The sequence below is a fragment of the Citrus clementina genome, unplaced genomic scaffold (genome assembly GCF_000493195.1).
Source record: "Citrus clementina cultivar Clemenules unplaced genomic scaffold, Citrus_clementina_v1.0 scaffold_7, whole genome shotgun sequence".
NCBI lineage: Eukaryota > Viridiplantae > Streptophyta > Magnoliopsida > Sapindales > Rutaceae > Citrus > Citrus x clementina.
Window position 1 is genome coordinate 15,065,175 of NW_006262075.1, and position 71,247 is coordinate 15,136,421.

At 32.7% G+C, this 71,247-nt stretch overlaps 7 protein-coding genes across 10 annotated transcripts in view; 5 read left to right on the forward strand and 2 right to left on the reverse strand.

The window, feature by feature from the left end:
- Nucleotides 1-548: 548 nt before the first annotated feature.
- Nucleotides 549-2,228, forward strand: LOC18035920 (extensin). The gene is made up of 2 exons (XM_006427606.2): nt 549-640; nt 1,611-2,228. The coding sequence occupies exons 1-2, from the start codon at nt 559-561 to the stop codon at nt 1,958-1,960; spliced, it is 432 nt and encodes a 143-aa protein (XP_006427669.1). The 5' UTR covers nt 549-558; the 3' UTR covers nt 1,961-2,228.
- Nucleotides 2,229-23,057: 20,829 nt separating this feature from the next.
- Nucleotides 23,058-26,475, forward strand: LOC18035921 (uncharacterized protein C1450.15). The gene is made up of 8 exons (XM_006427607.2): nt 23,058-23,273; nt 23,367-23,432; nt 23,536-23,578; nt 24,049-24,103; nt 24,511-24,559; nt 24,842-24,909; nt 25,351-25,459; nt 26,095-26,475. Exons 1-8 carry the CDS (start codon nt 23,103-23,105, stop codon nt 26,206-26,208), a joined length of 675 nt encoding a protein of 224 aa, XP_006427670.1. The 5' UTR covers nt 23,058-23,102; the 3' UTR covers nt 26,209-26,475.
- Nucleotides 26,476-27,783: 1,308 nt separating this feature from the next.
- LOC18037519 lies at nt 27,784-36,361 on the forward strand. The gene is made up of 12 exons (XM_006427610.2): nt 27,784-27,812; nt 28,551-29,167; nt 29,272-29,331; nt 30,417-30,509; nt 30,784-30,876; nt 31,194-31,232; nt 32,077-32,448; nt 33,186-33,233; nt 33,999-34,361; nt 34,701-34,736; nt 34,849-35,211; nt 35,785-36,361. The coding sequence occupies exons 2-12, from the start codon at nt 28,564-28,566 to the stop codon at nt 36,003-36,005; spliced, it is 2,292 nt and encodes a 763-aa protein (XP_006427673.2). The 5' UTR covers nt 27,784-27,812; nt 28,551-28,563; the 3' UTR covers nt 36,006-36,361.
- A 4,469-nt stretch (nt 36,362-40,830) lies between these two features.
- Nucleotides 40,831-44,425, forward strand: LOC18036632 (protein HEADING DATE REPRESSOR 1). 2 transcript variants are annotated; one of them, XM_024180581.1, is made up of 3 exons: nt 40,831-41,156; nt 43,516-43,802; nt 43,962-44,425. In XM_024180581.1, exons 1-3 carry the CDS (start codon nt 41,024-41,026, stop codon nt 44,163-44,165), a joined length of 624 nt encoding a protein of 207 aa, XP_024036349.1. In that variant the 5' UTR covers nt 40,831-41,023; the 3' UTR covers nt 44,166-44,425. The 2 variants fall into 2 exon arrangements, with proteins under 2 accessions (XP_024036349.1, XP_006427675.1); XM_006427612.2 differs by having other exon boundaries at nt 40,832-41,156; nt 43,489-43,802.
- On the reverse strand, nt 42,900-48,952 carry LOC18036156. 3 transcript variants are annotated; one of them, XR_002904611.1, is made up of 8 exons: nt 48,712-48,952; nt 48,357-48,611; nt 47,945-48,118; nt 47,247-47,353; nt 46,541-46,827; nt 44,956-45,611; nt 43,943-44,084; nt 42,900-43,316 (listed from the first exon to the last, which is right to left on the reverse strand). XR_002904611.1 is itself a non-coding variant. In XM_024180580.1 (7 exons), the coding sequence occupies exons 1-6, from the start codon at nt 48,817-48,819 to the stop codon at nt 45,010-45,012; spliced, it is 1,533 nt and encodes a 510-aa protein (XP_024036348.1). In that variant the 5' UTR covers nt 48,820-48,952; the 3' UTR covers nt 43,997-44,084; nt 44,968-45,009. The 3 variants fall into 3 exon arrangements, 2 of the variants coding, with proteins under 2 accessions (XP_024036348.1, XP_006427676.1); XM_024180580.1 differs by lacking the exon at nt 42,900-43,316 and having other exon boundaries at nt 43,997-44,084; nt 44,968-45,611; XM_006427613.2 differs by lacking the exons at nt 42,900-43,316; nt 43,943-44,084 and having other exon boundaries at nt 44,754-45,611.
- Nucleotides 48,953-53,804: 4,852 nt separating this feature from the next.
- Nucleotides 53,805-54,889, forward strand: LOC18036391 (senescence-associated protein 13). Its single transcript, XM_024181227.1, has 5 exons — nt 53,805-53,924; nt 54,116-54,294; nt 54,378-54,525; nt 54,599-54,605; nt 54,712-54,889. The coding sequence occupies exons 1-5, from the start codon at nt 53,871-53,873 to the stop codon at nt 54,852-54,854; spliced, it is 531 nt and encodes a 176-aa protein (XP_024036995.1). The 5' UTR covers nt 53,805-53,870; the 3' UTR covers nt 54,855-54,889.
- A 14,871-nt stretch (nt 54,890-69,760) lies between these two features.
- The window catches only part of LOC18036101 (cytochrome P450 734A1), a 3,719-nt gene continuing 2,232 nt past the window's right edge, over nt 69,761-71,247 (reverse strand). The window contains exons 3-4 of the mRNA XM_006427615.2: nt 70,814-71,174; nt 69,761-70,365 (exon numbers count right to left, since the gene is read on the reverse strand). Coding sequence (XP_006427678.1) covers nt 69,946-70,365; nt 70,814-71,174 — 781 coding nt within the window. The 3' untranslated portion in view covers nt 69,761-69,945. The remainder of the gene's footprint in view (nt 70,366-70,813; nt 71,175-71,247) is intronic.

Below are 71,247 nucleotides of genomic sequence, written 5' to 3' on the forward strand. Positions count from 1 at the left end.
CATAAACACGAACATTGTTGTGTACAACTCGAACCTTTAAATTAACATTATTTTATTATAAAATATGAAGTAAGACTTGGCACTAAGCAATTTGCTCTGCCTACCTCTTACTTACTTTTTTTTTTTTTTTTTCACCACGTTGGGAAGACTTTGAAGAAGAAAGACAAAAAGACCTGACTTCAACGTTCAATAATGTCAACAGGCATGCTTCAGTCTCCCCTCGTGCATTTTAATTTTTTGGTAGTCTCTTACGCGTAGTAGACCTCCGAGTCAAGATTTTCCAAACGTGAAACGGGAAACCAAAAATGAACTATTTCCAAGCTTTATTAATTTAAAATCTAGCTAGAAAAGCTAAAGCTTCTCCTTGGGACCATTAACCAAAGCTTTTTATCATCAACATTCAGTCCTTTTATCACGTGTCTGGTTAATAATGTTTGTAATATAATAGAAAAGTACATCATGATGTCAACGTTTTACCTAACACAAGAGCACTTGACCTGTATAAATAGCCTTATTTTGAGTCATAGATGATCATAAGCCAACACGAAAACCCCAAAGATGATGAGTACTACTGCTTTACTTCTTACATTATCTCTTGCATTTCTTGTCATTGCAGCCCATGCAAGACCCTTATCCTCAGGTAACACAACCTGTCCCTTAATTAAAATCATATAAATATATGCTTGAATATTGCAAAGAATAATATGTTCTTAAATCTTAAGTTATGTGATGTTAAGGCTAAATGCGAGTGCATCTTCCTCTTCTTCTTCTTTTATTTTTGCGAAAATGACATTTTCTCTTTATAGTATTTAGCTTTTATCAATTACCCCCCCCCCCCCCAGCTTTCATAATACCCTGGTCATTATATTACTTCCTTAATATTAAAACTTTCATTGAAAAGTCCATCCGGATCAGAAAAAAAATATATCATTTTTCCTTTTAAATTTGATATCAAAAGAGAATAAAAATATTACAAAAACTATAGAAAATTTTAGCAAAGTTGAAAATACTTTACGGGGAAGGATTCTCCCTTTTCTTTTTTAGTCACTCAAAAATGGCACCTGTTTAACCTTATTATATGCATGTTTCAGCAAACCTTACTTGCTAGTTCGTCACTAATTAAAATCGATGACGCTAGTTCTTTTTTGCCTCCATATTTCTTTTCCATTCTGTTTATGGATATTTCAATTTCAATTTCGACTTGCTATTCTGAGCTTTGCATCTCAAAATGGAGAGAAACTTCTATGAAGCGGTATACCAAACCGCTCACAATGTGTCGTTTAGCAGAGCAATGAGTTTCATTATGTGGACCATAAATCTACTTAAATATTAATTAAATTAGAAGAATCTACAGTCCTAATCCAATAGCGGTCCGCTTCTCTGCCAAGTGGCAGAGCACAATGGCTAAGTTTACTTTTTTCCTCAAATTATGTATAGAAAGTTAGCATAACATATTATCAAAGAAAAAAAAAAAGGTAAAAAGTTGGGATAACATAAGGCTTATACACTACACTAACTAAAACTCTCTCTCCCTAGGCCCATCGGATATTGCACTTCATACTAGATAATTTTTTTCTTAATAGCTAATCTCCTCTTTTCATATGCCGCAGGCGACCTGGGAAGGCCTGTAAACAGACGACCTCCACCTCCAAAGGCAGCACCACCAATAAGGCCCATCGCAAGCAATCTTCACAATGATAAGCCATCACCACCAGAAAGCCAGTTAAAAGCCACTAATTCACCTGACAATGGAAAGATCAAGAAACGTTCACCTCCACCGCCTCCAGCCGCATCAAAATCACCAACACACTCGGAGAATACGGCTTCACCTTGTGTTGCTGCAAATCCATGCGGCGGCAGCAGCTTCATAGCAATGGTGACAGATGAATTAGCTAGGCCCAAGCATTTGCCTCCGCCGAGACCAAAAGTGGCACCGCCAACGTATATTATGATGGAATGAGAGCAGATAGCCAGTGTGGTCCCCTACCTTCCGACAATTCGAATATAGTTAGCCATTTAAAAGAGAACGGTTTAAAAATGACTCGGCCAAGTGGCCCAAGTCCTTGAGGACCACTACCGTTTCTTAATTGATATTTTATATCAATGCATGTATGATTGGGGTTGTTTGTGACGCCGTGGTATTTTGTCGTCAAGTAACTGTAAATATATTGTAAGAATAGGAATGATTATCAATTGAGGTGGAAGCTAAGTCTACCTGGAAGAGTCAATAAGGATGGTCTTCAATATTCCTGCTCTCTATGACAAGTTGGCAACTACAAACAAACAACAATCTTTTTTTCACCCAGTTTTTTTTTTTTTTTTTTAACAAATTAAATTGCGCTTCACCAGTGATAATTATTTATTACGAATGTATTCTAATCGTTCACCAACTAGCTGTAGCTGGTTCAACCAGTAAAATCTCCAATTTTTTGATATGCTACAGATGAGAGCTGGCACAACAAAATTTTCAGTATTAGTCAATATGGAAGGGATTTAAAGTTTAACCACACCAGCTCATCTTTTAAATCAAAATCACCAACATGTACAGTCAGAGAATATTACTTCTCCTCGTGTTGCTAGAAATCCATGCAGCAGCAGCATACACTTTGATTAAAATGGTAACTGATCAGATTATGGGAGGACCAAGACAACGCATCCAAGCCCAAAGGCTTCAGAGACCACGCGATTGTGCATCTTCATATTTATAGTTAATTTTATTAGCTTCATCTTCGCTTCTTTTATTGATCTTTTATGATTAAATGAATAACATATAGGGTTGTTTGTGAGCATTTGTGTGTTTATGATAATAAAGATTGTATTACCATGTTTGCATACCATAATGGTCTCACTTGTTGACATAAAATGGCCCAAGCGTCTTCGTTTATGGTCTTGATCCTTGCTATGTTTGCATGACGTAATGGTCCCATTTCTTACTGTGATGACCCTGGCTTTGTCATAGTTACATGCCTTAATTATTTTGATTCTTGTCATGATTACATTCGATATTAATGTTACATGGCCAGTCTAGGGATGGCAACCAAACCTAGACCCGGATCGGACCTGGACTGAATCTGGAAAATTTGGTCCTGGTTCAACCCGCACCAGAATGATTTTTATCCGGAATCCGGATCAGTTTTTGAGAACCCGCATGTTTTCAGGTCCGGATCCGATTTCAGGTGAACCCATAAATTCGGAACCCGGACCCGGATATTATTTATTTTAATATTAATTTTTATCTGCAAATCCTTAAATATAAATAGAAAAAAAACAAAAGTGAACCCTAGATCTCTCAATCTCTCTCGTTCCTATCTCGAATTCTCGAATTCTCGATCTCTCACTCTCTTCAACTGAACTCTACTGTAATTTCTCCTCTCAATCTCTCAAGTCTCATCCGTTCCTCTCTCAATCTCTCTCACCCGTGACCTGTTCCTCAGTCCTCACTTAATCTCTCTCACTCTCTCTTCAACTCTCCTGTAATCTCTTCTTCAGATAAGATCAGATCCTTCGCGGTGTGGCATGTCATCACCTTCACGGTGCGACTGTGTTCGTTTCATCACTCATCAGCATCACTCTTCTCATCTCTCACTATGTCGCGGCCAGTAAAAGGGGTTGAAATCCACCTCAGTTGCGGCTGTGTTCTGTGTTCATCAGCATATACTTTAGCTGCCGCTGTGAATATTTGTGAGTGTCGGCTTTTATCTTTACAATTTATGCACTATTACGCTTTGATTTTCCCTCTTTGCAATTTTCGTGCTGTTATGCTTTGAGGTTGTATTGCTTCTGGGTTCTGGCACAATGTGATTTTCTCTGTTACGATGATTTTGGCACTTCTTTTGCTCTTTATCTTTTGTCTCAATTGTATAATGAATGCATGTCCATCTTTTTTGGTAGTTGTCTGATGAACCCAATTTACGCTTAGATCAAAAGTCATTATAAGGCAGACATGGAATTTGTGAATTTGTTTGCATACATGGAATACGTTTAGTTCTGGCACAATGTGAATTTGTTTACTATTTCTGCTATGGTTTTGGTCTGTGCATATTTTGGAAAGCAATTTTCTCTTGCTTTTTGTGTTTCCTTGTATTTTCTTTGTTTCCTCAACATAAAATTGTTTCTTTTAACCAGAAATTGGGCGTAAATAGATTCAGACCTAAGAAACAATTGATGTTATTGAAGAGTTTGCCGATTCAAAATCTTAATCTTATGAATTCATGATTAATAATGTTCTTGTTAAGAATTCAAAGTTTATAACTTCTCGAAAGAAAAAGGAAAGGAAGATAAAATGTCCTAGTATTAAACATAGTTTCTCTATGAATCCCATGGGTACCTGCTGTAATTTTTTTGTAAAACTTTTTTGATAAAATGTCCTGTAATTTTCTTTCATTTTAAGCACTGTTCTCTTCATATAGATTAACAAAATTCGGTTATCTCTATACGCGTTAAGAAATGGGTATGAGTGATACAATGCTAAATCTTTATGTTCATAATTTTTGAAATCTTGTTATGATTTGATCAGTGGGACCTATATGGATTTTTGTTGTATTGATAGGATACTGTGACTGTCTTCGCAATTTAATTAGACTATGTTTGCAATTTATGTCCTGTTTTGCTCTGTTTGCAATTTTAATATCTATACTTTGTGACTTTAATAGCTAAACTCTGTGATTTTTAGTATCTATACTCTGTTATGGTTCAATTTTATTATTTATAGTTTATTTTTTTGAATTATTTTTTATTGTTGTTGTTAATAAAATAGAAATGATATCTCTAAAATATTATTTATAGCTTTTACGATTAAACATAGCATATAAATTGGAAGAAGTTGCTGGAATTAATTATGTCTTGCTGGAATTAATTATATCTTGACATAATTTTTGTAGAGTGAAACATTGATATGGAAAATGAACAAAGAATTGATTTGGATGCCTCTGAAAAAAGTGATGAAAGTGTTTGTGTGAGAGTTAGGATAGAATTAGAAAACAATAATGATATAGCTGTTGAATTAGAACCAAATTCAACAACAGCAGTTTAGGGGAATAGTCGTGGCCATGGCCGTAGGGGTAATACTAATCCTGTCACTTCACAAAAATGAGATGGTGGTGGTAGAGTAGTCTCTGATGCTTGGAATCATTTCAAAAAAGTTAAGTTGGGTGAGGAAGTTCAGGCAATTTGCAATTACTGTGGGTTAGTTATGCAAGGACATTATTTGAGGGGTACTAATCACTTAATAAACCATGTTAAACGTTATCCTAAAAGGTCATTTAAGAATGTACAGCAAATGCACCTATCTTTTTCTTTTAAAGTTGATGGAAGCACTTCACTTAGTAATTGCAGTTCCGAATCAAAATGGGATATGGCTACAGTAAAGCTTTTTGTAGCTAGAATGATTGTACTACATGAGCTCCCCTTAACATTTGTTGAATATGTTGGGTTTTATGACTTGTTGAAGCTACTCCAACCTTCTATTGAGACTATTAGTAGAAACACCATCAAAGCTGAAATTTTGAGGCTTTATGATGTTGAAAGAAAAAGACAATGGGTATTTTGGAAGCTTGTGAGAGTATAATCGCAATTACTACAGATATGTGGACTGCTAGTAACCAAAAAAAAGGATACATGGTTATTACGGCACATTACATTGATAGCTCATGGGTGTTGCGAAGTCGTATTATGAGGTAATATTCTTGAAACTTTTTTTTTTGGTTTAAGCATAAATTAATGTCCTGTCTAATATTTTAATTATTTTTTCACATTGTTAGGTTTATATATGTGCCAGCTCCACATAGTGCTGAGGTAATGTGTAATGAGTTATATGATTGTTTGATGGATTGGAATATAGATAGAAAGTTGTCCTCTGTAATTGCTGATAATTGTACTGCAAATGATTCTATGATTGCCTTGTTGTTGGGGAAATTTTCTACTAGTTCAATGATTATGGGTGGCAAATTCTTTCATATGCGTTGTTGTGCTCATATATTGAACTTGATAGTTAGAGATGGTTTGTCTGTGATACAAAAGGGAGTTGAGAAAATTAGAGATAGTGTTCATTATTGGACAGCAACACCTGCTATAGTTGAAAATTTTGAGAATGCAAAAAAACAATTAGGTATTAAGGAAACTAAAAACTTAGTACTTGATTGTAAAACCAGATGGAACTCTACTTACTTGATGCTTAGTACTGCATTGTTGTATAAAGATGTATTTGATCGTTTAAATGAACGTGAGAGAAATTATACATCTTTACCTAGTGAGTTAGAGTGGAATTTGTCAAAGCTTATGTGTAAGTATCTAAAAAGCTTTTATAAGTTGACAGAACTTTTTTCGGGGACACGATATGTGACATTTAATTTATTTTTTGCCAAGATTTGTGAAATTAGATTGTCAATGAATGTATGGTTGCAATCACCAATTGAGGGGATAAAAAATATGGCTACTAGGATGATTGCGAAGTATGAAAAGTGTTGGGATGTTATTCATGGAGTTCTTACAGTGGGGACTATGTTAGATCCTAGGCGTAAAATATTACTGATTAACTTTTTATTTCCTAAAATATATGGGGGAAAAGCTGAATCCGAAATTGAAAGAGTGCGTAAGTTATTTGTTGATTTAGTACATGAGTATGAAGTAAATTGTCTATCAAATTCAAGTGGGGGGGTTAAAGGTGCCAATTCTCAAGCTGCTGCAGGAGGGGACTCTAATATGTTAGATTTAGATTTGGATGAAATGGCTGATGAGTGGGCATTGTTTAGAAATGAAAACACACAGAATACTCATTCCAAATCAGAATTAGAACTTTATCTTAAGGAGAGTACTTTGCATTTAACTAGTCAATTTGACTTTTTGTCATGGTGGAAGAATAATCAAGGCAAATATCCTATACTTGCAAAGATTGCAAGGGACTTTTTGGTCATTCCTGTATCAACAGTTGCTTCGGAGTCCGCTTTTAGCACTGGAGGTAGACATTTGAGCCCTCATTGCAGTAGACTTCACCCATCCACAGTAGAGGCATTGGTGTGCACTCAAAATTGGTTTTGGCCTGAACAAAACTTAAAAGGTATGAAAAATTTATTTATTAGAATCAAATTATTTGTTGTATTGTTCTTATTATCAATTTATCACTAATTGGTTGTCTTGTTCATTATGTTTATGATTTACACATTTTTTGTAGATGGAATTCCAGAGGAAGCAATACTTTCTGCAGAGCATTTGATTGATGAAAGTTGGATGAGTGAGCAACAGTCAAATGAAGTGGATGATTCAGAGTTTAGTCTTTAGCACTAGTGGCTGGAAATTTGAGCTTTAAATTTGAATTTTAGATTCTATATTGTGTTGTATTTGTTTTAGAACCTGGATGTGTTATATGTTTTGTATTTGAAATTTTGTTGAACCAAAGTTAAGTAATCTGGTTCTGGTAATCTAGTTCTGGATGTGTTATATATTCTGTTTTTTTGCCCTTTGTCCAGCAAATTTTGTTGAACTAATCTGGTTCTGGATGTGTTATATGTTCTATTTTTTTGTCTTTTGTCCAGCAAATTTTGTTGAACCAATCTGGTTCTGGATGTGTTATATGTTCTGTTTTTTTGCCCTTTGTCCAGCAAATTTTGTTGAACCAAAGTTAAGTAATACAGTCTCTCAAAAAAAAAAAAAATTGAGCAATCCGGGTTCAAAACCCAGAATCCGGAAACCCGAATTTTTCCGGGTTGAACCCGAACCAGACCCGAATTAAAAAAAATCGGGTTCAATACGGGTTCGGTTATGAGAATTTTGTGTTCGGGTCCGGATCCAGAACAGCCAAACCTGGACCTGGACCCGAAAATTGCCATCCCTAGGCCAGTTCCATGGGGAAAAAATTGTAGTAAAGATAAGGTTTTTTTTAAACTAAAATTAGCAAATTTATTATTGTTTGATCCCTAATTAGGCCTTTGTATTCAATTTTGTTATGTTATAAACCCACGTCCAATCAAAATCCTTTATTCATATCACAACAAAATGTAGGTTAGCACATCATACTATCTTTTGGATCGTTATTTACCAATTTAAGCTTCTAGGTTTAATTGATAACTTAACATGTATGAGTAGGGAAAATGAGTATTCCCCCCCAATTATCTTAAGAAATTAAACGAAATTCCCCTCATGTTTTTTTTTAAAGGCTGTTTTGAAATAAGTCTAAATCTCCCTACAATTATAACAATGTTAGTGTTCTTTATAATTTTACTAATCTACTTCTAGTTTTGATATTAGTTATAAAATTTAAACATTTTGAAAATATTTTTTATGCAAAATGACTTATATACCATTAATGATTAAATTAATTTAATAACGAATTGCGCAGTATGGAGAAAAATTACAAGTAGGAAAAATGTCATAAATAGCCCGAATAATTATACTAATTTTCCTTTTAAATGGATATAACAAATTTTATACATTTTACTTGCTTCTTAATCTAGCACACAACTATTCGTTTCACTAGAGAAGTGTAGGCTAGGCCATACCAAACACCTTTTGTTTTTTACCACCATTGTTATTGTTGCTTGCTCACTTATGCTAATTAATTAAGTGATTTTAATTAATTATTTCTCAATAAACAACAGCAAGTGTGTTAAATTTATTAGTTTGTCAGTAGTTGCTTCTATATCCTTTCATATTGTGATTTTTCTCTCTCTTTAATTTATTATATATTTATTCATTTATAGTAAATTGTCGGTGAATTTATTGGATTTAGTACAATTATTTATTTGGCCTTTATTTACATGTCTGTTTCGATCTTCTTTTCAATTGTTTCATTTTACTTTATGAGAGTACATTTAGAAATCTTTGATTCAGATTCATACATTTAGAAATCTTTGATTCATACTCTTAAGGCACATCTGGGTACGCTACGCCGATTTATACAACTATTAGGGGCATTTATGATATTTCTCCTACTTGTAATTTTTCTCCATAATTCATAATTAGTTCTTAAATTAATTTAATATTTAAGGACATTAAAGTCATTTTGCTTAAAAATATTCTCAAAATATTTAAATTTTATGGCCAACATCATGAATATGGTATTAGAAAATCTAAATGATATAAATATTTAAATATCAATGCTGTACATATGACACTAGATATAATTTCACATTACAACTTATTCTAACGTCATGCAACAAAACTTAATACAACGTATTATAGTGCTGGTGCGGCTCACCAAACGTACCCTAAATATTTATTACAAAAACTCAACATGATGAATTAAATTCATATGGAGTAAATTGGGTCGCCATAATGGATCCGGGTGACAACCCTAAATTAGCTCAAATAACTTATTGAAAATTTAAAACATTTAAAGTCAACCATTCGGCAAACTATAGTATATTGTACAATATTACAATATACAATTTGTTTCTCTCTTAACGAGTGTGAACAATGAATTAATTAGGGCGGCATGAACCATTTCATTAACATTAATTTTTGCTTATTATCTTCCACTAAAAAGATGCCTAAGACTTGGTACTTAGTATTAGAGAATATTAGAAAAAGAACTCATACAAGTAGTTGTAAATTAAGTGAAAACAAAACTCTTTCTCTCTTTTTGTGATTAAAATGGGATGTGTAATACAAATAAATAGGCAAAAGATAAATCAACTAGAGAACAATTAAAGAATTCTCTAGGAAATGTGTTAATCTAGAAGGTCAACTACATGACTCTAGAGAACAATTACACATTGTAGATTCAGGTATGCTTCCACATATTTTTTTATTGATTATTGATAATACAACATGAATGTTCCTGGATTATAGGTGATGGTTTTCAATAAAAGGATAATAATTACTTTTAATTTGACAAATTTCTTTATTTATTTTGTAGAAATTTAATAAGGAATTATGTCCAAATCATCCTAAAATAGTTTAAATATTAAAAAAATTATCTATTTGTTTTTGCATAAAATGAGTAGTCACAAATTACAAATATAATTATTTTCATTTTCATCTTGCCAACGACTGAACATAATGTTTGTGAGATACTTTTCATATAAATTTTACTTTCCATGTGCTAAATTATATGTATGAATAAAACTTTATTTGAAGATTTGTATTTACAATATTATTTTTAAAAAGAAATATTCAAAAATTTTAAAGGAAACTAAGAAAAAATTTATTATCCACTAAATTAAAACTATATTCCGACTAGCTTTTTAAATGAATCCACTATCTATTTTATATCAAACATTACATGAAATAACTCTTGGTATAACAATAAATGCAAGACATATAGGCGGATCGACTCATTAAGTTCCTATTGAAATAGAATATGCACAAAAATATTATTTTTCGAATGTTGGTTATTAAGGGCATCCCAAAAACATCTAGATCGAAATATGGCTTTCAAAATAAGTTCCAAATTAGTGGATTCCACCTTACATTTAAATCTTGAACGTATATATTTCGGAAGGCTGCCACTACTATGCACCAAATCTATTAATAGACCATTTGGAATTACATATATGAAAAAAATTAAGAGCTATAGGATTTCAAGGGTGGTACATTCAATGGCTGGTGGGTGAGTATGAAGATTAAGGGAAACTGGATGAAGTAGGAAGTGGTGGCCTAGTGGATGTTCTAGTAAGAAAAAAGAAAATGCATGTGAAATTTCACTTGTGATGTCTAAGTGAAATTGGGGAAAACGTGAAAAAAATATTAGAAGTGAAATCAGAAAAAAGGAAAAAACACAAGCATTAACTTTGTTGTTATTGCATTTATACAATAATTACGTACATTGTAGCACATCTAACCCAATGACATTCTAAATTACAGCAAAGAGAAAGTGTGTAAATGAAATGAACGGAAATTATCATAGAATGAAGGGGTGTGATAAAAATGTTTTAAGTATTTTACTTAAGCAGTGAAATGATAGAATCAGAAACTCGGCTGTGATTTAGTTTGAAAATGGTAAGAGTTCTTCCATTGTTTTTTTCAAGTTTAGTTATTTACTAAAGGAGATGTATAGATAGTGAGAGATAAAATATTTGTCATATACGAATATGTTGAATGTGTAGGACACAATGTGGAAGCGAAAGGAATTCAGCAACGATGAACCCAAACTATGTATGTTTTTTATGTAAAATAAATGATCGAATGTAGTTAAAATTTTGTCGTGTTATAATTTCAATGCAAATGGTTATGAATAAATGATAATGTGGGGGAACATAAGCGAAAAAAGGAAGTAAGATTCTCCATTGAAGAGGTAAATGTTAAATTTTTCTGGAAATTGGTGTGAGAAAGTGGAATTTTTTTTTTGGTAACATATAAAAAAAAAACGTATGCTAAAATTACAAGTATTGTGTAATAATTCATGATTCAGTGAAAGAAGTAAATTAGAACATCAACAAAGAAATCTCACCATGTTAAAAATGATGTATATTATACAGAAAAGACAATGATTGAAGCAAGTAATATTTTGAAATTTGATACACCATGTGCCCTGGAACGATTTGGAAAAGTGATATCGACTTTCACTGAAGAGCAGAATGAGGTAATACGAGAAATAAGATTTGAAAACATTACGAAAATAAGATTGGGCGATTAAAACGAACACTTTGTGGTAGATTGGTTGACAATTTTAATGTGACAAAAAATACTATAGAAATCCATGGAAAAGAAATTTCAGTAAATCATGAAGCTCTTAGTTGCATTCTGAGGTTAAAAGACGAGGATTTGGATTTAGTTCTAGAAGGGGAGAGGTCAGACATACAAGGGTTGTGTGAAATATTTCATGCGACAAATAGGGGTGTTCACATAAAAAAGGGTAGAAATTTTTTTATTAAATCAGAAAGTTTACGATGAATATTTCAAGGTTGTGTTCACACTTTTCACTATTACAACTCTATTTTGTCCCCTAAGTAGTTCATACATTAGTGTTTCCTATTTGTTTTCCTTGGCCGATGTACAAAATATAGGAAATAGAAAGTGGGTTTGTTTTAGTTTTTACAAGTTGGTGCCATCTATAACTAAATATAAAGAGGAGCATCTTACATATATGAATGATTTTCTACTATTTATGCATGTTAGTTTCCTTTAGTTTGCCTCTATTATTTTAAGTAGATACATGTACCTTGTATTTAGTTTTAACTTATTTTTCAAGGGTGTCACAAATTATGTTAATTTTAGTCAATTATAAATGTAGGTGTTATATTTGAACTTTGTTATTTATAGTAATATTGGAGGAGATGATTCAAAGGTTCTTATTGTATTGTGGAACAAGAAAGAGATAAAATGGTTCATCAAGTGGTTGTATAAACATGGTGGTTTCGACAACAAAGAGGTATGTTCTCTATAAAGCAAATCATCATTGAATACAAATATAATAATTTTGCTGAAAGAACATCATGCTTGAGTTTATTAGTAGGTTTATTGATAGACAATCTAAAACTTAGTGATATTTGCAAGTAATAGTTTGAGATATAAGTTGTACCAATGCAACGAATGTCCACAGTGATCGAGACAATAACGTTAATCATATTTTGTCAGATCCACAATTTGTCATTAAAAACTTGATTCACAGGTAGATGATATGAAAGGATTGTATGCCAATATAAAGGTGTTAATCGCTCGTGTAGAATCTCCAAATAAGTTTTTGTACGACATGATGTCAATGGATAAGGCATGGGTTCCGTCCAAATGTCATTGTGATAGGCACACATTTGTGAAACAAGATGAGAAATATATGCTGAACCAACAAAAATTACCAGTCGATTTGAATTGCAATTTAATTAGAATTGACAAGAAAATAATTGAATTAAAATATAAAAATGTGGATTCCAAGCACAACGTGTTCGTTAAAGTGCCATTTAGTCAAATTTGGTTACATGGTGACATATAATTGGCAATTTTACATGTGATTATAATTGGCAATTTTACATGTGATTATAATTGGCAATTTTACATGTGATTAAAATTATTTTTTTAGGTTAAAAATAATGTTTCAAAATCAGTTCCTTTGCTGGACTCGTCCATGTATAGCATTGGGGAGACTAATGAAATATTACTTCAAAATAAAAAAAACTACAACTCACCCTATAAAGCAAGTCCATTTGTGGCCTCAAAGCAGAGCATGAAGTTGTAGATCCATCCACCCACAAAAGAGAAGAAAAGAGACTCAAGAAAGGTAAAAAAAAAAAAAAGGCTAGTGTCTCTTTTATTGTTATGTCATCATTAATTTATCGTATATAAGATATATAAGTTAATGTTAGTTTTATAATTTATCATCAGGCTGAAGATAATGTTTCAGACATCATTAATTTGCTAGACTCACTCGTAAATAAAATTGGGAAGTTCTTAAGTGAATTTCCCACCGTGTACACTTTATAAAGCTGGACCATTTGTGGTGACAACGCCAATATTAGATGACGACTTACATATTTTATCATATGCATTAGACGACAATCTGGACAAAGGGTTGAAAACCTCAACATTATTGTCTAATATCTTTTTTTAATAAATTTGGTTTGATTAATAATGTGCAAGATTAATAATATTATTAAGAAGATGAGTTAATAATATAGTCCATTTTGTCCATTTTGTTATCTTTAAACCTAATGAGGTGGATTCACAATGAGGTGTGTTGCATCTGTTATCCTTCTATTCTACATGTGGTATCCTAAGTATAATTTACGAATTTGGTTTTGTAGATTATTATAACTATTATTGAAATGTTAACATACCAAGAGAGATGCAAGTTGCCAAATTCAAAAGTGAACTGGTACTTACCTCTGCAATTTTCGGTGAGTATTGCACATAATAATTTTCATTTGATAATTTTAAACTATTTGTTAATAATAGTATGTTCATTTATGACTTAGACAATGTGCAAGATGAGAAGTAATAACCTAAGTCATTTCATGCAAGGCAGTAATTTTCAAAAAAAAATTCATGCCAAAGCTTTTTCGTTGTTCTAAGGTTTGTATATTGTATGACTAAGAAACTTGTTAAAGAAAAAATATTCATTATTGAAGGTGTGATATAATTTGATGGAAAAACAATTAAAATGGTTACTTGATTGGATTATCACATATATCCATCCCAATACACGATGGGAATTGTCACTGGTACTTGGTTGTTGTTAATATTTTTAAAATGCAAGCTGAGATTTAGGATCCTTTATGTAGCACAAAGAGCAACCAATCGTATGCAGAACACGTCGACAATATTGCTAGACCTTATATTCTTTAAAATCAAGAGTAGTTTCAATTACTTTGAAAGTAAAATCGAATACGTAAACAATTAATAATTTTTTTTCATTGTAGCTAACAGCTTTAGACTTTATTATGAATGAAGACATGAAAAGTTTATAATGTGAAAAAAAGAAATTTTCAACATTTGAAATTTGTCATCGCAATGACATTCCCAAGCAACCAAATGGTTTTAGTGCGGATTGTATATTATAATATACATGCATAGTTCTCTATAAATTTTTTATCCTTTGTATAAGGTATCATAATTCTTTATGAATGCATTTATTCCAATCGTATTACTTGTTGGATGCTTTGTGCAAATATGAACAAATTATAATTCATGACAAAATGGATGTGAATATTATGTATTGTGTAATAATAATGATTATGCATAGAGGTTTAAAATTTGTATTGACTGTCAATAAATTACGTTGCTATACACGATTTGCAAGGATGTTGGTAATGTACCCATTATTTGTATAATAGGAAAACAATGATGTAGTCATACCAAATGTTGGCCTGGATAATAACTTGTACGAAAATATTGTCGAAACTATAGTAAGAAGTGTAAGAAATGAGTTAGAGAACTTTAAGAATCAAATCAAGGCTGAGATGACAGAAAATATGAAGTTGCGCCATATGATAGCTATGGATGATATAAGGAACCCAAAGAAAGTGAAGTTAAAATCTATTGAGGGAGATGATGATGGGCTAAACCAATTGGAGGCCAGTGAAAAAGTTTATAGTATTTTTGAAATAATATGGAATTTATAATTTTTTTCCTGAAAAAGCCTTTATAATTTATTGTGTAGTGTTCTTAATCTAAATTTGTGCTATAAATATGTGATGGTGTTGACATATTTCTAAGACTTGTGTGTAGATTTTTAGGTACTCCAAGGTTGATGTTTGCCAAGTTGACGTTAACGAAGAAGTTTTCCAAACGCCTCAGAATAGTTTTCCAAAATGGTGGGAATATTCATGCTTTGGCAAGGTTCAAAAGGGTTATATTAAAGGGAGTTTGAATGTTTTGTGCAAATACAAATACTCAGTCAGTAGGAGAGAAAATTGTGGGGAGCAAAATGGTTGAGACAGATGAACTTGGTCCAGTTAAGTCATTATTGAACCATATGGACTTAGATGATGAAATTAATATAAACAATCCAATTAATACAAAGATTAGAGAAGGAATGTGGAGGTGGATTGAAAGTTCATTTACCAATAGAAAAGTTAAAAATTTTTGGATTATTGAAATTACGGTGTCTCTGACTGGTTAAGGACGGTGGTGGGTAATGAATGGATTGAATGAGAGGTAATTATTTTTTGCTTAGTTGTCGTAAATAATTTAACGATATGGTTTGTAATTTTATATTTTTTTTATGAAACTAACTATATTTTTGGATTATTATCACATGTAGCATATGTTTGTGTACATCAATACCATTCACCTTCGGATGATGAGGTACCCTGAAAATGTTGAAAATAGATGCAGTGTAATTGACCATGAATTTTTGGGTATGGGTAATAATAATTCAGCAAGGAATTGTTCAATGTGCTAGAGACTTGCATGAACTAGCATACTAATTTACATAATAACTCTTTTTTTTTTAGGCTTTAATGGAAGAAAATTAGGCACATAATCATAGACTGGCACTAATGTCATATGAAGATTGGTTTGATGATGGCATTATAAAAAGATTTGTAGAGAGCAAAATAGCATGGGCAAACATCGATGAGGCATGTGTTTTAAGTTTATTTTAGGAACATTATTATCTATTTGTCTTGATTAATTAGCTTCAATTTCCTCTACGCAGATATATATGCCAATAAACATACATTGAGTACAATAGGTGGTTGGTAGGATAAATGTGGTTGACAGAACTATCATTATTTACGATCCAGTCTTAATGTCATTTACTGATGATGAGATTCTAGCTTACGTGCACCCATTGTGTGTGCTAATGCCCCAATTTTTAATGTATTGCCTAATTTTTATGTTAATAGGAGAGATGTGAACATAAACATTGATCCTTACAGATTGGTGCGGATTCCATTTGGTGTCCCACAACAGTGTTATGGTTCCAGAGATTACGGACCTAATGTTTTAAAAATAATTGAGTAGTTAATATTTGGCATGCCCTTCAATTTCACCTCTGAACATGCAAGCCTAATACGGAGGAAGATTGGGGTAGATATCTGGATGGCGGCACATGCTCCATAGAACTATAAACAATTACGGCTCTATAGTTAAATTGGGGTATAATTTTAATTTTGTGTTCTACAATCATGCTTTCGTATTTTGACTTGTATCTCAATTGTAAGTTTGTTGGCATAAGTATGAACTTAACCAAAACCTTAAATGTTATCTTTATGTACTATCTATGAATTGTGGAATCAAAGAAGTTCTGGCTCTTAAATTGTCAACTAACCAACCATGAAAATTAACTATTCCCAAGGAGATTGATATTCATGAAAATTAGTCTAAATGCTCTATTACAATTACAAGATATTTATAAATGCATAAGAAATAACTCTAGCATGCATTCTGGGGGGAGGAAAAAACAGAAATAGAACCATACAACTAAACAATATTCTTTATCAGAAGGAACCAAATGACTGAACAATATAAGACCTTAAATTTCACAAGTAGTAAAACAAATGCATCACAAACCGAAAAATGCTTTCAGAAATGAATTAAGAAAACCTCAAAAGACCTAAATAACACTTTTAGTGGACTACCACCTACTACAAAAAAATTTTATTATCAAGACACCAACTCAAAATTTAGGAACCCAACTTTGCTTGACAATTTATCCAGTCCCACAAATTATGAATAACACTAGACTTTAAGCTAGATTTAGGCTCGTTTCAATTTCATAAAAAATAAGAAAAATTTTTATAGATTTTTTTTATTCCCTTGTGCTGCAAAGTAACATTTCTTTGGTAAATTGGAAGCCTAAATATCACCTTTAGTGGACTACCACCTACTACAAAAAATTTTGTCATCAAAACACTAACTCAAAATTCAGGAACCTAACTTGGCTCGACAATTTATCCAGTTCCACAAATTATGAATAAAACTAAACTTCAAGCTAGATTTAGGCTCGTTTCAATTTCATAAAAAATAAGAAAAATTTTACATATTTTTTTATTCCCTTGTCCTGCAAGGTAACATTTCTTTGGTAAATTGGAAGCTTAAATATCACTTTTAGTCGACTACCACCTACTAAAAAAAAATTTGTCGTCAACACACCAACTCAAAATTCAAGACCTAACTCGACTCGAAAATTTAGCCAATCCCACAAATTATGAATGACACTAGACTTTAAACTAGATTTAGGCTCGTTTGAATTTCATAAACAATAAGAAAAAAAAATTTACAGACTTTTTTATTCCCTTGTGCTGCAAAGTAACATTTCTTTGGTAAATTAGAAGCCTACACTAGTTGTTTTGTCGGAGATGATGAGCACATGCATGCTTACTTTAAAATATACAACATATAGATATACATAGTATGGAACTCAGTAAAGACTTTGATAAGTCCCAGTCAGATGCTCGCTAACAATGACTAAAAAGATGATAACTTTGTTCTGCTTTTGGTGAGAACGACCCGAGATAATTAGGTTTGATAATTGCTGATCCTTTTATTCGCAGCGGAAAACTAATTTATAGTAGCTAACCTTACAAGTCTTTGATTCCTAGCCAACAATATCAGCTAGATTATAGTAAAATAAAACAAGAAGAAATATTTAAAGATAACTTAGAGGCCGAATCCAAATCAAACATGATCACCACACTTTGATTCTCTTCCAAACAGGAAACGAATATTTTGACGTGGTAATTCTCCTGCTCTCGTTTCGACATTTAATAAACTCATCCTGCACACGAAACACGGTCTGCATGAAGCCATGCATGGCTTGCATGAGCAACTTGCATGAGCACAGCTCAAACGTACCCTTTGAACTTGTAGTTAGGTTTTGGTGCTCTTGCTGATCTCCTTGGCTCCTTATCAATGCCCCCTCGTGGAAGAGGACCCTTGTCCATGCATGGCTTGCATGAGCAACTTGCATGAGCACAGCTCAAACGTACCCTTTGAACTTGTAGTTAGGTTTTGGTGCTCTTGCTGATCTCCTTGGCTCCTTATCAATGCCCCCTCGTGGAAGAGGACCCTTGTCCTCAAGGGTCCTATTTTTAAATAGATTCATTGGTTCCTTTATGATTCGATAAGGAATGAAATGAATTTTTTAGTTTGGCACGGTTTGTTGGGGTAACCTCTGCAGCAATTTCAGTTTCTTGATACATAATATCTCTCGCATCAATATTTCCTTCAAGCAACAATATTTGAGGACCCATACATTTGTGACCTATAGTAAACTTCGCAGGGCAATTAAAACAAAGCCCTTGGGCACGATGTCTCTACATTTCGTCCCACGTCAAGCGTTTGACATTAGATGTTGATGTTCCGCTAACTGGGAATGGCTGAGAAAACTTGCGTTGGACTTGGTCTGCTTGCTTACGCGCCAAACTGATAGCTTCTTTCAAAGTCTTTGGCTTGAACATCCTAATGCCATCAGATATCTCAGGCTTAAGACCTTCCATAAAAGTTCCAACTAAAGCTTTTTGCATCCACCCATGAACCCGATTGCCCAATCTCTCAAATTCTCGTTAATAATCACGTAAGGTGCCCACTTGCCGCACCTTGGATAGAGTTTCATCAAAATCTTCGCACTCGATAGGTCCAAATCGTGCCCATAATTCTTCTTCAAAATCTGTCCATGTAACCGTTCTTCCCTCCTCTTTATAAGCTTTGTGCAGCCACTGCCACCATTGGTTGGCTTCACCTTCAAGATGGAATAATGCCAATGCAACCTTTTGTGTCTCCGTTGTTCTCTAGTATTCAAAGAATTCGGAAACTTTGCTAAACCACTCCGTAGGATCATCTTCAGCGTACCTTGGAAATTCAAGCTTAGCCATTTTTGAGGAAAAAATCATTCGGCTTCCACCAGCTTCCTCCTTGGTATGCTCCTTGTAAGAATGGCTAGGGTGATTATTGACGTTATGGCTGGACCCTTCCTTGTTTGAAAAGAAAGCCTCGGACATACGATTGATGGTCTCCTCGAGCTGATGCAGTTTGTCATTAATGCCAATCTCCATTTGTTGCAATTCATCTTAAGTCCATCAAGCCTCGCTTCTAAATTTTCAATCCTTTCTTTGTTAGTTGCCATGAGAATAATAAAGTTTTTGAACAAGATAATGCGGCTTTGATACCAATTGATAGGTCCCAGTCAAATGCTCGCTAACAATGACTAAAAAGATGATAACTTTGTTCTGCTTTTGGTGAGAACGACCTGAGATAATTAGGTTTGATAATTGCTGATCCTTTTATTCGCAGCGGAAAACTAATTTATAGTAGCTAACCTTACAAGTCTTTGATTCCTAGCCAACAATATCAGCTAGATTATAGTAAAATAAAACAAGAAGAAATATTTAAAGATAACTTAGAGGTCGAATCCAAATCAAACATGACCGCCACACTTTGATTCTCTTCCAAACAAGAAATAAATATTTTGACGTGGTAATTCTCCTGCTCTCGTTTCGACATTCAACAAACTCATCCTGCACATGAAACACGGTCTGCATGAAGCCATGCATGGCTTGCATGAGCAACTTGCATGAGCACAGCTCAAACGTACCCTTTGAACTTGTAATTAGGTTTTGGTGCTCTTGCTGATCTCCTTGGCTCCTTATCAGACTTCCAATTAGAAGTTCTGACCAATATTTCATTAAAGCATTTCTCATTCTACATACAAAACCATACACAACCATGGCCAAAACCAAAATAAGAACTGAAGAAACTAAAAAAATTGGCCGTAGTATTTGTCAAAGAAACAAAGGTTTTGAATACAAGCCAAATCATGAATGGATATTTCTGTATCTACCATCCAATATCTCATTTCTTCAAGCTTGTCATCTTGTTTGAGCAAAAATTAAGGAATTATAAGAAAATTGCCTCAAAAAAAGGTATTAAACAAGTTAATAACCTAATACCATAATTCTATAAAAAGAAAAGTATAAGGCAATTACAAAAACAAGGTCTTACTACTACATCCACAGGTGGAATTACAAGTTTAGAGAGTAAATAAAAATCAATCTTTCATCTTTTTTTACGTCTCAATTTCAAAAAAGGAAAACATTGATATAAATCCACACAAAGTTTTAGTTGAAAACTAAAACTACTGATAACAAAATCCAGTTCATTTAACCCAGTGTTAATCACTGACATTAGTATAATGAGGTATATTAATGAACTCGAAAGGCATGTCCACCATCCAAAAAAAAAGTCCAAAATCAAATTTCTTGCTAGCAAGTAACTTACTAAATATATTCATACAAACATCTAAGCAAATTATTTGAGAAACCAACTTTATTTGTCTTGCTGTCTTGTCAATCATATATTTTCCTCTCTTAACGATGCTTGGACAACTTCTGTTGCTTAGAGTTGTTGACATTAAACCCAATAAATTATACAGATAGATAAATTTGGGCTTTTTCAATCCAATATATCCAAAATACATCAAATAAATCATCTTTTTATCCAAAAAAAAAATTTCTTCTTAAACGAAGACCTTATATCAAGGCATCATTGCATCAATGAAATCCAATAAATCCAGCAAAGTCAACAACAAAACACACTACTTTCGAAAACTAATAACATAATGCATAGCTTATGATTCTACCTAGTGGTGCTCCATTAAATAAGGACTTGACCCCGATCCTCAGCTCGAGCCATCATCACTCCCATATTTTTTTCCTTTTTTTTTGGGTGGGTTCTCCTTTTCCTTCTTATCCTTCACTCTTCTATGACAAACGAAAATTCAATATTCATTAATAATGCTAATATTTTCGATGCCGTTACCTAGACAATAACAAGAAACCAAATTATTCGCAACTAACTAAACCAAACCAACACATAATAACATTATGAAGTTAGGACAAAATCAATAGTTGATTCAATTGTAAAAGATACTGAGACACTATTATTTTTTAAATTAATTTCAAAACATACAACAATTGAAAGGATGCCACTATTTACTTGCAATATGACGAAGTGATTTTCGTTCTCTAGGATTTTTGAATACTCTAATGGCCCGATAAATGGAGTATGAACGGCAGTCGAGTGAACATAGTTTTTTGAATGGTGTATAGGGTTCTACAACGTCGATCGATTGAATGGGGTTGGTTTATCCGGTTTCTACTAGATCGAGTGTATTTACTTGGTGAGATGGAAGAAATTGTTAAGGTGTATATTGCTCCTGATAATGTAAGCCCCTTTGAAAATATGAATGTTTTGGTCCTTTGGTGGGAGACTGAAATTGGTGTGAGATTGAAATTTTCGGCTTAGTGAACTCAACAAAAGCCTAACTACAGTACTTGTGACATGGGTTATCTAATTAGGAATATTAAAGACAAAACTTGTGATAATTGGAAACCAATTACGGAACTTGTGACAAAGTAGAGCAAACTTAGAATACTAATGCATATAAAAAATATCTTGTAACTTCAACCGGAATAACTGGTTACCTAGTCATCATTATTGCACAGATGTAGCATTTTAATTGGCTACACGTCATGTCAAAATGAATCATGCATACATCAGGTGCATAGTAGGAGGACCCTACTTAAGTTAGTAGAAAAAGACTAATAATAATGGAGAAGAGACTAGCATAAGAGAAAACCATTATTGATAATTTCTATCAATAAATTAAGATGATTTTTGATCAAATAAGTGATGAGTGCAACATAGAAGTACAAAAATATTCTCAGTATACACTAAGCAATATATTTATGTTTGTATCTTATGCAAGAGATATTCTTGCAATAGTTGAAAAAAATAAATAGAAGTTGAGATTGTATTTTCTTCTTTTTACTGAAAATCAAAATCTAGTAGGTTAATATTCATAATCAGAGATTTGGTCACTTCTAAAAACTGACAATGATTATTAATTTGGTGGCATCCAAAATTGTTTACAATACAATCGACGTCTACCTTCATATCCTATGATGTGAAAAAAAAAACTTTAATTATATATTTAATTTTTTGCTTTCTAATTATTAAATAAAAATAAATTATATGCAGGGGACGCTTTAAATATTTCCATTGTAAATTAGTTACAAATTTTTAAATAAAATTTTGGTTTTTTTACCTTTTAAAAAGAAATTTAAATGGAGCACACAGTCTTCATCTAGATAATTATACATTTCACTTCCATTTGAAATTGTAAATTTTTTAAAATAGCAAATACCTAATTTTGGGCTAATTAATACAACTTTAATTAAGTGGACTTTTTAATACTCCCCAAAACTTCTTATAACACACCCCTTTTAAATTTTATTTCCTAAAACACCCCAATTTCATTTATAAAATACAAAATGTATTAAATTAAAAATCTTCTTATAAAATTTTCACACTAAAAATATTTCTTTTCATTTTTATTTATAAAATATACAATTCCTAAAATTTTAAATTATTTTCTTATTATATAGTTTCCATCTTCATAATTCTAAACTCTAATAATTTTTTAGAAATATTTTTAATTAAAATTTAAAATATAATTGTAAAATAATAAAATGGGTGGGTGTAAAAAAAATTGTCCAAAAATTAATTTATTTAAGTGCCTAATTAAATTTCTGTTCAAAATAAAAAATAATTTATTTATTTTTAGTTAGTTAGGCAATCTCAGTTGAAAAGGGTTTTACGAGGAATCTTAGGGGGCGTGAAGAGACGTACTACTCCTTTAATTATAATGATCAGCCCGACCCGGCCCAAGACATGGTACCAACGTAAAACTGTGAAAATTGCGCCTTGTTTCTGGAAACTGAAGAACACAAAAAATGGTGAAAGCTTCAACAACCGAAAATCCCTCGCAGTCAGTGTCTCCCATGCAAACATTTTTTATTCATCTGATATGTGGAGTTGGCTTAGCCGTCGGATTATGGGTGGCCCACAATTTCTACTCCATCAGTCTCATCTCTGATCCTTCTCGCAGTCTCCGTCTGATCTGGGTACCTTTTCTTTTATTTGACTCTTCTTTTTTTTTTTTAATCATCAAATTAATCATTCATTTTATTTTCATTAAATTTTACTCTTTTGTTCAGGTGACGATGTGCCCATTAGTGATACTTTTTTACAGTTGTTTCCGAAAAAATCCGGAGAAATGCTCGGTAATTCACTTTGATTTTTGTTTTAAATTAAATTTATAAGCTTGTATTTGCTTTTATTTGTGGTGAATTTTTTTAAGAATATTTATTAATTTTTCTGTAACAGTATCTGAAAGCTGTGATACGAGGCGTATTGGCGCTCCCTATTGGTTAGTTGTGATTTTAATTAATGGAGTTGTATGAATATCTTATTTAATTTAAATATAAAATTATTATTATTATTATTATTATTTAAGAATCCGAGAGAAAATTGTAATCTTTTAAGCTTTCTATAATTTCTACGGAAATTGTTTCTGGCTATGACGTTGTTAGGGAACAAAAATATATGCTTCATTTTAAATTATCTTCAGTGATGTTTATTATTATTGTATTATTTCTGGATTTGATTATTTGAATATGCTTTTTAAGCGGTTGTTTAGTATGCATGTATCATTTCTTCATTTGAAGATAAATAGGGTGGTGAAAGACGTTTTCCACTTCTTGTTATGCTTTCAGCTTCAAATTTCAATGAATTAACCTGTTGTTGAGGTCTTTATGAGGATTCATTTTCCCTATATTTTAGTCCTTTTCTTTTAACCCTGCATATATTAAGATATCTTGTGTGTCTTCTACTTTATAGGGGCTCTTGTAAATGCTTTGGGAGCTATTGCTTTGGGTGCACCTGTTGGCATTCAGTACGTGAAATAAAGTTCGATAAAGTTTGTGTTTCTGCATAATTCTGAATACAGAAGTCATAGTTGAGATTGGAACTAAATCGGTTTATGCCTCTCTTAAAACAATACCTTTTTACACCCAGGTAAATGAATCCTCAATGTATTCTAAAACTGACTTTCATTTCTTCTGTTTTGGCTTTGTAAATTTTCCTTTTTTCTCAATAAAATAAAGTAAATTTCAATATAATGGTGAAACTTAAATGGTCAGTTTGTTACAACTGTCCAATCTCAACTGTGACTTTGTTTTCAAAATTTATAACTGATCATGTACGAAAAAGATTTCACTATGATAACTTATTTATGCATTTGTTGCTGGTTTTAATTAGTGTCACCCAGATGGCTTATTGTATATATCTTATTTGATACAGGTATTTTCCAAAGACTGTTAATTGGTCTCTTCTAATGTCACTTTTCACTGTAAGAACCCCCACCTTTTGGTCTTAACCACTGTGCATAAAGGCATTTGTTTACAAAACAAACATGATGTCATGTGCATTAAACTTAACATACATTTTGGAAATAAGGGTCACCAGTTTATCTATCGTACAAAGGTCTTTTCTCTTTTCCCCTTCTGTCCACAGGAATGGAAAATGTGAAAAACATGCACAGCAATCCTTTTAGCTACATCTAGAGTTATGCATTCTGTCATGTGAGTTGTCCCATTAACATTTTTTGAACTAATTTATGGTGTATTGACAGTTTGTACCGGCTGCCTCAGTATTTGGTTCATCATGGGAAGATTGGCGGCGTATATTTGCCCATACAAAGTAAGCTTCTTACATTTTTTGTTGGTTGATCTCTGCATTAGAGCATTTGGCCATGCAGTATAATTTTCCTTGATTATCTCTCATGATTGTACATAGTAAATACTAGTTTAATAGTATATGATGTTTTTATGTGGTGTTATCAAATCCTGGGGTGAGTAACAGTCTGGGCTGTTACAATTTTCTCTATTGATTTTATGTGGACCTCAGCATGTTGTTGGGCGGATTTCATAATAAGTGTTTTAGCATGGTAAGGAGCTTTTTTCTTTCTTTTTTTTTAGCGTAATTGTGTTTTGTGCACTATCTGTTATGGAACAATGGAGCTCCGTCTTGTAATTTTCAAAGGCAGGATAGTAAAAAATATATTGGATTAAAGAACTGGCTGTTGAATTTCTGCTACAATTACCATAAGCTGATGTGAAATTTATACCTATTACTCTTTAGACCAAATGCATCAGTAGACTATATGATTTGTCTACCAGCACATGGAGCTGTTATTGGAGCTTGGTTTGGTGCTTGGCCAATGCCGCTTGATTGGGAGAGGCCATGGCAGGTAATTTTTCTTCCCCTTTTAACCGCTATATTCTGCTTGAAGTGAAGCATCCTTGTGAGTTTTCTTACCAACTTTTCTGTTGGTTTTTGGGATCAAGCTGTTTTTAGTAACATTTTTGTAGAGCATTTTGAAAATTAAAGTCTGAGTAGTGTTTCCAATTTTAGGTGGTTTCAATAATTTTAGTCGAACATTTGATGTCACATTGGTTATGCAGACTCTAGAGTTTCTTAATTGGCATCTAGCATTTTATGCTATTTTCTCATGAGAATTGGAGAATTGCTTCTGTCTTATCTTAAGGCTTTTGCAAGGCTCAATCTTCAAATCCTGACTGCATCTGCGTGTGTGATGTTATATCAGTTGTTTGTGAATACAAATTTTGACAGTTGAATCAGCAAGTCGTCTGTTGTAGGTGAAGAAACTAATATTCTGACCTAGCATTTATCAGTTATGACTCCATATCAGTGATGAATATCAATTTTTTTCCCCTTTTGTTTTATTGTTTTCCTGTTTGATAATTGCTCAACTTGGCTGGTTTTCAAACTGAGTTATGGTTCTTTTTCGTGGAATAATTGAATACGATGTCCATGTTGCAATCTCTCGTTAGAGGCCTGAATTATCTCATTTTCCATACACAGGAATGGCCAATATGTGTGAGTTATGGAGCCATGGCTGGGTACCTCATCACCATGGTGCTATCTTTCGTCCTTGTACTAGCTCGTGGCGGACAGCAGCATCCCAAAGCAGACTAGGAAGTCCAGTAATTTTAGCTATTAGTAGTGACTGCATTTTTCATTGTGTTTTTATTCATTGATGATTGAAGGGGAGAAGCAGTGACTTCAGTCTTCACACGTAATGTTTTGTTGGCTAGGACATATTTTTTGCTGCATTTTTTTCTTCCCAGTTTTATTTATACATATACATTTGAATGTGTGTATATGAAGTTTATTTAACCAATGAAGTTGATTACACTTTTGTTGTACCGAGAGAAACGAGCTTTCAGTAAAACCAAAATTCTAAAGCTGACTTGAAATTATATTTATACATATACATTTGAATGTGTGTTTTTCTTGTCCTTTAGTTTATTTTTTACTTTAAATTAACAGATTTCTAATTGGAAAATTACTCTCTCTCTATATATATGTAATAATTTTTGAAGAAAATTATCTATGTTATGTTGAAGAGATATCTACATGATCTACATTTCAGTGAGTCTATTCATCTATGGGTGTTTGAGATCCCTTTGATGATCTACGTTGTGTTCAAGGAATATTTATATGATTTGGTAAATTGAGTACGAGAAAAAATTATATATATAGAAGCTGTCAACTCTAAACAATTTCTTTGTTTTCAATTCCTATCATCTCATGGAAAAAAAAAAAATTGCTCTACTTATTTATTTGGTAAATTTTACGAGAATTTGAAGTCTTCTCTTCCAAAATTGGAGTTTTTGCATCCAACCGTTGATTTCACTATTTAAGTGTAAAACTCATATTGAAATAAGAATATTAGACTTGATTTTGATATTAATTATATTTATTTGAAAACATAATTATTGTAGTATAAAACCAAGAAAAATTGGAGGACTATAAACGATGCATTATGTTGTGTTAAGTTATAATACAATGGATGTATTTAGAATTGAGGTTGGGCAGTTGTAGTTTTAAAGTGTTTGGTAAACACTAACTGTTGTAACTTGTAAGATATGTTGATATAATTTTTCGTTTATACAATACAAAATCAATTATATTTTTAATAATTTTATCAAAATTATTATTTAAAATTTATATTTATTACATATTATTAACTTTTTTTTATAGTTACTATTTTTTTCTACAGCAACTGTAGTTTAAAAGCTGCAACACCTCAATTCCAACGAGACTAATATTATATTTAGTGTATTATAAATTATATTATATAAAATAATATTTTATTTTTAAATTAAAAATGTACGATCTATTTATATTTTGTTATTATTTATATTCAATTAATAGTTTAAATGTTTTGATTAAAATAAATAAACTTTGACTTGTGCAACTGAGCCGGGTTCGAATCAAAGGCGGGAAAATGCACCAGCAGTTACACGTGCGAGAAAAATGAAATTATTAGCGGCGTGTTAAGCACGCGATGATAACGACACGTAAGCGCTTCCTGTAACAAAATACACCGTTTCACAGTAAAAACATTTTGACCTTCACCACTAAGTCATCGCCAGGTCAGCTCCAAAAGAACACAAAAATGACACGTCATAAAAAAGGAGGGCCCCACACCGCACCCTTTAAAGCTTTCCAAAATGCCCGTAAGCGCCAAAATACCAAAACCTCTTCAGCTTCGAGTCTTTCCTTCATTTACACTGGTGAGTTTCATCTTCAACGATTTTTCTTTTTCTTTTTAATTTTAATTTTTGATGATCGAAATTTTTTTATTCATATTATGTTTTCTTGTCCGATCACTTAAAAGTTGATTTATTTTTTTCAAGAAATTTTTCTTTTCCATGATCATTTATTTTGTCATTTCTTTCAATATTCTGGAATTTATAGGATCCTTGAAATTGTGATTTTGATTTTTTTTTCCCTTATAAAAGTATTTCTAAAGATTATCTTTTTAGATTCTTTTTCTGGTAATGCAAATGGGAATTTGTTCATTTTGTTAGTGGTTGTGTTTTTGTCAATAAAGATTGGATTTTTCGTACTGTTGTTGGGTAACTGACACTGCCAGCATCAAAATTAATTAAATAAAATAAAATAAAAGAGATATTTTGTTGGCTTGTAAAGTTAGATTCTTCGTGTTGTTGGGAGTTGTATTTAATTTTTCTTCTTAGGGTTCTAATGATATTTGTATTATTTAGTTGCTCCAGATGAAGAATTTGTGCCCTGAGGTTGTGAGAAATGCTCTTGCCAAATGTCTGATGCACTAAATTTTGTTTATTGTTCTGCATTTTGACAATTTTTGGGCATTCTTGTGGTTATTGTCCTATTAATTCATCTTCTTCATTTGTTCTCCTTTGTTTAAACCCATGTGGTTTGATATCGGCTTCATTTTAATAGTTTCTGTGTTAGAAGTAATGTTTTTGTGCGAATTATTTTGCCTTTAGGATTGATAGCAGAATGGGAGATCAGAAGTCGAATAGTGAGGACAGCACTGGGACATCTGCTTTTGTACAAACTGATGAAGACGTGGGATTGCTTAGAATGCAGAATGAAAAGGTTGGCCTTGTTGGCATTTCTGATGACCATACTCATGACCGAGCTGAGTTAAGCCATGAAGATAGCACAAACGTGTTAAGCTGCAGCAGGGACATTAGAGAAATGAGAAACAATGGCAATGGGGTGACTGATGCTGTTCAATCCACTTATCCAGAAAAGGTCAATGACAATCTTCCAAGCCTTGGAGTTGGAGATAGTTCAGACACCATATTAGAATCAAAAGGTCCTCATAGAACCATGAGGGCAGCTATTCCCAAATTAAGTATGATCTGTGGTCAAATATCCGATGGAAATCCTTCAAATCCTGGATTTAATGCTGGTTTTTCTGGATTTGCAAAGAAGGCAGATGGAATTTCTAGTCTAGTGCATAATGTGGGTATATCTTCTAGTTTTGCACAGAACATGGATGCTCATTCTAGCACGGTTCAAAATGAAAGTGAATTTTTTTATCCTGCTCAGAACATGCATGATTGGACCTTGAATAAGAATGTTGATTTTGTTCCAGGTGGCAATTTTAGTATTGGATTATTCATCCTAAGTTCATTGCTTCCATTTCAAGCTTCACATGTAGATAACTAACTACACTCTTCTTTGACTTCTTGAGCATAGGTTTTGGAGGGAACATGGGTGCAACATTTCAAATTGTAGATTCCAACACAGGATTTCCAGGTATACTAGCTGCCTTTACAATACCATTCAATATGCCATATTGTAGCGTACGGATCACTGTCTTGTTATTACTGGCTATTTTTGTTATTTCTTATACTTTTTTGACTTGAAGTTTGTATTTTAGCGCACGTCTGGATGTGATTTTCACTTTTGCTTTTGCGCTTTGTGGATACTAATTAATGAGAAACAAGATTTTGGCAAAAGATTATTTTTCACCTCTTAATATCTAGTAATTGAGTGGATCAGGATATAGTTTTAAACTGTTTTCCTAATTTGACAAGTCTGATGCTGCATGATTATTATTATTTTATTATTACTTTTACAAAATCTAATCTATTATCATTTGTGGGTAGTACAACCCTAGTGCTAGAATGAAATTTTCAAACTTTTGTTAATCTTGATTTGGATGGCTTAATCTTTACCATCATCTCGAGAGAAAACTTATAAAAATAATGTGAAATAAATGAATTGTTTATATTCAAAATAGCATTTACTTAGTTCTTTATGGTGATTAAATCATAATTCTTCATAATTTTATGTTTAAGTGGTGTGCTTGACTGCTTGTGAGTGCTTTTATCATGCTGATGATATTTATTGCAATTGAACTTGAATAAAGGACATGATAATCTTTCCATTTATTATGTTAAATTGCATACTTCATTTGGAACATGAAGCCAGTCATGTGGAAGTGAAGGTGCAAGCCAGAAACATGATAGGATTGCCACATACCGCGCCCCCCTTCCCCCACCCCACCCCCAACACCCAAGTGTTAGACAAAAATAAGATAAGCTTATTTGCTTAAAACCAAATGTGTTAGACAGAAATATAATAATATTATTTGTTTAATACTGAATCCTAATGCCTCATGTAAGACTTGATCGCTTAAAATTTGCATGACATGTTACCACAGTATTCATAGTTGAGTTGCCGGTGACACTCTAAGTGTCAACCACAAGGTTAAATTGTCCTCTTGCTGTGAAAATTTTCAGAATTTAAATATCTCTCAGTAAATTTGTATATTCTTCAGGATTAGATGTTTTGCACTTCCTTTCTCCTTGCCCAAATTTCACATCATTTTGTTTTAGCTGCAGGGCTACAATTTCAAGTTTACCAGAATAACCCTGTTCAAACTGTTGAAGATGGCTTTTTTCCTGAGAGAAAAAGGCTTCGATTGCCTGGTAAGGCCTTCCCATCCATCCTCACTGCTCTATTCTTTCAGATTGTATCTTTCATTTGAAAGGTTATCCTTCATTTGGAAAATAAACAAGTTCTTCAAAACCTTCTATTTGGATTCTTCTCGGCAGATTCTTTTTTGATCCACTTAGTGAGTATGAAATGGTGATTAGCTATCTAGATTCTCAGATTAGAAAGATTTATTTATTCACTTTTTTGGGTTGTGGGATAGAGAGTAATGAGCCAGCTGTTGCCTGAATTAACATCATTTGATTTTAGCTGCAGGGCAACAGTTGCCAGCCTATCAGGACAGTCCTGTTCAAACTGTTGGAAAAAGGTTGTTTCCTGAGAGAATAGGGCTTCAATTACCTGGTAAGGCCTTCCCCTCTCCATTCTTGCTGCTCCATTCTTTAAGGCTGTATCTGTCGTTTGAACCTTTGGATTTGCCTGGGCAGATTCTTATTTGGTCCACTTAATAAAGTATAAAATGGTGGTTCGCTATACTTTGGTCCACTTAATAAATCAAAAATTGCTGATTAGCTAGCCATACTAGATTTGAGATTAGGAAGATTCGCTTATTCACTAAACTCACTTTTCTGGATACATCATGTCTGATTCAGCCATCTACAGATGGTAGTTCTTCCTTGCTGAATTGACTAAGGTTTAGCCTTTTTTTTTTTTTTGGGCAGATTTGAATATTCCAGACACCAAGGGCAGTGCTGCTCAAGGTAATTTGTTTTCGTAGGAATATTGGGATTCAACCTTATGGCAATTTCATCCCTAATGTTTTACTCTATGACGCCAGTGGAGTAGATGTATTTATGAGAAATTGGAATTTTGGTATCGAAAAGATATAAATAGTCAGAACTGTGTTAAATCAATTTTGATCCCAAACCTAAGCAAGCCCACAGCTGTGTGGTGACTAGGAAATTGGAAGATAAGGACGATTTTACAAAGCGATGAAAGTATCAGGTGTATAGGATGACATTTTAAGACTATATTGCTGCAGGCTTACAGAGATAAAGTGATTTTGCCTAGTTAGGGCTTCGTATTTTGGATATTAATTTTATCTGTTAAAGCCTAACTATATTATCCAACTAGCTTGACTAGATGGTTGACCTGCTCTGTTGTGGTGATGAAGTAGCAAGTATGCTGGAAACAATTTAAAAGTACGTTTGTCATTATGTATTTGCATTCAAACTTATTCACGGTTAGATTTGTGAACAAAATGGAGTGAAGTTGACTTAATTCACAATGTTGCTAAACTGACTGTTAATAGTATTTGTTTGTAATTCCCAGACTTAGTGAGAAATAATCCAAACTTAGCCAGAAAAAGTCCAAGGCAGAGTCTTGGCTGGCTCAAGTGCTAGGCTAGTTATGTATTTATTTGGCTGGTTATCTTTGTAAGAGCGATTGCTGAATGTATTTTGGTAAATTTGGTCAATCTTGAACCACAGTTCCTATTTAGCTCTTAATCTTATTGCATTAATGTACACCTCCATGGTCACAAATAAACTTGGGTTACACTTACGCATTTTCACTGATTCTGCTTTTATTTTCTGCAACTTACAGGTCAAGTAATGCCAGTTGCAAGGGGAGGTGGACTTGCTCAGGCTTCCGATGTTCCAACTGGATCGTCTCATATGAGATATCCAACCCAATTCCCTCCCATTACTCATCCAATTCAGCGCATGACTAGATTTATAAAGCCTTCTACCCATAAATCTAATTCAGGGCCATCCCAAGCTGCTTCCTCCCTCACTCCTGTACCCCTGATGCCTGTCCCCCCGCAAGCTAAGACTGCCACTTCTCTCTCACCTTTACCTGGGACTGTTGCTTTTATTCAACCTGCATTCCAGAGTACTACTCTCCCATCTCAAGTCCAGACTGCTCATCCTCCCTCTCCTTTAGCCAAGGAAATACCATTGCTTCATGTATCGAAAGGTATTTCCTTAACTTCTGAATTTCTATTTTTACAGTGATAGTCCTTGTTATTTCTGAGAGTTCATTTGTTTGGATTTCATATCAAATGTTTTCCTCTTATATTAACAATGGTAAGCTATTGGAAAATTTAGACCTGATTTGACATTTAATTGATTGTAACCTCCTTTCTAAAGTGGTGGTTGCGCTAATTTATTTCATGCCATCACATTAGTCGCGCATAAATAGGCTTGATTGAATTAGGTGCAGCATGTCATGACTTCAAAGTTGCCTCTAAAATACAATGCTAGCCATCTATTTCTTTTCAAACTGTTGAAGATAGTTTAATTCCTGAGAGAATAAGGCATCAATTGTCTGGTATGGCCTTCCCCTCTCTATTCTCTCTGCTCCATTCATTCAGGCTGTATCTGTCGTTGGAAAGGGTATCTCTCGGTTGGGGTAAGAGACACATTTTTCAAAACCTTAATAAAGTATAAAATGGTGATTAACTGTACTTTGTTCCACTAAGTAAAGCAGGAAATGCTGATTAGCCATGCTAGATTTTCAGATTTGGAATATTCACTTTTCTGGATAAACAATAGTGAGCCAGCTGCTTCTCATGCAAGACAAACTGGAATTACAGTTCTTACTCATACATGTGGCTGTTCAAACTTCAAAATGTCATGGAAATTCTGATTCAGTCGTCTACAGATACTAGTTCTTCGTTGCTGAATGAATTGTGGTTGAACTTTTTGTTGCAGATTTGAATTTTCCAGATAACAAGGGCAGTGCTGCTCAGGTTGTTCAAGGTAATCTGTTTGTATAAGAATATTGGGATTCAAGCTAATTGTGATCACATACTTAATGTTTCACTTTATTACAAAAGCGCCGTACATGTATTTTTCAGAAATTTTTTTGCACTGGAATTTTTTATTTAGCAAGATATATGGTCACAGATGTGTTAAATAAATTTTGATCTCAAACTTAAATAAACCCACAGCTGTGTAATAACTAGGGAAGTGGAAGTTTCGCATGATTTGACAAAGCAATGAAAGTATTAGATGTACAGGAGAACATTTAAAATTATAGTTCTGTGGGCTTACAGAGATTCAGGTTTTGACAAACATACAATGAATTTGCCTAGTTAAGGCCTCGTAGTTTGAATATTAATTTCATGCGTTTAAAGCCTAACTACATTATATAACTAGCTTGACTGAATGGCTACCATGCTCTGCTGTCGCGACTAAGATGGTATTCTGAAAACAATTTTAAAGTAAGTTTGTCTTTCATGATGTTGACACAGAAGTGATGTTGCTAAACTGATTGATAATATTTATGTGTTTGTAGTTCCCAAACTTGAGCAGAAATAATCCAAACTTAGCCAGAATCTGGCTCTTAGTCTAGTTATGTATTTATTGGACAGGTAATTTTTGTAAGAGCAATAGCTGAATGCTTATGAGTTAATTTAGTCAATCTTGAACCCGAGTTGTTCAGTTTTATTTATTATTTTCTATACAGCTCCCTGATTACAGTTACAAGTTTTTACTGATTATGGTGATTTCTTAAACGTACAGGTCAAGTACTGCGAGTTGCAAGGGAAAGTGGACCTGCTCAAGGTTTCAATGTTCCAGTTGGACTGTCACAAATGATATATGCAACCCGATTCCCTCCCATTGCTTGTCCAACTCAGTGCTCGACTAGATTGGTAACTCATCAATCTATTTCAGAATCTGCCCAAGCTGCTCCCTCTGTCAATCAAGCCACCCAGATTTATCCTGTGCAGCCCCAAGTCCAGGCTGCCGCTTCTCTCACTCATTTATCTAGGACTGCTGCTTTTCTTCAACCTGCATCCCAGAGTACTGTTCCAACTCTAGCTGAGACTGTTCATCCTCCCCCTCCCATAGGCAAGGAAAAACCACCACCTCGTGCATCAAAAGGTATTCTTTAACTTCTGAATTTCTATTTTTTTCCCGTGATGTTATTTTTTAAAGTTCACTTCCTCTGACTACGCATCTAACATTTTCCTCCAATTTTAACCCATGATAAGCTTTTGGAAAACTCAGACCTAATTGACATTTTATTAATCATAAACCTGCTTTCATAAGTAGTGGTTGTGCGATTTTCATTTCATGCTGGGACATTAGATGTGCATAAATAGGCTTGATTGTGCATATCATGAATTCGATCTGGGTCAACCGAGGACCCTTAATTTTTATCCTGGTGAAGTATTTAATGGATGGGTTACCTTTGTAATAGCTGTTTGTGAATAATTGCAGGTAAATCTAAAATCAATGTTCCTACTCGGCCTCCAGGTAACTATTGTTTCTGCTTACCTCTAGTAATTAATATTGGATCCGTGCTCTCATACTATTTAGGCAAGGGTTACACTCTTCACAATCTTCTTTGCTAACTCTCAACTTACAGGTCAGGGTATATCAGATGCACGAGCAAGTGGACTTGTGCAGACTTCCAATGCTGCTTCAGTTGGACCTGGTCAGAAGAGATGTGCTATCCGAGCCCCTTCAATTGCTAGCCCTGGTCAGCGTAGGGCTACCATTCATTCATCTGTTCTAGCTTCTGCTCAAACTGGTTCCCCTCTCACACGGCGATCCCAGACTGCTCCTGTCCCACCCCAAGCCCCCACTGCTGCTTCTTTCCCATCATTCCCTCGAACTGCTGATTTTCTACGGACCTTGTCCCAGAGTCGTTATCCTCTCCCACATCCACTCCAGACTGCTCATCCTTATTCACAAATGGCCAGGGAAATTCGTCTTCGTTTACCGCAAGGTGCTTATTGATACTTCACATCTATTTTTGTTGGTTATGTCCCCTATTATTATTTTGCGGAGTATGGTTTATAATTTTTCAAAGTCATGATACCCTATAGGAAAGTTTACCTGTGATCAATGGTTTGTCGACTATCTACCTAGTTTTTAGTGGCTGTCATTTTGCTATTTTCAGTTTTTCACTATATGCTGGCATTATCATAGGCGTGCAAAAATAGGATGGATTAGATCAGGTGCAATCATGACCTCCGTCTGGGTGTAGTAAGGCCTTTTTGATAACTTTTTCCCTTTATTTTGTCCAGAACTGTTCTGTGTTGTTATTCTTGATAACCCACTTGGCAGCAAAGGATTTTGTTTCAAGTTTATGCCCTGATTCATTCACTAAGTTAGACACAGAAATGCTTATCCTGTAGCTAGGCAAGCCTCTTATCATAGCCTCAATAGACATGTTCCCTCCACTGCATTAACCTTATACTTAAATATGGCTATAATGGTTATACTATTTTAATAATTGATTACATGAATGACAATCGTTATGATAGCAAAGATGATAAGACCTGACTTTTCTTGGCAGATTCAAATAGATTTCCTCAGCCAATCGGCTATAAGTGTGACTTATGCAATAGGGATCTTTCTTTCGCATCAGAAGGCCAAATATTACAGCCAGGCGTTCGTCCGAGCACTGCTGTTTTACCATGTGGTCACCATTTTCACGATTACTGCTTGCAGCAGATCACTCCTGCAGACCAAACTGATAATCCACCATGCATCCATTGCGACATGCATGAGACTTGACTTGAATTTTTTGCATGGTTAGATTCTACTTCTGACCTCGGATCTCCAATTTTGGTACAGATTTGTCAGAATGAAGAGGGAAAAAACGAACTGTAGATTTTGGATGAACTGTCCCTGAAACAAATACAAAAACTTTGATGTAAAGGTGTATGGCGGATAAAGTAGATCGATATGTGATAAAAAATATTCAGTAGGCCGCAGAAGATTAGAAAATTACAGTGTTCAAAAGACTTGAAACCCATTTATAGTTTTTGGACTGGGATTCTATTGTAACCATTTCATTTTGGGAAAATCAGATAAGTTTACAATCAGATTTGTTCATGTTTGATTTGTAGATGCAATGGTGTAGAAAGCTACCAATCAACGACTGTTATATCAATGCAGTTACAACGTTGCTGTTATAGATTATTATAATGATAATGAGTGAACATATTTATAGATTTAGTCTTTAAAACCCAATTAAGCAACCGAATTTACAGCTCATAGAAATTAACATTAAACAAACAAAAGAGAGGTTGGTAGAATCATTTATCTTAGAAGAATTTACTTTTTATTTTCAGGTACAAACGCATAGTTTCAACAATTATTCGGAGTTTTTTTTTAATTAAATATTTGTTTAGTCTTTATGTTTTGAGTTGAGTGTTTGTTTACTTTCTATATTTAAAAAAATACTTTAAAATATCTGTTGTGAAATATGTTACATTTTAAGACATCTCTTTTGTGAAGTATGTTACATTTTTACTTTTATTTTTTTTCTTTTTTTAACCATAATATCCTTGTAACAGTATTCTTGGGATATTAATAATAATGAAAAATGATAATTCAACAAATTAATCTTAAAATAACATAAAATTGCATAAGCTTTTATTATTATTTTAAATTTAGGATTAATTTGGTAAATTAATTTTTTATAAAATAATTATTAGTAAGATTGTTGTAAGGATATTAAAAATTGTTTGAAGTTAGTTGATATGAATTTATTTATAAATAATTATTAGTAAAATTGTTGCACAAGTACAAAAATATCAGTTTTTTCAAACTGATATTTATTGATTAATTCGTTAATAAATAATTATTTATTAATTTACTTATTAACTTGTTTAAGATAAATTAATTAATGTTAATTTGTTAATAAATAATTAATTTTTTTGAGGCTTTCTCGTTTATCTAGCAGTGACATATCACTTCTTGGGTTCCCTTTTTTCTCTAGCGGTTGTTACATGGGTTTTTACCTACCGATGATGCTTTGTGCTCAAGGGGATTTTGCATGGTCTCCTAGAGTGTTTGTGGTCGGGCTGTTGAGACTCTTTAGCATTCATTTATTGATTGCCTGCATGTTTGCCAGGTCTGGGTTCACTTTTGGCTGATTTTGGGCATGCGAGATGTTGGTTTTTTAACCCCCCCATGTTTTGCTTCTCCATTGGCGGCGATGTGTCCCTGGAGTCATCTTCGAGTCTTTCTTCCTTACTTTATTTTGTGGCAAGTTTAAAAGGCTTGTAATGCTTTCATGTTTGAATCATAGCCTTTTCTCTATTGATGTGATCATTTATCGGGTGGTTTTGGATCTCAGACTTGCTACCTCCGCCTTTAGTTTTAAGTTTGCTCAGCTAAGGGGAGTTTTGGGTTCTTAGATTGCAGAGGGTTTGCAAGTCATGGCTCCACCTAAGAGGTCAATTCGAATAGTTTTTTGGATGAGGCTGCCTCCTGGGGTTGCGAAGCTGACTTTGGATGGTTGCTCTAGGGGCAATCCTATGATGGATGCTTCGGCTAGTATTCTCTATGATCATTGGGGTGCAGTGTGGCTGCTTTTCAGTCTTTTCTTGGCCATCAGTCGATCCTTTATACTGAGCTTATGACAGTTTGTGAGATTACTCTGCGCTTGAGGTAAAGTCAGACTCGGCCACGGTGGTTTCTTAGATTCATTCCCAGGGTCCTGTTCGTTGGGATTATGCTTATTTGCTGCGTAGGGTGTGTGCTTTGATTCCTTCTTCTCCTATTTCAATTAGGCCTGTGTTTCGGGAGGCCACTTCTGTTGTAGATTTTTTGGCCAATTGGGTCTATACTCATCGAGTTAGTCGGCATTTTCTCAATTCTCGGGATCTTCTTGCAGGCTTATCTAGTATTCTCTATTTGGATGCACAAACTGTTCCTTAGAAAATTAATTTTAAGAATATTATTAATTTAGAGGGTAATTTTTAAAAACCTCCCCTGAGGTTTGGGCTTGTTGCAAGTAGATGGCGAGAATTGATTTATTTGTAAAAAACTCCCTACCGCCAGTTAAGTTTAACATTGACCGTTAGTTGACCGTGCAAAGACAATATTACCCTTAACAATAGTTTGTAAACGAAAATAACTAAAAAAAAACCAAAATTATTGGTGCAAAAAGCACAAATCCTATTTTTTGATAATTTTATCCTTGTCAATTCTAAAAATTTACAATATCATAGTTAAAGATTATGACTATTTCATTTTTAAATTTTTAATTTTATCTTTCTTGTAGGAATTTTAAGGAAATATCAATAATTTAAAGATGATTTTTTAATTTTTTAATTTTAACTTTTTTATAGAAACTTTAAGAAAATATCAATAATTTAAAAAGTGTAAAATAGCTAATAATTTTGGTTTTTTTTTAGTTATTTTCATTTATAAACTATTGTTAAGGGTAATATTGTCTTTGCACGGTCAACTAACGGTCAATGTTAAACTTAACTGACGGTAGGGGGTTTTTTACAAATAAATCAATTCTCGCTATCTACTTGCAACAAACCCAAACCTCAGGGGAGGTTTTTAAAAATTACCCTTAATTTAGATAAGCCATAGTCTTATCTAGTATTCTCTATTTGGATAAAAATTACTTAGAAAAAATTACAAAAATAACCCAAAATTTTTTGGACTTTAAAAAAAATTAATTTTAAGAATATTATTAGAAGGGTATTATTGTAAAAGAAAAGAAAAAGTAAGTGTAATAATATAATATATTTAACTGTACATATATTTTTGAGATATTTTTTAAAATATAAAAACTAAACGAGTACTTAAATCAAAATATAGAGACTAAATAAATATCTCCTTTTAAAAAAAAAATTAGAGTCAAATTTAAATTATGCTCCTTACGTTGGTTAAGATCGTTTAGAGTAAATTTCTTTTTACATGGAGGTAAGTTTTAGACTGAACTTATAGTTGCTGTTTTATTATTGATCAACGGTGAGTTAGTAAAAGAAAATAAAAACCAATCAATTTGCATCAAAATATTTTTTTGTAAATTACAATAATTACGATATACTATCATATCTCACATCGGTAAATAATTAAATTTTATTGGTTTTTTTTTTTTTTTACTTTTTAACCATCCGAAAATATCTTAAGCTCAATATCACGATCGGATTCTCTTTTATGAAGCATGATCTTATTAATAACTTCTGATCTTAACAAGGCTTAGTAAATTACATACACATGACAAATTAGTATAATCTATTCAAAAAATTGAATTAATAAAATTACATTTGCAAAATGCTTTGGATAGGCCACGTTAAGATTCTTCTGCATAAATGTCATTGAAAAAAAAAAAAGAAAAAAGAAAATCAGAAAATTAGTCCCAGGATTCGCAGGAGGAGGTCCAGCATTATGCATCAAATTTATCTCTTCGAGAAAATGGTGGTGCATATCGTTTTGCACAGAAATAAACGGATATGCTCTCTGGGTTCTGTCAACTTTAATCATATAGTAGTGACAACAAAGCACGGAGAACAAAACAACACAATAATAATAATAATAATAATAATAATAATAATAATAATAATAATAATAAATATAAATTAAAGAGAAAAAAAATTATGAAATGGGTGTGGCTAAATTATTTAAAAGAATAATAAGACAACATGTTTGAGTATTAGTATGTGTAGTATATTGATATTGATTTCGGGAAAAGTAACTTTTAATAGTTTATCAACTTATAATAAGGAATTCATATTTTTTGATATAAAATTTGTGTAAGTTTTTGCATTTTAAATTTTGTAAAATTAAAAGATTATAAATTATCTATTATGAGTTAACAATTTCACCTCTCATATTACAAAAAATTGATGCTTTGTCTTTACAATTAAAAAAATTGATACAACATGTTAACTTTCTTATAATGGATTATTCCAATTCTATTAGCTTGCACCATTTTGACATAATATAAGTGGAAATTAAATACACTCTCTATTTGCATGAGGCAAATTCAAATCTTAAATTTCTTTTTTTTTTTAGACAGATTTTCCTAGTACCGCTCATAAAAATATAATTATATAGGTTTAAAACACCATTTTAAATGAGATTGAAAAAGAATATAATTTCTGTTAATTTTCTATCTATTTGACTATACATAAATTATGGATATGATGGCTTAAGGTATCATATTCAAGCTCTTATAAAACATGAATTTATGAATAAATTTCTTCTCCCACAAAAATTCTCAAATTTGAATGTTTAAATGTAAATTTCATGCAAATTCGTTATTATATTATTTAGTGTAATGGTTAATCGAATAAAAATACTATACTACCACCATATAGTATAATAATAAAGCCGCATGAAATCTGTATTAATTATTGGAGAAGCTCTCTCTTTTCCAATACACATCCACTGATACACAAATACATATACATATAATGATAAACATAAATCGCCAAACAAATAAACAACAAATAAAATAAGCAAAAGAAAGAAAATAAAAACATGGAAAATGCTGTGGGCCCCACGGAAAAGACAAATGTAGACGTAAAATCTTCCGAAGGCAAAACCAAACGTAAACCGTAGATGAAAGTTGTTGATGGTCCCGCCACGCTTCTGACAACTAACAGCACATTTTCACAAACTCTTAACACAACGATGCTCTCCTTACAAGTCTTGGATTTATCTTCTTCTTCTTCTCTTCAAAAAAACAAAAACAAAAGCAAAGCAAACCTCAACTTTTGAGCTGAAGAAAGCTACCAGTGGTTGATTTTATTAATTTTTTTTTTATTTTTTAAGTTTTAATGGAAAAAACGAATTTTCATCCTGTCAAGAAGCAGCATCAGCAGAGGCTGCACAAGGTTGATGATGCACCTTTGACTGGCTTCTCCCCTGTTTCTGCTCCTAGGATTTTTTGGAGGTCTCGCAAGAGATCAGGTAGTAGATGCAATTTTTTTTTTTTTACTTTTTTCTGGGGCTTTCAGTTTGTCAGCTTCTTGTTTGTTTCTCAGGAAAATTATGTGAAAATGGTAAAATTTGCTAACTTGAACTTGGTCTGTGGCTGTTTGCATGATTTAGCACATACCCATTTCATATTTGATCAAGTCCTGCTAGAAATTTTATCCTTTTTTGCATGTTTGTGAAAGATCTGTATTTCTCAAAAATGTGATTTTTTAAGCGGTGTTTATTATTAATCTTTTTGAAGCTGAATCATTTTTTTTTCTTTTCCTTCTTTTTCATTCCTCTTGGTTTCTTCATTTATTTAATTATTCTTGTAAAAGTTTCTTTTGTTGGTGGAGAAGGTGGAGAGAATAATTTTTTGACTTGCCGTTGCTTTGCCCCTAAGCTAATTTTACTGGATTTGGCTGGCTAACTAGTCTCTGTCAATTTCATGATTTTTATCTGTTTCTTTCATTTTACTTTACCTTATTTTTCATTTTCTTGTCTATTACCTCAATAATGATAGGGTCCATTCTTTTTCCTTTTTGTGCATCTTTAGTTTTAGCTTTTATGTGCATTCATGGTTCAATTTCCTGGGCAGCAGCAGATTGTTTGTTCATTGTCTTAATTGCTCTTGTATGTTTTGACATTGAGCAAGCTGCATTACTTTACAATTTATTGTTCATCTAACTGTCATCAAACTCAGCAGTTTTTATTTATTAATAAAAATGGAAACATAAGACGGTTGGGGTTGATTCTTCTTGTTCCCTTTACAATAGATCTAACTAATTAGGCTATTCATTAGGGACAATGGTAGGTAGACAGATATAATTGGGCTATATAATCTTCAGAAACTTATGAAGATTATATATTGATAAGGCATAGAATAGAAAAATAAACTAATATGAGTTTTGATCCAAAGGAGAGAGCTGGAGACTTTAATATTTTGCATTATTAAGATAAAGTGCTGCAATTTTGACCGAGTAGTGATATTGACAATTTCACCACACCAAACACATGGGGTGATCCAAATAGTAGTTGGGTGAAAATTTTTGAAATTGTTCTCTCTTTCAATTCTATTTTTTGTTCTTACCAATAAAATAAAATAAAATTCCTGATGTAGCTGGATGGGATTTGTTGTGAAATACTTAAAATAGTATAATATATATATATATTAAGGAATGCTTGCATGCAGGTTTTGCAAAACAGGGATTAGATTAGAACTTAACCTCCCTTGCCTCACAAACATGGAAAACCAAAAGTATTTCTAATAACTGATAAAAATTAAACAAAACTATGCAAAGGCAACAAAGCTATATGGAGATGAAGCAAAAGAGAATTAGAGAACACTTATCAATCTTTAGATTTCATGACATGCGTTCAAGTTGAATGCCAACTTTGAGTTAGATGAATCTACATATGTTTTATCTGATCACTGCCAAATTTCCCTAAATCTTCAAAATTTCATAGTCTTCATCATTTCTTCGATTAATTATGTATTACATTATACGATAGTGATTCCAAGCATTACTTGTTTCCCTAGACCAAGAAGGGAAATAGTTTGCATTACTTGCAAACTATTTTTGCCTGCCTATTTGAATGATTTACCATTCGGCATACTCCCAGCTAGCCTTTCACGTGTTGATAAGTCTATTGTTTCACTTAGCGTATGCTGGAGTTTAGAATTAGGTGTTGAGACGTATTTTTCAGCATACAAATAAACCTAGGGAGGCCACCATATGTACTCATACATGAGGAAAAGTTGAATAGCTTTAAATGTTATACAAATCAGAGCACCTTGTCCCAATGTAAGGTTTTGTTGCTTAACATATTGTGGATTTTGAGTGGCATCATACAGTATAATGTAAAAATATTGTCAAGGGCTCCATCATATATTCAAATCCAAATGGCTCCATGAGGATATATGCCTTCGAAGACATTTTAAAAGTGAAAATGTTTCAGTTGTAGTTACAGCCTATAGATGGCCAGTTGTAATTACAGCCTATAGGTGGGTCAAGTTCTTCGGAACATCCAAATCCAGCTCCTGCATTTCAACGATCCTCTATGTCCCACCACCTCCTCTCCCTCGCATTGGAATTTTGCCTGAGATAGATTCTGTGTCCTTGATGTTTTCTGCATGCTGACCAGCATGATGACCTGCTTGGTTAAGTGACGCTTAAATTATTATGACATACTTTGCTTTTTCTTGGAATATGCATTGAAGAAAGTATTTGCGAGTGTAACCATATATTGTCTCAACATTACTATGTTAAGATTGGCAATATCTGTAGAAGTGTTTGGAATTAGAAAAGTATCTTCTTTCTAACAGCTAGCGGGAGGAATTTCGACGTAACAGGAGACAGCGCTAACGAAACGCCCATCAATAAGGATGAAAACCCAGATCAAGAGATGGAACAGCAGCAAACTCCAGAACCTGTCCTCACCGAGCGACGAAAGTCTCTCTTTGAACCACTGGAGCCTAACAATGGCAAGCGGAAATCAGCTGAATCCTTACTACCCCCACCAGACTTTGATTCTGCCGCCTATCCCAAGGGTTGGCTGATTGGGAAGAAGCGTAAGTTAGTAAATGTTGATGTCGTTGAGAGTATGCGAAGGATTGCCGTCCAGGAAATAAATAGAAAGGTGCTGTTCCAAACATGTCACCTCCTCTCTTAACATATGCGCACACAATAACAAATTATGAACCTGTGAACACACACACACCCTGCTTGCTGAGAGAGCCAGAAAATTGTATTGCAACAAAAATTCATGGAATGAATTACCTAGTGATTAATTTTGCAGGACCGGGAAATCGATGGACTAAATGAACAACTGGAAGAGGATGCACGTTGCCTGGAGCATCTGCAACTCCAACTTCTAGAAGAGCGGAGCAAACGTTCAGAGGTTGAGAGAGAAAACGGAATGCTGCAAGAACAGATAAACATGCTGATGAACATGTTGCAGGAAAATGAGACAATGGGGGACGAGGGTGCAGATGAACCTTGAGCATAGTTTGTTTAATGTTTGTTTGTTTATTCTTTTGTACGTTAGTTTTGGGAACTGTAGAAAGGAGTCACACATGCATACATATATATATATATATATATATATATGCCTAGCTAGTCCAATAGAATTATAGGTATACTAAGTTGCCATTATAGCTTGCTTGATGCTTCAAGACCTTGCTCATGCTTATTACTGTTTGTAATGAACTTTCACAAATTATATCAAACTGATGTAATTATTATGCATCAAAGAATTCTTTATTTGTGAATGGTTCTCTTCTAAACAATATTTCACTTATCAGAGGATGAACCACATCAGTTTTTGTCGGTCTCTTTTTTGTCTCAGGACTTTTATAACCCTGAAGGTACCTAAATTTTCTCTCAAAAAATTACTTGACACGGACTGTAATGATCTCAGGCTTTGATAGCAAGAATGTGTGAAACCATATCTCATTTTGCAAGTCCCATTCAGAAGGTACAATATATCCTTTTTAAGAGTTACCATGCAAATTTACTAATGGCGACAATAGCAAATCAATTATCTGAATATCCATGCCCAACAAAAAAGGATAAATCCACTGATCACAAAGGCTAGAAAGAAGATTTGATTGGAAGAACGGCTAGAAAAGCATTTTATTAGTAGATATATTTACAAGAGTGGCTAAACCTAAAGCACGATACAAACATCAGGTACACTTATGTACATGTCGGGACTATCCACTAATATACATTTCCGAACACACAAACTTCACAAAATCAGGGAACAACCTGCAAGTGTCATATTCACATACCGTAAAGAGTACCTTTGGACTGAGAAAGGATGAGAACAGCAGAAAAAGATCCTGCTATCTTTCTTCATTAGAAGCTGAGATGTTGAACAAAAACTGGGGAAGAGATGCTATCCTTGGAAGGTTGTGAAACAGTTCAGCAATTGAGTCCTTCCTCGACATTCCTGGTGCCGGCTTGCAGCCAGAAGTGTCACTGGGATCACCGTTGGGTCCGCAAAAACCCTTTCCAACCTTGTTTTCACATGCTGACACAGAGCTAGAGTTGGTTTCTCGGATATTCCCATCACCATGTATGTTGATACCTTCATTACTCTGAGCCTGTGTGTTTTGCGCAACTGTAGAATCCTGCAGAAGGCAGCATAGTGAATTGACCCTTGACATGAGGGACTTCTCGTCAGAGGCCGCTGTAAATTGAGCATCACTTAACAAATATTGGGTAATCTCATCCAGAATTTCTTTTGCCTGCAGATCATCATCAGAAATCATGGAAGTCCCAGACGTCCTCCGTTCCGAAATGCAATTACCTATGTGATTCATCAGATCACTCATTGATATAGATGGATGAAATCCAGGAATCTTTATCTGGTCCCAGTGGCTTAACATGTTAGGTTCCTTAGCTCTGCTGCTGCTGATTTCTCCAATTCCACAGGTATCAGTTACTGCAAAGACAGAAAGAAGTTCAATCAAACACAGTGACAAGAGGAGTTGCCATAGCAATTATTATCAGAAATATGAAAACTGCTGCAGGGGATATCAAGACAAAATCTCGGAAGAGTTTAAAATAGACACAAATATGAATTAATTTACTAAGGCGCTAAAGTGGAAGCGAAAAACATGGTACAAGACCAAGCAGTTTTTCTTCTTCAGTGGCAAAAAGTCCAGATATTAATGGGTGGGTGCCATACTTAGCCAAATATGTCATTGGTAAGAATACCAAACATTTGAATCCAAACAACGATCACCAGTTCCAAGACGGTAGGTAATATCAATCCAAATACGTAATTACATGTGCACTTACATTCTATATTTTTCTCCCAAACACACAGGTTCCCTTGATGGCTAGTACTTATCCTAGCTGATAATTAAAGATAACTATTCTCACAGAACTAGCATCCCAAAAGATTCTTTGGAAATTTTCAACACTAATGAAGTGAATTCACACCCAAATACTTATACAGAATCTTATCCCCAAAAAATCACTGTGCAACTAATTAGTTAGAGTTCACTGTTCTCCCCGTCTTTTTTATTTTTTATTTTTTTTGAGAATATTTGTTCTATATAAAGAAAGGCAGACATAAATACAACATCCTTAACAGATAATACTTTCAAACCAACCAAACTGCAGATTACAATAATAAGAGTCATACAAGAGAAAATCCTTTTAGTTGATAGCAACAAAAGACGATGTCCCAGATTACTGATGATAGCTTTGTGTGGGATATTTTGCAATAAAAACATATTGTTTTGACTACTAGAACGACATGCAGAAATGCTCTTGATACATCAAATACTCATTGTAAGGCATAATTAATCCTTTTAATATGCATCAGTTTCTTCATAAATCTCAATTTGAGGTTCATAATTTTACCAGAGCTGGTCGAAGGTTTGAAAAAATCTTGTTCAAAATTTGAGGACGATGACTGAACCCCAGATGGTGATGCTGCATGCTGCAAATCAAAAGAAACAGGTCCCTCTTCTCTCTTTGAATGGCTGGAAACATCTGGCTCATCATATATAGGAACTTTAGATTCAAAATATGGAGAATCTAACAAAATTTCTGGTTCTTGACTAAGAAAGTTGAGGCGAGGATCACACTGCATCAGCTTTTCAAAATGCTTGCCTAGCATGCCTTGGGGGCACATCAGAAAATGATGCCTGTGACAATTGAAACAGCATAATCAGTACAAATTTAACATTATAATGGAGTGCTTTCATTCAAATTTTGACGCTTGCACGACCCAGTGACACAACAACCCTGAATAATAATCAAAATAACAAGGATAACAAATAAAATCAAGATAGTGACCTGATGGCAATGAAATGCTTTGAAATAATTAAATAAATATATAATCATGGCAGTAATTATATTATAAAAGCACACTTTCCCATGACACCTAATTACCAATTTGGGCATCTACAAAAAATTCATAAATATTGAATATTGCATCCAATGCCACTGATCACACATATTTATACAGTGAAAAAAAAAATCAGTTAAAAAAAAGGAGAGATAGATAAAATAAACATATGTCATGGGAAAGCACATAGGCTAACTTGAAGTTCATATTTATTACCTATGGATACTCGCTTGTCCACCAGTAAAATCTGATGTTGCCTGCCATAAAGTATGCTTCCGGGGCTGTGGATTTGTCTCTCTGAAGAAAAGGGGCTGTCTAGCAAGCTGCATCAAACAAGAACACCCTTCCATCCTCAATATAACTAGAAAATTGGATAGTTTCTTGCCTTTATAGAAGCCAACTACGTTGAGCACAATTACTTTCAGAACATCAAATTCCCCATGAAGAAAAGTGATAGACCACATGATGTGCACATAAATGTCACAGATAACATCAAAGTGAATAAGGGCATGTTTTGTGGTGTTGTCAAAAGCGCTTTCAAACAGCCAAAAGCATTCTGAAGAAGTTCTCTAATATTTGGTAAAATAAGCGACAAAATTTCTGAAAATATAAGATGTACTTTTTAAAATTTTTGAACAAGCACTTTGCAGGTGCTTTCCAGAAACCAGCAGACTCAAGTGCTTCACAAAACAACACTTTTACTTGAAACCACTGTTAACAAAAACTGCTCCTGACCATCTCAACATCCTATACATGAATGTGAAAGAGATGTTAACAAACACACGCAGACACTCATTTTAACTTGCAATAAAAGAAACCAAAGAAACAAGATGGTTTGTGTATGCAAATTCAATGTGCATATCTCTGTATGCAAACACAAATATATTACATAGGCAAAAAACAAGTAAAATTACCACAACATCCAAGGTCCCTGGCTCATCATCTGGATAGGTAGCCTTGATAGCCACGATATCCGACCACTGAATTTCAATCTTGTTCTTAAGACCTCCGTCAAGCACTTCCCACACAAGCTTGTGCTTTGCAAAATAACACTTTGCCACCAAGTCTCCCTCGTATCTCGATTTATACTGCCACCCAAGATTCCTACATTAATATTCATAGACAAAAACTACCACCCCAGAATGGACTTTACAACAGACTTTTGAACATTTAAAGCAACAATTTAAGCTTTAAATATTCAGTGACTATGAAAGGTGTCTTCACATTGAAAGTGCTAGAGATAGTAGTATATATAAAATGGAAGCACGTGAAAGAGTTTTAAGTTTTTAGAATGAGCACTAATCTAAAAAGCATTTAATTTTATACCTCCCAAGAGCCAATTTTGAGAAGCGAGCCAGGAAAATTTGAAGCTTTGAGCTTATCCGCAGACCCAGAAACAGCATTTCCCCTTTTCTTACTCAATTTCGCTAATCTGGAAGCGTTCTCTTGCGAGAGCTTCATCTCAATCAAATCCAAAAACGACGGAGTTTTCTTCAGCCGCAGTCCCAGCGGACTCGGCTCCTCAAGTGGATTGTACATCGAAGGCGGGAATTGAAACGACGTCGTTTCACTATCACAATCCTGAACAGAAAATAAAAATGAAAATTCAATCAAATTTTGCGAATTAAATCAAATAAATATGTTAATTCCTAAAATTTATAAAATATTTATTAATTCATACCTCTTTGAGCTTGGATCGTTTTTTAAGCGGGCCGAGTTGGTCTTCTAACGAGTCGTGGAGTTCCAACTTCACGGCCGATTTTTTCCCCGAGCTCATCAACTGAACCATTTTTTATTCTTTTTTTTTTCTTCAATTTCAATTTATCGCCGATTTTGATCCAAATTTTCTTTTTTCCCTCAATCAAATTCTCGCCACTGAGCTTTTGGGCTGTTCTGATCGAATTTGATGAATGCCTCCCCCACCGTCTACTGTTAAAGTCAGTGATTCAGCCACACGCACGTGCCTAATAGAAACGCCACGTGTTCTTCGAATATCGCTGTACGGAACTCAACTGAGTTTACTTAAATATCCCTTTTGTTTAGGATAGTGTCCTCCCGGTTGAGGGGTATTTTTGTCTTTTTGAGCGGCAGGTCGGGCTATAGCTTGGCGTTTTTGTGCCGGGAGCGTAAGTGTCACGTGAGTGCACGTGATATAGGATTTTTGTGGATAAAGTTTGGGGCCCGGATAGCGAAGTTTCTTTCCGTGGCAGCGCAGGAACTTGCTGTGATTGGCTGGCGTTGGACGCGTGGAGGAATCTCGTGCGGTAAACGGACGCGTAGGATTGCAAAGTGGGGATGAGTAGATGCTCCTCGTGACTTGTGGATAATGCTTTGAATTTGCCTTATTGCAGCCGTCCTTTGTTGACCCGTTGGATGGCTGCGCACCCACCCACCTATGATTGATATATATGTGTGTACAATGCTGTTAAAAATTTGACAATACCAATAATAAGATTACCATGAACTATTTGATTTAAAATAAAACAGTTTTATTTTTTATTTATTTTTAATGAGCAGTTACCAGTCATTCAAATTAGAGGTAATTCTTTAAATTTAATTTAATTTAGGCCTGACCGTATAATTTGTTTATGACTAATAGAAGATAAAAATCCAATTTGTTTGAGTGCAATTTATTTCGTATAAGAAAAAATTTATATTATGCAATCTGTATACCGTTTATAAATAAATAAAATATAAGTGGTATAATTAATTATATTTTGTAAGTATAAAGTATAAATTTATGACCTTTAATTGTCTTGTTGGTTTAATTTCTTCTCCTTTTCAGTTGTATACCTCTCTCTATTCTATTTAAATGCTGTAATTTATTTTCTTATCTTTTATTTAATTTAAGTTATTTAACCGGTAAAGAGTTACCTACATAATAAACAATTTATTTTTTTTATTTTATCTTATTTAGTTATTATAAATAGTAGATTTTATCTAATAATCCATGTTAATCCCACTATTTATGTTAGAATTTTCTAACAGCACCATAAAGGGCCGATATTTTTCCTCTTTTCTTATTAGATAAAATTCTTTATTTTTCACTTTTTAAAATGATTTAACTTAGCCACTAAACATAAATAAAGAAAAAGCTTCTTTTAAGAAAGAGATGTGCCGATATGATAACTTTTTGGTTTATGATACGATTTTGACGAATTTTAGAAGAATAATGATACCTAATTATGGAGCTCGCTTTGCCACAAGTGGCAACTTCTCCGTTTCATTAAAAAATAAAATAAAATAAAATATCCTACGAGTTAAAGTTGTAATTTTTTATATCAAATTTATTGTTAAGTGGTCTCTTATATATTTCTTCGCCGATGATATTAGCACAAATACTTTTATACGAATTGATATGATAAATTATAATTAATTGAAATATAAACGATCGCGTGATTCACATAAGATTTTTATCTTTTATATTTTTAATTAATTATATCGTATTACATCAGTTCATACGAGAGTTTATGAGTTTAAAATTATTTAATAAGTGAACAAAATTTTGTCACATTGTAGCTTGTTATATGATTGTTTTTCTCTTAATGCATTTAGAGAAGATAATTCATAGCTATAGGTAGACAAGATAAACAAGTAACGTACTTAAATTTGTCTTACTCTCCCTAATTATTATTATTATTATTATTTTTTTTGGGGGGAGCAAATTGCGGCTCTAAAGACCATATATTTCTTTACATTATATTTATGAGCAATCAGTGATGCATGACAATTATGACAAGGTTGAATTATTGGAAAGAATCTATTTAAGTGGAGATTTTTTTTTTTTCTTCCGAAAGTTTGGAAGCAGATTCTGCCTAATATGATTTTTATAAGTTTTAATGTGCAATGAGGATATAACCTCTAATTAATTGCAACTAAGGACACATTTACACAATTCAAAGATAACGAAATATTCTTAAAAAGAAAAATGAATGTATTTTTAGAGTTGACTGAAATCTCCGGTGACACACTCTGGTGCTCAACCAGTTAGGGTTCCGGAACTAAAAATATAAATATTTGATTTCAAAAATAGAAACAGAGATTTTCTTCATATTTGATTTTATTTTAGGGAATGGACATGGGATCAATTTTCTTGTAATCCACGTGCCCCCTTCCCATTTATCTGATTTTGCTTTTATTCTTGATTCTCATTTATGAAATATTCTATAAAAAAAAAATCTATGTATTTAGAATTAGTAGAATTCTCCACTGGACGCTGATACTCTTAAGGCTTGATGTCCACATTTTAATGCTTTACTTTTGGACAATTTTCTTGGCTATCTATATATATATATATAATGACATAGTTTATTTTGATATTGTATTAGTAATTAGTAATATCAACAAGTTATGTATTAATATGATGGTTTTTAAATAATTAATAATACTTTAAATTATTTTATTATTTTTATTTTATTCTTTTAAAACATAACAGGTGGGGAAAGTTTTAAATCAATTTTTTAGGCTTCTCAAATCTATTTCTTAGGCTCTAACTCCCTTATGATTTAAACTCAGGTAATTAACTAAATGAAACTGTTTGAAAATCACTCGATCAAACATATAGAGCAAAATGTCTCAAAATTTGGAACTCTTAAAAAAATTGTACGTTTTTAAGATTTTATTTTTAAATGATAAGCTATCTAGGGATCTTCAAAATAGTATTAAAAAAACAAAAATAATAAAATGGAAAAAATAAAATTATCGTTCTCTCTCAAGTTAAAATTTTGTATTTTTCACTAACAAATTAGATAAGTAGACATTTTTTAGGGGAATATATGCATATTTATATAAAATTGAGTGTATCGCTATCATTATTAAAATAACTAATTGTTGTTGTTGATATTGTCGTCGTCGTCATCATCATAATTCCTATTAAATAATAAATAATTATTGTTATTACTATTATAATTGAACGAATGAGAGTAAGAACATATAGACCAGTGAACTTAAAAAATTAAACCCGGGTCACCAAGCTGTCAAAAAAGCCAAAGGAAGGCCAACTTCTAGACCTAGTAGCACAATATCCACGCACAGCAGCAAATGCACGTTTCCGAGCACAACCAAACAAAGCTAATTCCTCCATTTTGTGGGCTTTCTACTGGTATAATTTGTTGAGGACACACATTGGAGGAATGTTATATGAATGAATGAATGAATTGTTAGGACACATTGTATGACGATTGAATTGACGACAACTAATGTATAATTTTAAAGAATGTTTTTAAACTTAAAAAATGACAATATGTTAATTTTTTTTTTGTTAAATCTAGGACCACCAAACTCCCACATGTTTGATGTTGATTTCGCCTCATTAGCTTGTTTTTCTAGAACCATTTTATATCCTGCTTGTTATTCTTGTTTTTTTGTCAGAGGTTGTGGTTTATATCTTCCTCCTTATGTTCTATTCATTATGGTTACGTTTGGTACGTAGGATTATTTGGATTAATTATTAAGATTAGACTGGATTAGATTTAATTGAATTAGATTGGATTATATAATATTGTCTTATGTTTTGTACAGTATTGGATTAGATTACATTACATTATATTTGAATGAAATTAAATTAATATCATTTAAATATAAATATGAACTATTTGTGGATATTTAATAATAAAATAATTATTAATATTAATTTAAAAGACAATTAATTAGAATTAAATATTTAGAAAATTAGTTATTAGGTAATCATAATTATAACAAAAAAATATAAATTAGATTAGGTTAAATTAAATTAAAAATTATTCAAATATTAAATTTAATTTTTATTAAATATTTTCAATATATTTTATTTTATCAAAAAGTTAGCAAATAATATAAAGGCAAGCAATTACTGGTATTATTAATTTTCATGATTAATTTTAATATAGTGATTCTTAGATTAAATATTACATTAGATATTCAAGTAACAATTAATTAAATAGACAACTTTTTTAAAGATAATCCTAACTAAACCCATGTTTCAATTAGGATTGTTAATCACATGATTTTAGGACTAGATTCAAATTTAGTCCTATAATCTAATCCAAAGTGGAGCTTTCCAAACATAAGATAAATAATTAGTCCCAAAATTAATCCAATCCTACATATAATCCTATCTCCTAAATATGAGTGATGATACAACCATAAACTCTTGTACAAACTGATGTGGATTTAATTTATTGGTTGAATGAAGATATAAAATAATTAAAATAAATCATATGGGTCAAGAGATATTTAATTCAACCAATTTTATCATACCACATAAGTTTGTACAAAATAAATTTGTACAAGAGTTTGTGACTATATCATTACTCCCTAAATATACCTTATTTAATTTATATTACAAGTAGAGATGTAACCTAACCCCCACATTCTTGGTGGTTTTAGGGAAAACAAAATCCAAAGTCAAAATTCGCCTCCCAAGGGTGTGGCAAAGTGGCTTTCACGCAACTTTAATGGAGATACATATATTTTTTAAATAATTTTAATTTATTTTGATGTCATATTAGTAATTAGTTATGTAACCTACTTATGTATTAATTTTTGTTTTCTAAACAATTAATAATGTTTTAAAGTTTTTTTTCTTATTTTTTATTTTATTCTTTTAAAATAGGGGTTTGTCAAAGTTTTAAATTAATTTTTAGGCCCACCCCTTTTCTTAAAAAAAACACTTTGAAAAGTTCCGCTTGGTTTGGTTTCAGAGAGTTCGTAGAAAGTGGCAAAGTCCTATGAACTCTATATAAAATAAAGAGGTGCCTTCTAATGATCATCATGAACATTTTGCTAAACATAAAAGCTTGGAGCTCCTCCTTTTACCCTGCAATTGGCAGAGAGAATGACTCATGACAAGGCAAATAGCAGATGGTCTCTTTAGGGCATGGGCGCGCTTGTCACTGGCGGCGCCAAAGGAATCCGGTACTTGTTTTTCTCTCTTTGCATTCTATTCTCAGTTCAATAGTTTCTATGTCCAACATGAAGCAGAAGCAGTCTCTTAATGCAGTCTCTTTGCATTAAGCTGTTTGAAAACCATTTAGTTATAACACAAGGTGGGGTAAACAAAATATTATTTCTTATTGATTATCTTTAAGTGGTCCATGTGTCTCTAGATTAACAATGTTGGGACACATGTGAGTAGACCAAGAACTGTAGATTTCGCAGCTGAAGACTTCTTGGTTCTTATGGCTACCAATTTCGAGTCAGCTTTCCACTTGTCCCGACTTGGACAACCTCTTCTCAAAATCAGCGGCAGTAGTGTTGTTATGATGTCTTCGGCTACAGGCGTGGTGCCAGTAAGTGGTCTCTCCATATATGGACCAATCATAAGGTGATCATCAGATTCTTTAATAACCGTACAATATTGTTTAATAGTCGTGTTGACATGGGAAGCATAATTAATGGATTATTTGCAGGAGCCATGAACCAACTTGCGGGGAATTTGGCATGTGAGTCAGAAAAAGACAACATAAGGGATAATTCTGTACTGCACTGGATTGTCACAACTCCCCTGAGTGAAAATGTAAGATGAATTTCACCAGATTTTCCATTGTTATGTACCCTCAACTTAATGATGTGGGACTCAATTAAAACAGAATTCCTGTCAAAAAATAAAAATCTTATATGAGGCTAACTTACCATATCATTATTTTAATTTTCTCACTTTGAATTAGGGACTTCGTAATGAGAAACTCGCCTAGGAAATAAGATCCGGAACGCCCTGCGGAGTCCAAAGAAGTGGATGCCCTGGTAGCATTTTTTTGCATCCCTGCGGCCTCAGACATAACGGGTCAGACTATTTGCATTGACGGAGGATTTACAGTGAATGGCTGCTTCTTACCAGTGATATGACTGACAAACAGCTACTTAAAAATTTAAATGATCAATAATAATATCCCCTGCACTTGCTATGATAAAATTATGCAGTGGCTCTTTCTAATTCTTTTGTTCAGTAAAACCTGGTCATATCTACACATACAATAATTCATTATTGGCTTTACAATTTATATGATGTGTGAGGAGGTCCATTACTTATTTTTACTTGTACTTTTCCTTTTGGGTCAACTGCCTTAGTTTTGGCATTTGTACTTAGTTTCAATAAGTTCCTCTCATATGGATAATGTGTCTACTAAACATGAATGGGGATTGGATGAATCATAATAGGCTGAAATAGAAGTAGGGAAAGTGAATTAGAATAAATTATTTATTTGAACTGTAAAAATTGAAATCAAAATGAACTGAATTGCCATTATAATTATAATAATAATACTCATCGTCGGCATCATCGTCGACATCCAATCCAAATGCGATGGTTATTGTTATTGTCTCTGTCACTACCTGTGATGTGATGACCAGCATCATCATTGTTGCATCACCATCATCATCATCCTTGTAATCGTCATTTGGCAGCATCATCATCGTCACAACATCAGCAGATCGAAACCAGCGTCGTCGTCGTCATCGGCATCATCGTCGACATTTGATCGGAACGCGATGGCTCTCGTGACTACCGTTATCTTGATGCAGCGATTAGCAACCAGTTGTTGCTCCACAGGCAATGAACGGCAACGATGAGGGAGCTTGTCAACGAGATCGTGTCCCCCCCCCTTTTTTTAACTAAGGACAAAATTAGAAGTATTGATTTTGATGAGGGCCAAAATTGTCACTCTCGAGAGTGGGAGACCAGTTTGCAACTTTCTTGGGAATCAGTCTTCCATTCCTCATTCCCAATTAGGTGGGCCCTAAGCTTCTGATTCCAATTTTCACCTCTATTTTACGAAGTAAACACCGTCAATGATTCTGATTCTAGATTTTGATTCTCCAATCCGGCATATAAAAGCACCATAAATGTCTTTTATTTTTCAATTCAAATTATTTTTACTACCTTAGATTTTAATCACATCATCACCAGAGCATGTTAGGTGCAAAGATGAGGCACACTTCCAATTTATAACTAAAATAAGTGATTTGGTTATATATAGTCACTGCAAAAATCAATGAATTCTTTGGTAAAAATATTTGTTACTTCCAAGTTCTAAAATTTTTTACTTTTTATGTGTTATCCATTTTAACAATTAATCAATTCTCCGTAGGTTGTGAATTATAAAACAAATAATATTTAATTACAATCCCTAATAAACCCATTATTAGCTCCAATTTCAAAAAGATAACGAATATGCTAGATGAGCTTTAAACTTAATGGTGGTGTCTTATTTCGGTATTCACGTCCTTTAGGAACTTGAGCCGTTTGTCATGAGATGAGTATTTTGTATAGTGCATCCATGCGGTACTTAGATAACTTTTGTTCGAAAGTTTCTAGGTAAGCTTTGAACTTTTTGCTAGCTAAGCTAGAATACTTGCGGAAGAGATAGAGAGAAAAGAAAGCAATTGAGCCAAAGAGAGTTTGTGGTATTCACAAGAGTGTCTTTGTACAAGAGTGCTTGAGAGCTTGGAGAATGCTTTGAGTTGCTTGCTTGAGTATAATGCTAAGTGCCAAGCCCTATTTATAGGGAGGCTTGCATAGTTCCACCATTATATAGAATCTTCCAATCTATAGAGTTCTCATTACTTTGAAATCTCATATTTCTAGCAAAGTCTAGAATATTCTAGCACTACTACTATTTACAAAATGCTAGAGAGCTTACATACCCGATGGGAAACCAGACTATGAAAGAATTAAAATATATATGCACACCATTAGTAGTAATACATGCATAGATATATAGAAAATTAATAAAAATAAAATAATGACATATAACATTCCCTTTACTAACTTTTCTTTTTCCAAGAGTTTCAGGAGATTGTTGATCAATCTCAAATTGAACACCAATGGAAGGTTTAGGCTTAGAATAGTTAGAACTACCAACTTCAACATTGTTGTAGGCATTCAACCTTGCATTCATGTGTTCCAATTGAGCATATATAAATTTAAAACTTTCTTGATACATCCTTATTTCTCTTGCCAACTCTGTAGCATTAGGAACATGAAAGTACATGGATAGGGTGATGAATTGTCCTACTCCTTGCACCCTACTTTCGTTTGGCTGCTTTTGAAGGGTTTCACCTAGAATGTCATTTAACCCATGTGATTGGAATTTTCCTTGTTCAACTTGACTCTTCAGCTCATTCTACAAAACAAAAAAAATTATAAATCTGCAAGTTGAATTAAGGAATTAAAGAATCATTAATAACATTTGATCAGAACCTCGAAATTCATGACACAAGCAAATTTAATAATACCATAAAAGTGAAATGCAAGTAACGCAACCCAAGAGGGGGGTGAATTGGGTTTTTAAAAATAATGCAATACGATTCGCACAATAAATCAATCTAACGCCTTAATGAAATAGAGAACAATAAATTCAAGCAAGCGTAAAAATAAAAAGAGCAAGGGAAGAGAAAAACAAACACGCGGATTTTTACGTGGTTCGGCAATCCCCGCCTACGTCCACGCCTCCAAGCCAACCGAGCTCGAGGATTTCACTATCTAAGCCTCCCAAGGCTTCAAGTTTTTACAATTGACTTCCAAGGTGTCAATGAACCTTTACAACCAAGAGATTATCTCCCCAATCTCTTCACCCCAAGTGTTTCCCACACTTAAACACTCACAATTTGGTAAGGAATGAAAATTACAACAAAAACTCTCTTTAAGAGTTGATATGTAACTAATAGCTCAACAATGATTCAATCAATAATGATTTGCGTCTTGGAAGCTCAATATATGTTGTATGATCTTATATTTGCATGTATTGGTACTTAAAATGAAGTTTGAGTTGAGTTTTTATAGTGGAAGCCCAAAAACTAGCCGTTATAGGCAAATTCCAGCGCTCAAGCGGTTAGCCGCTTGATTTATCCGGCTAGCCGCTCAGGAACAGTAATATTACCGTTATTTTTGAATTTGCTACAGTAACACTGTTCATTGAAATTACACTTTGGCCCAAAACTTTCTATAATTATAATATGGCCCAAAACGTCAGAAAAATTTGCAAATAGGTCCAATTTCAGAACTTCTCAAGAATAGTGTCTTTCCCAAACTTTTTAAAATTATGATATGACCCCAAAGATTTTATTGTTTCGCACAAAGGTCCTTTTCAACATAATACCCATATTTTTCAAAGTTCTCAAAATCTTTCACTTTAGTTCAAAATATTCATAAATTATAGTATGGCCCAAAATATTTAAAATATTTGTAAAAACATCCAACTCCGAAATTTGATACTTATTAAAATCAAAGATTTCAAATCTTAACATTTAAGTCCAATTTTACTCAAATCCACAAAATACTTTACTTTATAAAAATAAAATATTTTAGTTTATGAAAAGTATTTAATTAAATTAATCTCTTGAGCTTCTCAAATGCTAAATCATGCATCAATTAAATCATACCGGCTTTACAAGAATTTGTCGCAATAATTCGTCCGTTGAGCTCTAAGCTTTATTCTTGATTTCGCCGTTGTCCGTTGAGTGTCTTCAATCTTGATTTCACTTGATTCACTTGCATAAATATTATCCTTAAAAAAACTAGTGTAAATGTGAAATACAATATTTATTATTGTTACTTAAGACACATGTTTGTTATCATCAAAATTACATTATGTGTAGCCCTTTAGGCTAACAAAAAGAATGGAATACATAAGAGTTAAATACGCAGGTGACTTACTATTTTCTCAGCCACTAGCATCACTTTAGAAGCATATTTGCCATCTCGGTCTACTCGCGTCATTAACAAAGCTTCACTACGGTCAATTTCTCGCTCAGAAACTCCATTCTCCTTTTTTGGTACAGGTTGACAGAAAACAGAAAGTATTGATTCTATTATATTATATGTATTAGTTGAGTTTTATTGCACAACTATATCAAATTACTTATTGTACATACTTTTCCATACAACATGCCACCATATCATGTGTTACCCAAGCGATGGTTGTATACATTTTATGCTCTTTCTTCTTTTGCTTTTGTACTTTTTTCCTACACAAATAATATAATAAAGGACAAAAGGATTATAACTAATTATTAGTAACTAACAACAAAAAAATCAATTAATATTAATAAACAGCACACCTGAAATTTTTAGGACAAAACTTTGTCAACAAAAAGTTTTCTATCTTCCTTTTTTAATGCTTGAATATTCAATATGAGCCAACCTCAGTGACTTTATATTGTCCTTGTATGGTAGAATGAATTCTTTTGCTGGCTCACTTCTAAACTTACTTGATACAACACCCATCCATTTTAACACTTGGCTTTTGCATTTCAAGCTCAAATTGAACTTTTTCTATAAAGTAATGGCATGGATTAGCACCAAGTTTAAATAAATCATTAAACATATTATTAAACAATTAAATAAAACCTGAAAATGAAGCCATAGAGTTTCTTTCATTTCCAGTGGCAAACGCCTCCAATCATCAAGTAAGATCAAAATTGTTTCACACACGATGACACCAATGTAACTCCTTAGATCATTTTTTCCCTTCCCAACTGGAACACCGTAAGAATTGTACTCAACTAGAGCTTCATTACTAAATTCTTCTTTTTGTAAGCCTTTCTTTTTTGTTTGTGTTCTTCTCCTTGGTCTTCCGTCGAGTTTTGGAAGAGTGAACACATTCTTTTGAGCCATATCTCCTATAATCTTGAAAATGATTAAAATAAATAAGTAAATCAATTAAATTAAAAAGTCAATACAGTAATAGTGGAATATAATAAAATAAATAAACCACTCACTAGAATAGTGTAAAAGATGGTATTGGAAGCTAGCTACAATAATGATTTTAGTGATTTTCTAAATCAATATCTATTGGAACAACATCACAATCTTTTCTGTTATAAATTCCTTTGTCATCCTTCTCATCCAACTCATATACTGGAAGTTTGTTGGATAATGGTGAAAATACATCCATGTCTTCACATGTATCCCCATTTAACTTGTAAGCTTTTTCAGTTACTGAACAAACTATTGATTTACTCTTATCTACTTGGTCATTTACATAAAACGCTTGCTTTGCATGACAAGCTAAAATAAAACAGTCGGATTTATAACCAATTCGATTTAAATCAACTATAGTGAAACTCAAATCGTCAACACTAACCCCCCTATCATCTACCCAATCACACTTGAAAAGTGTTTTCTTAATCATCAAATAATCAAGCTGCCCAATCTCATTAATGACTCTATAAAAAGTCATGTCTCCAGAAAGAGGACTTTTATCTTTTGAGCTTAAAATTTGTAGAGTGTTAGCGACAACTTTAACACCACTATTTTGGGTTACACCATTATTGTCTCTTTTCCTTGTTGCAAAATTGAAGCCATTAATTTGGTAGGCAGGGTATGTCACCACACTTGAGCGCGGTTTATTTACCAACAACCACACTATTTCTTCAACTGGCACATTATTTGTTCTATCATGTGCTACCTATAATTTAAATTAAAAAGTATAGTAATTAGTTACATAAAAATAAAAACTTTAATAAAAAAATCTTATTAAAGTTTTTAACTTATATTGCATTTAGTTAAGCATTAATTCTAAACGTTTTTTTATAACCAAGCAGAAAATGTACAAGTGTGTTCATTTTGCCACCATAGATGTTTTCTTGCCTTATAAGGGTGTGTTGATGCCAAATAATGCATATGCTCCCTATAATGAGACCATATCAACATTTAAAATTAGAATAGTAAAATTATAATTCAATAGTCGTATGTATTGGAAAAAAAATTAACAAATAACTTGCTTGATGTATGATTAAATTTTAGCGATGTTCATTAGAACGCACCGGTGTGCTTACGCCAATAAAAGATCATTAACCACCTTAATATTTGCACTTCCCAAAGGCCTTTCAATTGAAAAATCAATTTGAAAACTAGTAGATAGTTCAATAGCATCACAATTTGAGAGATACTCAGCACAAAATTCAAGTGCTTCTTCAGTAAAATAACGTTTTGCAATACAACTCTCATGGTAGTAGTGATTGCGAACATAATCCTTAAGAGCTTTCATATCTCTCTCAGAAGGATACATCTATAGAAGGTAAACTGACCCATATAACTTAACTTGTTCAACTAGATAGACTGATAAATAGATCATTATGTCAAAAGAGCTAGGTAGGAAGTATTGCTATGTTGTAGGATTTTTAATGTTATTGATGTCAATGTGCAAGTGTACACAATAAGTAATATAATGATAAGTATTCAAGATCGTTTCTACATGGATTGTTGTTCTGGGAATTGCTATAACAATTTTATCAGTGCAATTTTTATTCTAAATTAGAATTAAAACAAATTATTAAATTAATGAACTATTTAAAATTAAAACGCAACAAGAAAAAATGCAATAAAGTAAGATATCACGACAAATACAAGGATGTAACTAAGGGGAATGGAGTAGTTGAATGATTAAACTCATTTAATGGTTCTTGACTATTTTTCTAGTTTTTGGATCGGTTGCTACAACATCTGCTACAACATTGGGCAGAATCCTTTTGTATCCTCAGCTATTGCATGTTGGATGCCTTATACATAAATGTAACTTAACAATGACCAATTGTTATGCTGACATCAGATATAACATTACACATTTTATATTTTAATTACTCTACAAGGTTGATAACTCTATGAAATGAGAGTTATTATGGCAATTCTAGACTTAAATCAAGATTACTTAGAGAGTAAATGATGTGTTTTTATTGCATTTTTGTTACGTTTTGCATAAACATTCATTTTAGTTTAGTCTTAATAAGTTTTGCTTGATTTAAAGTAATTCGTGCTCAAATCATATGCATAATTGCATGTTTCCAGAAGCTTATAATTCATAAAAGGGATGTTGATGCAGTAGGTTAGCAAAAATGAGGAAGAATATGGTCACAAAAGAAGTGAAACAAAATATGGATCAGTGCAGTGTTGTAGCCGTTACTGGAATAACTATTGCTGTAGCAATCCTGGAAGAATGACAGAGAAAACTTAGCGCGGGATATCTGCAGAATTACGATCTGCAATTTCCTAATCTGACTCATGCACGCCCTAGGGTTTTGTTTACCCTAGTTTTCAGTTATAAAAAGGGGCGCGTATCACAAAAAACGACGGCAAGGAATTAACATTGGAAAAATAAAGAGGAAGAGAAGAAAACAATCAGAATTGAAGGGAACCAAGTCTGCATCAGTGAAAAAATCCAGTAGAGTTATTTGGATTCAATTTTCAATAATTTGTAAATTAACCAACTCGAACCTAAGATCTCTAACTCAAAATTTTTATATTTGAAACGCAAACCACTAAACCATATAAACTTAAGATACAAATTTTTTCATTAAAAATTTAAACAAAAATGTAATAGCAAAAGCAATATGCCTAAATCTCAATCGAACCTCTTTCCCTCATCTCATCAATCCTAACCTAAAAATTTCTTTCCTCAGTTCACTATGCTGGTTGACACACCCTTATACTTATTCTTGGCAGTTCACACACTAGCCTAAATTCACTAACCATGTAAAGGCATAAAACAAACCCTAAACATAATTACAGACTATTTAAATTGTTATTTCAGAAATCAAGCCTTTGATTCACCCTTCAATAATATTTTGATGCAAAGCAGAGCTCTATCAACATCGTCATTGTTGTCGGCATTTATGGTACTAATTCATTTCTGACCATTTCGCTCACTTTCTTTATTTGAATTTAGGGTTTAGTTGAATTGAATATTATAGCTTAGACTAGCCACTATCTGTTAGTTGAATTGTATAATACCTACTTTGTTGGAGCTCAATAATTTACTACACAGACATTTTAACCAAACTCTGACATGTAGTTCGTTGAAGGTTAGTTTTTGTTTGGTTGCATTAGTTTTAGTAATAGTGTAAAATTAGATAGAATTAAAGGTCATCTTTATTAATAAAATTAGTGTTTGCAGTCTCTAACTCCACTAAGGAAATATGGTTTTGCTTAAAAATAATAATGTAGGATGGTTGAGTGTTGCGAGTAGGGTATCTTTCAAAGGGCATAACTTGGGCTATAGGTGTCCGTTTTGGGCATATAATATACCGTTTTAAAGCTTGAGACGAGATGAATCAAATCCAGAATTGGTCAAGCGTTTCTAGTCCAAGCTCAAGCCTGAAGTTCTGTTTCTTTCTTGGTTGTTTTTTAGTTTTAAGATATTTTCTTTTTTTTTTGTTTCTTTTAGGATTTTTATCTTTTTTTTGTTGATATTGGATTTGGACACCATTTATTTTTGATTTCTTATTTTGATTAGGAGAATTTTACTATCAAATAATATCTCTAATTTACCTATTTTGTTAAATTCACAATATTAAGGGTTATTCTATAAAAGGGCATAAAATCCTAGTTTTATTAATTCATCATTATTTAATAAACTTCATTATTTAGAAATTTAGCCCGGCTTATTAAAAAGCCATTAAGGCCAATCTTAGTAATTCATCTCCTTAAATTTATATGTGGAGCATCAATTAGAGGATGTTCCAATGATTTAAACTTGATCGGGATTACCTGTAAGTAGAATGTTTTCAAATTAATACATAAGCTATGTAATTCTCACAAACAAAAATATGTTATTATTAATGTTTTCAAACTAATATGACTATACTAGAAAAATTATTATACTTTATGGTAATGCATTGATTTATAGCATAGGAGCTGCAAATAATTTTCCCTAATTACGAATTTATTATTAAAGTTATAATCATAATAACTTTAAATATTTGAAATTAATCATGCAATTTGATTAAACTTAAACTGATACTATATAATATATGAACTGGTTAAAGTATTTGAAATGGATAGAACTTGGATAACTCGTAATAGGTTGTCCCTAGAGTATAGTACCAGAGTTACTGATTTTTTAAATTTTGCCATTTTGAATGTTGAAGACCGAATGTCAATTAGATATCCTTGCACCTTTTGTTATAATATGGAGTTTCATACTCCTCAACAGGTGAAGGATCATTTATTTGAAAAATGCTTTCTTATAAAATATAGAGTTTGGATTTGGCATGGTGAGATTGACACTATTTCTACATCTACAAAGTGTCAAGACCATCAACATAATCAAAGATTCAGATGTCATGATTACAGTGGCATAATTGACATGGTCGAAGATGCTTCTGAGCATTGTGATAAGCTCCTAGTTCTTTTAAGGATGTGCTTGAAGATGCTGAAAAATCTTTGTATTCAGGTGCAAAATATTCAAAGCTATCTGGATTAATGAGACTTTATAATGTGAAAGGAAACTATAGGTGGTCTGATAAAGGGTTTTCTACGTTGTTAGAAATCCTTACTGATATTTTGCCAAATAATAATAATCTACTTAAGTCAATGTATGAGGCCAAGAAAACAGTGAAAGTGCTAGGCTTAAAGTATAAAAAATACATGCATGTCCAAATGATTGCATTATGTATAGGAATAAATTTGCTGATCGTATTGAATGCCCAAATTGTAAAGCATTTAGGTGGCAAGGAAAAAAAGATAGCTAAAAAAAATTAGGAATTCCAGAAAAGGAGTTATGGTACTTTCCTCTTATTCCTATGTTCAAAAGATGGTTTTAATAACCACAAACGGCTCAACACTTAACATGACTTGCTAATAAGAGAATTAGAGATGGTAAGCTTCACTACCCAGCAGACTCCCTACCATGGCAACTAATTGATAATAAGTGGCCAAAATTTGCTCAAGAATCTAGAAATCTTCATTTAGCTCTCTCAACTGATGGGGTTAACCCACATAGTACACTTAGCACTACTTATAGTTGTTGGCTCATTACATTAATAACATATAATCTTTCTCCTTGGTTGCATATGAAAAGAAAGTTTATAAAGTTGTTTCTTTTGATATCTGGCTCTAAACAACCAGAAAATGATTTAGATGTATACTTAGCACCTTTGATTGAGGACTTAAAAACTCTATAGGATATAGATGTTGATGTTTATGATGCATATAAAAAAGAAATCTTTAATTTACGGGTTGTGTTGGTGTTTACAATTAATGACTTCCCAGCATTCGAAAACCTCTCTAGGTGTATTGTTAAGGGCTATTATGCTTGCCCAATTTGTGGGATAGACGCTTGTGCATCTTGGTTGCCGCATAATAAAAAATTTCATATATGGGCCATCATCGATTTCTACCACTCGCCCACCCATTTTGGAAACTTAAAAGGTTTTCAATGGGAAGCAATAGTGGGATGAGCCTCCTACAACTTTGTCTGGTGAGGAAATCTTTAACATAGTGAAAGATATTGACAATAAGTTTAGGAAAAAGAAGAGCAAAAAGCCAAAACAGGATGGAGGTAATGATAGTGACAGTAATGAAAACATAACTAGAGATCAATCTTTTTTAACTTAGAAGATTAGAAGCATTTATTAGTTCGCCATCAATTAGATGTGATGCACATTGAAAAAAATGTGTGTGAAAACATTTATGGCATACTACTTCATCAACCGAGCAAGACAAAAAATGAGATTAATGCTAGAAATGATCTTGAGCATCTTGAGATAAGAGGAAAACTAGTTCCTAATGAAATACAAAAAAATAACAAAGTCCTACCTCCAGCTCTATACGCTTTGAGTAAAAAAGAAAAAAAAAAGTTTTGTGAAACCTTGCAAAGTATGAAAGTTCCTGATGGCTATTCTTCCAATGTCCAAAAACTTTCTTTAATGGATGATTATCGACTTCAAGGCCTTAAGTTCTATGACTATCATACTTTAATGCAACAACTACTACCATTAGTCATTTGAAATTATTTGCATATAAATGTTAGAAATGTTATAATCAGGATGTACTTCTTTTTTAATTCATTGTGCTCTAAGGTGGTAGAACCTAGTACTCTTGACCACTTGCAAAAGGAGCTTGTAATCACTTTATGCTTATTGTAGCATGATAACTCTATGAAATAAGGGTTATCATGACACTTTTAGATTTGAATCAAGATTACTTAAAGAGTAAATGACATGTTTTTATTGCATTTTAGTTATATTTTGCATGAAAATCTATTTTAGTTTATTTTTAATAAATTTTGTTTGATTTAGAATAATTTGTGTGCTTAGTTCATATGCCTAATTGTAAGTGACCGAAAGCTTAAGATTCAAGGAAAGAATGTTGTTGTAGCAGGCTTGCAAAGATAAGGAAAAAATATGGTTATAGAAGAATTGAAACAAGTCTAGAACAGTGCAAGTGCTGAAGCCAATGCTGTAGCAATTCTGGAGCATTGACAGAGAAAATTTCGCGTAAGATACTTAAAAGATTGCGATATGGAGTTTTTAAAACTAGAAGATGCGCGTCCTAGACTTCCGGTTGCCTAATTCTAAGCTATAAAAGGAGCACACACGCAAAGAAAAATAAAATGGAGACGATCATTAGAGAAAAAGAACATAGAAACAAAACAAGAGAAAACAAAGATCGAGAGAGAATTGAGGACGGCAACAAAGGTTTCTAGAAAAAACATCAAGTGGATCTCAACAATTCATCATAACTAGATAAAAACAAGAGAACGAGAAATAAACATCAAGTGGATCTCAACATTTATTTCTCGTTCTCTTGTTTTTATCTAGTTATGATGAATTGTTTGATGACTGAAACTATTTTGCTTTTTGCTTTATCGCAAATTATGAACTAAATTTACTTGTGGTTAAATGATAAACAAACTTGATAGTTAATTGACTGATATTCTTTGTTGCTGTATGTTTGCTATAGCACTTTTTTTTATAATGCTTATTTAAATTCATTATTTCAGTTGACCACCAATTTAGTGATACTAGTTAAGAACGAGCCTAAAAAAGCCTGTCCTAGTGGAACATATCAGAGTAATACTTGGTTTTAGATTGGGTTTCCTAAGTTGGATTTAACTTGATTCGAAAAGGGTTATGCTTAATCTAAAATTAATGAGAACTAAATATAGGGATTCACCTTTGTTGGTGAATTTTTACTTAATTGCTATTGATGCCAATGTGCAAGTGTACACAACAAGTAATAAAGTGATGAATATTCTAGATCATCTCCACAGGAACTGATATTACTAGAAATGGTATAGTAATCACAATAGTGTAATATACCTTTATTTCACGATGAACCTAGTTAAAGTCGATTACTACTGAAACTAACAATTGTAAGCAAATAAAAAAAATAATTGCAGCATGAAATAGACTAGATAAATTTCGTAAAAGAATCGAATGATAATGAAGTAGCTGAATGATCAAACTCTCTTCATGGGTTGACTGTTTTTCGTCAAATTAACACCAGTTGCTACAGCAATTCCTACAGCATTGGGCAGAATCACTTTGCATCCTCAGTTGTCGCGTGTTGGACTTCTCATACCCTTAAGTATCCTAACAATGACCAGTTGATATTCTACCTAAGGTATGACATTATGAACATCTACTTTCTCTACCCTGCAAAGTGAATGTCTATGTCTAGTTCTTCACAAATCTTAACTTCAAGTTTAGCCCTTATGAGATTCAAGAAAAATTTAATCTAAGAAACTCAAATTAAGATCAAGTATTACTTCAATAATATCCACTAAGACAGGCCCTTTTGCGACTCTATCTTAACTCGAACCATTAAATGGGTGGTCAACCGAAATAACAGTTATAATAATAGCTATTAGAGTAACATGCTACAACAACTCATAAGAACAGTTAAATACCCATTTAGATTGTTTTTCACTCAACTACATGCAAATTTAGTTCATACTTTGAAAAAGAAAAACAATAACAAAATATTGGTCATGAAATATATCGGTTTAAACGAAGAGTAAAGAAAAGAACAAGTAAGGAACGCTGAAATTAATTTAATTTATTGACACACTAGTATCAATAATTTATGATACTTATTTGTTAAAAATAAAAAATAGTACATATGTACACAATTACTGACATTTTTTAAAAAGTGTCAAAAAATTAAGTGTCAGTAAATATCATTTTTGTAGTAGTGGGAATAGTAGCTCTAATTGCAAAATTAAAAAAAAATATTGACAATGATTGGTGAACGCCATTAGCTATCAAGTATGTTCTATTAATTTCTTTTTTTCTTTTAGCACTTATTTTTTAGTAAACAATTGTGGAAAATAGTTAGTTATGCTACTAAAGTCTAAGTCACAAATGTTTACCAAGCATAAAATACCTTAAGAATTTCATGAAAATTGGGAGTGCAATCTGGGTTAGGATTCATTTGTTTTGGAAGAAATTTAGATTTATTATAAATAGATGTAGACAATTTTAAAACCCTAAAACTAATTAATTAATCAACTTAATTAATTAAATTTCTTAACAAAATAAAGCCTGAGAAAATCTCCTGTATAATTAACCTAATTATATTAAACACAAAATTAATAAGTTAAATTAATTTTGAAAAATATTGTTCATAGTTACTGTTTACAGTTACTGTTCATAATTACTGTTGACAACTAATGTTTACGGTTACTGTTCATCCACATAAAAAATATTAATTTTTCAAAACAAAGTAAATTACAGAAATTAAATGACACGGAGATTTTTACATGGTTCAGATTAATCAATCTTACATCCGTGAGACCAAGCCCATGAAAAGCAATTCACTAAGTTAAAATGTTACAACCTATGGATTTACTAAACCTAATACTCTCACTTATAGTTTATCACCATAAAATTTTCTCAACCTTAGACCAAATTTGCTTCTCTTGAGTAACTGCCACCCCTCTTGATCCGCGATCTTCGCAAAGTAGTCAATAGTAATTCTTTAATTTTTTAATGTCTAGTGATCCAAGATCCACATTGACTTTTCCACATAGATGAAAAGAAATAGTCTTGTTACACGACTTTAAATGAAGAAGATAAGAAAACAAATCAACACAACATTATGCGCCGATTTCAGATTCTCTAGAAAGGAGGTTGAATTTTGCATCTTTGCTTTATGCTCTATGTTCTGATTTTTCAGTTGTGAAATACATTTCTTTATATAGGTATTAGGGTTTCACAAAAATTACAAATCTTAAAAGACTTTAATTCTTTCCAAATAAGAGTTTTTTTCCTCTTATAATTCCTATGAATATAAATAAGAATAAATCTAATATTCTTGTCTTTCTTGTCTCCTAAGAAATATGTAGAGCATTTAATAAACTTCCTAATTGGACCAATTTATTACTCTAAATAAATCTTATGTGCCAATTATAGAATCACAGCATTAATTGACTTGCTAAATTAGACATCTAATTAAATTAGGAAACAAATATTCCTAATAAATTAGAATTTCACTAAATTAGGGAATTAATAAACAAAATAAATTATGCTAACATACTACAATGTTATACTTACATTAGAAATTAGAGGCATAAATTCGCTCACACGCCAATTCATTTTTAATTTTGTTCTAAATGCATTAATAGATTATTTTAAATTTCTTGATACATCACTCATGATTAATTTAGTATTAAGTTTTTAAATTACAATATAAAAAAAATCTATTTACTATTCATATAGTTGACGTTTAAATAAACATTCGAGTAAAATTTGAAAAAAATTAAGTCAAAAAAATTATATTTCAACTTATAAAAATTATCTTCACTAGATTAATATTTTTTTATAATGAACTTTGAAAAAAAAAATCTGCAAATAATTAAAGAAATAATTTTCTTTTAGAGATTAAAAAGATAAGGAAGTTACTTAAATTTAAGGGTTCACAATAACCCCAATATCAATGTTGTAAAACATATACACGTTCATAGAGAAATCTTAAAAAAAAAAAAGACAAATTATAAAATGGACGAAAGTGCCATTCTTTCTTGAGTATTAAAGTTTGTAGTATTTATTGTTGGTAGTATTTATTGTTGGTAATATTATTACACTCTTATTAGACATTCTAAACGAAAAAAAAAAACATTACATGATAAAAGCAGATATTACATCTCCCATTTAGATTTATTGCACAGAAAAACATTAAACCATGCTCACTCCCCAAACAATACACTTAAGCAAACCCTCAGTTTGAAATTTTGCTAAAAACGATTTGTGCACCATGTTGGGGTTGCATTGTGAAGATCAACATGGGAGCATGAACATAAGTTGGAGAAACTACAAAGGAATATTGCCTTAGAATCATCGAAAGGATAATTTTAGCTTCAATCAAGGCAAAATTTTGGCCTAAGCAGATTCTTGGACCCAAACCAAATGGCAAAAATATCCCCAAGTGCTTTGGAGACTCAGTAAATCTCAAGGGATTGAATTGCTCAGCATCTTGGCCCCAAATTTCAGTGTCGTGATGGATAGCAATTGTTGTTATAACGATTCTTGTGTTAGCAGGAATGTGGATGTTTCCAATTGTGACATCTTTCGCTGCTTTCCTTAAGATCAACGGTGATGGAGGATAGAGTCTGAGCGTTTCATTGAGAATCATTGTCACCTGTTGAGAAAAAAATTAGAAAAAGCAACTTTTGAGCATAAAGTGTTTTCTGTAAAGCTAATGAAAGAAAATGATAAAAAAACCCGATGATGTTTGTCGAAATTGATCACTTATCTCTCATATTTTAAAATTCATTTAAATCTCCTTACCACTAAAATGATTATATTATCTTTCAACATTATTGTGTCTTTTATTATTTTACCCATAGAATCATATACATATATCTAAGTCTAATTCTAATGGCTAAATAATAAAAAGAAACTGAAAGTTAACATAATTTTTTTTAACAGCACGGAGGTTTTGATGAGTTTTTGAAACATAAATGAGGAAGAAATTACTATTTAAAAAAAGAAAGAAAGAAAGAAATTACTAACTTGTTAAATCGACAAGGGTTTTAAATATTTTCCCACTGCCGAATTGGCAAGTAATTAAGGAATCAATCACTTACAAGTTTAAGTTCATTCAGCTTGTCGGCAACAGGCTCTTTGTCACCCAACACACGAAGCACTTCTTCTCTGGCCTTGTGCTGCCAATCTTGATGCTGTGCTAAGAGCACAATTGCCCATGTCAAAAGATTAGCTGTTGTTTCTTTTCCTGCAAAGTAAAAGCCCTTGCATTCATCAATTATTTCATCCACATCTAGCATTTCCTCTTTGCCGTCAGGATTTTTGTGAGGAGTCATCAAAGAAGTAAGCAAATTTCTCGAATTCTCAGCCGATTTTCTGTTACTTTTGATCAACCTCCACACTGATTCTCGGATTTCTTTCTCCAATTTCCATCTCATTCTGTTCTTCTTTGTCGGCACATATCTGCGTACACACACACACACATATTATACTAATTTAAAAAATATGTATCTATTGTATGTAAATGTACAGTAAT

Bases quoted from the DNA above. Each gene is read 5' to 3' on its own strand.
- LOC18036391 (XM_024181227.1), top strand. From the start codon at position 53,871: ATGGTCTCTTTAGGGCATGGGCGCGCTTGTCACTGGCGGCGCCAAAGG. The intron at 53,925-54,115 runs GTACTTGTTTTT...ATGTGTCTCTAG, and splicing joins GGCGGCGCCAAAGGAATCCG to ATTAACAATGTTGGGACACA. The intron at 54,295-54,377 runs GCCAGTAAGTGG...ATTGTTTAATAG, and splicing joins TCTTCGGCTACAGGCGTGGT to TCGTGTTGACATGGGAAGCA.
- LOC18037519 (XM_006427610.2), top strand. From the start codon at position 28,564: ATGGGAGATCAGAAGTCGAATAGTGAGGACAGCACTGGGACATCTGCT. The intron at 33,234-33,998 runs GTAATCTGTTTG...TTAAACGTACAG, and splicing joins TGCTGCTCAGGTTGTTCAAG to GTCAAGTACTGCGAGTTGCA. The intron at 34,737-34,848 runs GTAACTATTGTT...CTCAACTTACAG, and splicing joins TGTTCCTACTCGGCCTCCAG to GTCAGGGTATATCAGATGCA.
- LOC18035920 (XM_006427606.2), top strand. From the start codon at position 559: ATGATGAGTACTACTGCTTTACTTCTTACATTATCTCTTGCATTTCTT. The intron at 641-1,610 runs GTAACACAACCT...CATATGCCGCAG, and splicing joins TGCAAGACCCTTATCCTCAG to GCGACCTGGGAAGGCCTGTA.
- LOC18035921 (XM_006427607.2), top strand. From the start codon at position 23,103: ATGGTGAAAGCTTCAACAACCGAAAATCCCTCGCAGTCAGTGTCTCCC. The intron at 23,433-23,535 runs GTAATTCACTTT...TTTCTGTAACAG, and splicing joins AAAATCCGGAGAAATGCTCG to TATCTGAAAGCTGTGATACG. The intron at 25,460-26,094 runs GTAATTTTTCTT...TTCCATACACAG, and splicing joins ATTGGGAGAGGCCATGGCAG to GAATGGCCAATATGTGTGAG.
- LOC18036156 (XM_024180580.1), bottom strand. From the start codon at position 48,819: ATGGTTCAGTTGATGAGCTCGGGGAAAAAATCGGCCGTGAAGTTGGAA. The intron at 48,612-48,711 runs GTATGAATTAAT...TTTTCTGTTCAG, and splicing joins AACGATCCAAGCTCAAAGAG to GATTGTGATAGTGAAACGAC. The intron at 46,828-47,246 runs GTAATAAATATG...CAATTGTCACAG, and splicing joins GGACAAGCGAGTATCCATAG to GCATCATTTTCTGATGTGCC.
- LOC18036632 (XM_006427612.2), top strand. From the start codon at position 41,024: ATGGAAAAAACGAATTTTCATCCTGTCAAGAAGCAGCATCAGCAGAGG. The intron at 41,157-43,488 runs GTAGTAGATGCA...TCTTTCTAACAG, and splicing joins GAGGTCTCGCAAGAGATCAG to CTAGCGGGAGGAATTTCGAC. The intron at 43,803-43,961 runs GTGCTGTTCCAA...TTAATTTTGCAG, and splicing joins TCCAGGAAATAAATAGAAAG to GACCGGGAAATCGATGGACT.